The following is a 72,089-nucleotide window of genomic DNA, read 5'->3' as shown; positions in this document are numbered from 1 at the left end:
CATCGGATTTACGACTGTTTGCTACCGGCGTTCTCAAAACCTGTATGTTTTGCCTTTACACGTGGATCGTTTTTTTCTTTTTAATTAAAGGTAGGTTGTCGCTTTTACGTGCACTTGGGAGTCGTTACACTTCATTTACAGCTTTACACGCCCCGTTCCCCCGGCCTATCTGATTTGTAAGGTTTACAATCCGTACGGAAAATTTATACGCATGAATAATGTATTGTATGCTTGTTTTACGATCTTTGAATAATTGGACCCGAGTTATTGTGGTGCTAAATACTAGTCAGGTGACGTAATTCGTTCTGTAAGTAATTTATTGTTTTATGGCATCTTGTTGAGAGATTTTTTGGTATTTAACAATTATATTAGTTTTAAGTTGACGAATTAATTACTCTTTCAATGCGTTTAATCATAGAATAGGTGCTTCGGAAGGTGGTAGAAACAACTGGCAAGGCGCTACTAAGCGCAGATTTGGCCATTCCTGTTCATGTAAATGATTTATTTTGGTAAATTATCGCTTAAATACACATTACGAAAACGTTTTGAGAAGTAATTTTATAATAATTTACTAATTTGTGTATTGGCTTTCTTGATTCTACTGTTTCTTAGAGGTTTTCTTTAAGAATTTAAATAGTCTTAGTAAAAATCACATTACACATTTTATTTGTTAAGGCTTTTTTGGGTGCTCAGTAATAATGTAGGTATTATATTTCACTAGATTAGCTAACGAAGATTGTTATTGAAAACCATCGATATCACAACGTAAATTCTACGATCCACCTTGAGGCATGAGGTCGCAGTCTCAATTGTATTACATAATAGCCACCTCAACCTTCAAAATGAATGCATGATTTATTCGCAGTAGGAAATGATAAGACGTAACAAATACGACTTCACGATTGATTCTGCCGCCATGCTACCTTTACAGCTAAAACGAATTCTTAAGGAATTAATGTAATTATTTGTTTAGCTCGAAAACCTTAACAAATCGATGGTTGCGTGCTAAGATAATATAAAATGTAACACCTCCCGGGACATTAGTTTTCGTTTCCAACTGTTACTTCTTATTAGCGCGGATAGAGAACGAACACGCCAACCAAATAAAATGTTAATAAAGAAACATTATTTCCTGATTAATGAACTAATGATATTTGATTACGGGGCGATATTAGAAAAATCTAGATTTTGTTTTTTTGTTTCTACAAATTCTATTTATAAGAATTTTTATTATTAGGTACCTTAGGAGTTCCCTGTGGTTCTATAAATGTTTGTTAAGGTTTTAACTGGCGCTCGTAGGTAACAAAATGTGCGATATTGGTACGTCCCTAAGTTATTTATTCACCAGTACTTGTACAGTTCCCATAAAGATCGAAACGCATTACGACTTGAGCACACAGCACCCCATGTTGGTAACTTTGACACTGGGTGGCAGTCGAGTTGCGGCCACGTCACTTCGACAAAAGGTCGACAGGCATTTGTTTAGGGGACTCATAAATGACCTTCTTGTAATCCAAGATCCGGGAGTGGACCGGTATTGCCTCCGTCGAACAGCTGCTCCGGCTGGCTGCTGATAAAAATGAATATAGGAAGCTAACGGCCAACCTTCAGGATTGAAGAGGCACTGAAAGAAGAAGAAGAAGAATCCAAGACCCCACAACCCCTGAGGGTATCGACGAAGTAGCAACCTGCTTTGTCGAATCTAACACGATCGACCAAGCAACTATTCTTGTGCTCAGTGGCTAGCTCAGAGGTACTCAAATTTATTGAGTAATAGAGAATTTCAGTTTACTTGTAATGGATTCTAATGTCTCGGCCTCAGACTAAGACTATCTCGGGGCTTATGTTTGTTATGCATTCCTGAACCTGTCATTCGATTGACTATAATTTTTGTTTGATTTTTTACTGGTGGTAGGACCTCTTATGAGTCCGCGCGGGTAGGTACCACCGCCCTGCCTGTTTCCGCCGTGAAGCAGTAATACGTTTCGGTTTGAAGGGTGGGGCAGCCGTTGTAACTATACCGAGATCTTAGAACTTATATCTCAAGGTGGGTGGCGCATTTACGTTGTAGATGTCTATGGGCTCCAGTAACCACTTAACAGCAGGTGGGCTGTGAGCTCGTCCACCCATCCAGGCAATAAAAAAAAAAAACCTACTTCAACAAAGGTTTTTATTTACAGTGCCATCAGCGCAAAATATGGGGCATGCGAGTAACTGTTACAAACTATTGCTTTTCATACACCTTGCGATATTCCGGACCATTATCGTGTTTCATAAGTGTGGTATAAGTAGCCTGGAATATGCTCTTCTTAGATTTTATATGTATTTTCATTTCATTAGTTAAAAATAATCACTTAACTTGTTTTCTAATTGTGGTCCTGGATTGCTTGTGCTTTTATCAGTCAATGATTAATTACATATAATTTTGTGCATTAAGAAAAATGCAAAAAAATCAACGGTCAAAATTGAATAAATTTTCGTCTAGGTTTCGTTATTTACACCTGAATATTATAATTTAATATCATGTTACACTTACTAACTCCTCATAAACCCGTTCGGCTATTTTCAGACCTATTATTAAATAAGCCTGTCTGACAGTGTCGGATATTAATCTAGTCGTCATTAACTATGCAATATTAATGAAATTATTCTATCCAATGTCGGTGGATACCAACAAAGATCCCTTATATACAATACTTCCTAATGGAACGATAGATCGTATTATTCGTTTAATTCAAATGCTAAACTAATCAAAAATGTATGGCGTCGAATACTATGTCATTTGATTTTATAACATTATTGGAATAGAAAGGTGGGTTGATCAAATTTAAAATTACAATAATTGCTACGTCTTATATATAATTATTTTTGGTTCCGAAAGAGCTTATTGACCCAAAGGGTGTTTATCGTATTATTCTAGTTGGATTTCGAGAAAGGGGTGATATTGCCGAATGTTTCTTCTTTAACTATGTATTTATTACGGTACTTACCACGAAATTCAATTCGATGAATTACATTTAATCGTTCGTGGCAAAAAAGAACTGTTTGAAACATCTGAAGTAATAAAATTAATGAAATAAACCCGAGATTCAATCGTAAAAGTAGTTTTAATTATATTGTCCCATTCACAGCAATTGTGATCAAGGCATAAATAGCTAAACAATTGTAAAATATATCTGGCTATTCACCATAGCTGTAAGAGCTAATTATAATCTATGCGCTAGGCTATCGCTGCCACATGATTTTATGAAAAAAAGCCCAGTATCTATATTCTAAGGAAAGAAGTACGTCTAGGAAGTGGGCGTGGCCTGCTGACGTAATACAGCAGCGACTTCAGACTGGTCGGAGTTGAAGAGCGGAGTTGAGGACACCACTAACATATTGCCTCGTTCACGGCCTCTTTCTGATCTCGGCACCAGGGATAGACGGACGTTGTACATTCGCGTGTCAACTTAGTTACCCACATTTTGTCATTAGTATTTAAAATCAATAATTGTTGAAAGTTGTATTTTGTATTGTCTAATTATATTTTTTTGATATTTTGAGTCGTGATTTCTAATTTCAGAAGTGGGATACCTATTCCATTATCTGCCTTGGCTTTCCTGGTCGTTCTACTTTAGTTTTGTCGATTTTTGTGTTTGACAAAAGAATTGTGAAATTTTATTTTTGTAAATATGTCTGATCGAAGTAAGCGTAGGAAGCGCGAGCGTGATCGTACACCTATCCCTGGTATGGAGAAGCGACTTCAAAAGATTTTGGATCGCTTAGACACTTTAGAAAGTTACAGGTTTCGCAATGATACTGAAGGTAGTACGACAACGCCGAGTGCGCGGTTGGCGCATGACGGCGCCATCGCGGCGGCAGCTGTCGCGTCGGGTGAGCCGCCTGCACCAATTGCTGTTTCAAGAAACGTCGAGTCGTCCGATGCAAGTTTGAATTTATCCGTGCCGTGCTCGAGTGCAACGATCAACGGTTCGGGTACGGGGGTATTGAATGAGGTGGCTGAGAAAATTGCTAATGCGATTGGTGCAATTCCGGTAAGATCGAATCATATTTTTGTGTCGAGTTTCGATCCCTCTTTGCACGATTTTAATTTATGGTGTCATGAAGTAGACCATCTAAAACAAAGTAATAGATGGGACGATCTTGAGTGCTTAGCGAGGGTAGGCAATTGTTTAAAAGGTGACGCTAAGTTATGGTTGAATGAGTGGGTAAGTAATGACCGTAGTTGGTCAAATTTCAAGCGCGAGTTTAAGACTTTGTGTCCCAAGCGGTTAGACATCGCCAATATTTTGTTCGACATTATGAAATCGGACTCTGATAACTACCCTACATATGCCGAATATGCAAGGCGTTCGCTTCTGCGGTTACGTATTGTGAACGGATTGAGTGACGAGTTAATTGCGGCAATAGTGATACGTGGCATAACAGACACTCAAATTCGAGCCGCTGCCACTAACGCCAAGTTACTGCCTGATGATTTGGTTAATTTTCTATCTATTTATACAAAGCCCACTAGAATCACATCCGTTTGTTCAACTGATTTAATTTATAAGACTGCTACGAGAAAACGAGAACATGTCGTCACGAAAATTAAATGTTTTTCATGTGGAGCTTTTGGTCATAAACAGATGACGTGTCCCAAGAGTGTAAAGCTAGATAGAACTAACGCTAATAATTCACCTTTAGTAGCAACAAATTCGGATAAACTCTCACAGAGAGCCGAGACGTGTTCTTTTTGCAAGAAGGTTGGTCACAAGGTTGATGATTGTTTTTCAAAACAACGTGCCGAGTTTCGCGGCAACTCTAACTAATAATTATAAACAGGATGACATTGCTACCGCGGCTACTCAAGGTGTTTCCGTAGATATCCTCATAGATAGTGGGTGGACTATTTCATTGATTTCTGAGTCTGTGAATTTGAATTTGACGTGTCATTGTCGTCAAAAACAATTACCGAGGGCTTGTAAACGCTCCGCGAGGTCCTTGCAACTCTGGCGGGTTTTTCCATCAACCTGAAAGTGTAAATTTCTCACGACTGAGGTGGAGTATTTGAGTAGGACAATCAGTAATGGTCAGGTGAAGCCGAGCGAACACAAGGTTGAAGCTCTAGTCAATGCACGAGTACCGAGCAATGTAAAAGAGGTAAGACAGTTTTAGGTCTCTCGGGACATTTTAGGCGTCATATCTCCGGCTAATCAGTTCAAGCTGCATGTATTGCAAATCTAACTCGCAAAAAGTGTACATTTCATTTGGGGTGAAGATAAAGAAAGTTCGAAAGGTCATTGAGCGATTAACCAGTGAGCCGGTTGTTTCTTCAAGACTATGACTTTGAGCTTGAATATCGTAAGGGGACCGCGCTATCCCATGCAGACTACTTTAGCCGAAATGCAGTCAATGTTTATGAGATACCTAAACCTTTAAATTGGGCTCAGATAGCGCAGGCCGCTGATGATGAAACATAAAATTTGCTACAAAAGTTGTGACAGATTCGAATGAGTTCAAATATATAGTTCTAATAGATGTTACTAAGTATTGTCTCATGTATCCCATTCACAGACAAGATGCGACGGAGTTTAAGAGAACTTTTGAAATGGCAATGTCTCTTTGTAGTCCTTCAAAATTAGGGGTCGGATGTATGAAAGTAACACCTTTGTTAATTAGATTAAAGAATTAAGTTGTAAATATACATCTCATTACACCTGAAATGCACCAAAGTAGTGGTCAAGCTGAGCACTACTGCTGAACTGTAATGAATATGATTCGGGTCGAGTCTAACTTTAGACGAGAACATTGTTCTGACATTATAATATGAAAGATACAGCTCACTTTGAACATTACTGTGCAGAAATCAACCAAATATTCACCTTTGTATTTGTTAGTTGGCAGTGAGAGTGCAACGCCTGTCATACGATCCCTGGTGCGCGATGTGGCTCTGGTGGCATCGAGTCCTAATCGTGAATTTCTACGTGAACTCGCCCGACAACATGCTTCAAACTCGCTGGATCAGAACCGTGCTCGTCAGGACGCTTATGTTAACAAGCGCCGCAATACAGTGCGCTCCTTTCAAAATGGAGATCTGGTGTTCGTGCGTAAGACAAGCCAAGCTACGGGCAAGTTGGACTCAGGAATGCGAGGGCCAAGTCACTGGCTCCTATGGCAATACAACGCAGGCGGCCGCAGAGTATATAATTCTATGGCGCGGCGAGTGGACACCAGATGTGTGCACTGCATTCTCTGAAAGTGAGTATAGGTTTGTAGTGTTGTAATGTATTTGTGTAACCTGAGGGCTCTACACTCATACAGCGAGCATCCCGAGGGCTCTGCTCTACAGACACTGCAAGCTCCATGTTCTTATGGTATTTGTTCATAGTGTTGTAATGTATTTGTGCATCCTGAGGGCTCTGCACTCTTACAGCTAGCATCCTGAGGGCTCTGCTCTACAGACACTGTGTGATGTGTTGTAATGTATTTGTGTACCCTGAGGGCTCTGCACTCTTACAGCGAGCATCCTGAGGGCTCTGCTCTACAGACACTGTGTGATGTGTTGTAATGTATTTGTGTAACCTGAGGGCTCTGCACACTTACAGCGAGCATCCTGAGGGCTCTGCTCTACAGACACTGTGTGATGTGTTGTAATGTATTTGTGTAACCTGAGGGCTCTGCACTCTTACAGCGAGCATCCTGAGGGCTCTGCTCTACAGACACTGTGTGATGTGTTGTAATGTATTTGTGTAACCTGAGGGCTCTGCACACTTACAGCGAGCATCCTGAGGGCTCTGCTCTACAGACACTGTGTGATGTGTTGTAATGTATTTGTGTAACCTGAGGGCTCTGCACTCTTACAGCGAGCATCCTGAGGGCTCTGCTCTACAGACACTGTGATGCGTACTCGTGTACTCCTGAGGGCTCTGCACTGTACGAGGACATTGAACAATCCGGCTCTGTTCGATGTTGTGTATGTGAAGGCCATCCTGAATGGTAAGCCTCCACGGTAGTATGGTGCAAGGTGAGCGCTCTGCACCAGTACTAGAGGACTACCTGATCAGTACTCCTCTGTTGTGTATCCTGAGGGCAATGCACAACGGGCATCCTGAGGGCTCTGCCACGCTCACAAAAAGGTGACTGTGGTCATCTTGGTTATTCTCGAGAGCTCTGACCGAAGATGCCAGAAGTATACGTGTTACCTCTTACTTTCGATATCCTAGTTCTCGGTTGCTAAACGAATCGAAACATGTCTTACTGGTGACGAGCATCCAGTTAGTGAGGCAATTGATCATGCTGAAGCTGTTGAAGATCCATTCTCCGACTCCGATCGAATAACGGGCGAGGACGCACCGCCGTCAGGAGAGGCCGTCTAAGGAAAGAAGTACGTCTAGGAAGTGGGCGTGGCCTGCTGACGTAATACAGCAGCGACTTCAGACTGGTCGGAGTTGAAGAGGGGAGTTGAGGACACCACTAACATATTGCCTCGTTCACGGCCTCTTTCTGATCTCGGCACCAGGGATAGACGGACGTTGTACATTCGCGTGTCAACTTAGTTACCCACATTTTGTCATTAGTATTTAAAATCAATAATTGTTGAAAGTTGTATTTTGTATTGTCTAATTATATTTTTTTGATATTTTGAGTCGTGATTTCTAATTATATATTAATACGTGAAGCAAGAATTTTGTACCCCATTTTGCGAAAAGTGCGCGGACGGAGGAGTATGAAATTTCCCACACTTATAGAGAATATAGAGAAGGAGTGCAAAATGTTAATATTTTTAATTATGTATAAAAAATTCGTTAAATAAATACAAATAAAAATTACTCACACTACCATGTATTGGATACACACGCTCGCACGCATACTATTTGTGTAATGTCAATTTTTTCTTATTGGTTATAGTCTTTTTTTTTAAGGGATTTTATGACCTGGTAACTAAGACCTTTAAGTCATGTCTTATTTTAATATATTTCTTAATTTTATGAAAAATGATAACATGGAGTGAAATGAAATGAAAATGATTAATTTGGGACATTAATCAACTGGGATGAAATTAAATGAGATGATATGGGATGAAATATAATCTCAGTAAAATGGTGGTCATTTACTGAGATTTTTTCAGTGGATTTTTTGGAGGATCCCGAGAAGTTGCGTCCAGCGGCTTTGTTTCATTTTCCCACATTTGTGCACTTTCACAGATATTAAACAGCTAATAAACCACCGTTATTACACATTTAAACCTAAAGAAACACTAAATAGACAAAATAAAACAAATCACACAACTTCACTCCTCGCGTTCCCGCCAAAAAGTCCGGTTATAGTCTGTGGTCAAATTGAGCATAGATTAAATATTTTATTTACTAATATTTGTCTAAAGTGTAGTCTTGGCAAAATCTATGATATAGAAGTTTGACAATAGAACCATAATAATGTTCAAACTTATAATTCCAATTAATTATAGTTGAGTTTCGACTACTGAGGAACCACTAGTTATAATAAATTTGCATTGAAATAAATTTCTACTATTAGTACCTACTCAAAACGCGTCGTTGTACTCGAGGATAGTGAGCGATACTATGTAAAGGAGATTCAGTGCTCTCGGCATAAGTTATATTTTTGCCTTTCTTCAGAGGCATGCATCCGTTCTCTACGGGAAGTCATTATAAAAACTGACGATTCTACTCTTCAATTTACTGTTAAATTCTTGAATGAAATAAAAAAAAAAATAACAAAAGATTTCGGAATTGCTAAATTAGCTGTCCAATAAAGTACTACAATAAAGGTACTAATGGTCGCGCTCAAGCCACTCGTTTCCCAGCGCAACCATTAAATGTCCAAAACAAATGTATATTCAACGACAGAAACTTAATTAAAAAAATAAACATTATTTACCATAATTTTAGATACATAATACTGACAACTAAAACCACTTTGTTTACAGTGGTCGTGGCCTAAAGGATAAGACGTCCGGTGCATTCGTATCCGAGTATCTAGCGATGCACCGGTGTTCGAATCCTGCAGGCGGGTAGCAATTTTTCTAATGAAATACGTACTTAAACAAATGTTCACGATTGACTTCCACGGTGAAGGAATAACATCGTGTAATAAAAATCAAACCCGCAAAATGATAATTTGCGTAATTATTGGTGGTAGGACCTCTTGTGAGTCCGCATGAGTAGGAACCACCACCCTGCCTATTTCTGCCGTGAAGCAGTAACGCGTTTCCGTTTGAAGGGTGGGGCAGCCGTTGTAACTATACTGAGACCTTAGAACTTATATCTCAAGGCGGGTGGCGCATTTACGTTGTCGATGTCTATGGGATCCAGTAATCACTTAACACCAGGTGAGCTGTGAGCTCGTCCACACAATTAAGCAAAAAAAAAAAGCCCCAAGCATGGCTGCTGTCTTTGAGCAACGTTGTCAATCAAATATGTGAGCATGTCAGAGTTAGTCGGCTTTTGAATAAATTAAAACTACAAGCTTTCAAGTATCATTTTTAATGCTGATTTTAAATATAATTGACGGAATATAACAGTAGCATTAGCTCATAATACAAAACCACTACTAACGCTAAAGACAGCGCCACAAAGCTGATCAAATATTCAATTATTATACCAAGTCGAGTATCGGCTGTGCCTCGTATGAACTTCGACTAAATTCCAATTATCTGCTTTGAGATACAGTTAGTGAACTGCATCTATTAGTCGCCAGGGGCAGTAGCCCTGAGTTATTCAGTAATCTGAAATATTCATGATTCATATTCGAATACAAGAACTCGTTGAAATATTTTCGTGAATCGGTAATCAGAAATTTACTTCTGCCGTTATATTTTTTGGAGCCATTCATGTTAATTTAAAATTAAAAAACGTTCAAAAAACATTAGTGTTCTGTTACTTTATTAGTGTTTTTCTTCTTTATACTATATTGCATATGAAATTTTTAGATCCATTAATGTTAGAAATTTCTGGATAAGTGTAAGTGGGTAGTGGGTCCACATTAGTTTTGACTGAAATGGAATTTCATTTATTGTACATACATACAATACTTTAAATTTTTACTCAACTGTAAAAAATATTTCTGGGTTATTTTGTAGGTGTAGACAAATTCTTCTATCAGGTTTTGATAATGATAAATGTTATGAATTGAAATTAATAAATTAGTAACATACTGTATACAGCTAATATAGATAGTTATATATATGCCTATCTGTCTCTTTTCATTTTACAATTAGTAAATAAAACATAATTTATTAGTATTTTATGTTTTTTTTTTCTTAATTCGACGGTACGGAAGCTACCCATTTCCAAGTAATTTTTCAGGCCCACAGAGCTTACATGATTTTTATCGTCCTAGTATGAATGAAGTAGTAGTAAAACCTCAATTATATTGCACCAACATACGTCTTGCCACTGATTTAATTTTATTTCGCGATATTATTCCCTAATCTTAGAAGTAATTCACGAACATTTCCTAAGTACGTGTTTCGATACAAAACTGGCACTGGTTTGCGGCATTCGAACTTCGACATAGTCACATCGCTAAGTACAAGCACCCCGGTTGCTCACAACGACATAATGTGCGTCTTACCTATTAGTCACGGACGCTTCGAATCTCTAAAAGATTATCTTTTTACCATTCAAAATTACACAATTTTCTCTTTTTTGGTTTCATTATCTCCTTCCTTTATTCATTTTTATTACAGTATAACTCAATTTTCAGGAGCTTAACTCAATTTTCGGTTTTGTAAACATTTCCTTATATGAAAACGACGTGTTTTTCATAATCTGTTATTACTTTCCAGAATATGTGCTGTATGTACATGAAGGGCCCGCTAAAAAAGACGCATGTCGTTTTGTGTACAGTTCGCAAATAAATCAGTTGAACAGGAGGCAAAATTTCAAAAGTTTGTGATTTATCATAATCCGGATTTCCATTTGGCGAGCGGCTGGTCCATTATTCTATGTCAAAGACACAAGAAGGGCGCGTGTTTAAAAAAAACCTATAACTACATATACATTTTCTTATGCTTCAAATTATATAGGATATATGGAAAGTTTTTTATTTATTATACTACGTACTTTTATGGTACTAGTTTTCAAATAATAACACATTTTCATGCTGCATTAAATGTTTTTTATATTTTCTTCCACGCATGGGCATAATTAAAACTAACGGTTTAATCTTGGGTTTATTATTTTTATTTTAATATTTCTGATTTCTAGAATAATACACGCAAAACTAAGGTGTTATTTGTCGATGAATACTCACAATTTCATGAGAATATTACAATCGTTTTCCTTTCATTCCGATATTGGATTCCGTACTAATATATCACGTGCAAAATACAACATTAGCATTTACGTGTAAATCATTTCCATGCCAAAAATAAGCAAGAAGGAAAACATCGAAGAAAAAACCTCACACGAGACATCACGTTCCGAACATAGATGTCATAATAAAAGCAGCCACTTAAATTACAAAGCGTATAAAATATGCGTCACCTTCGGGAAATCTTCGCCCCCGCTGCACAGTATGTAGTCGCCTCGTAAAACCATCTAGTAACGAACCTCCGTTGAGAATTCTCACGGTGTTTTATTCTCGTCAAAAAAAGGGACATCTGTGTAGTTCCACTGAATCTACATAACGAGGAACTACTTTTATAAGTTGTTATATCTCAAATGACGTCAGAACAATGGTTTGACTTTCGGTATTTATAACAGCAATAACACATTTTTTTCTCAAGAAGTTCTGCTACTTAGTATCTATCTCACGGACCGAGGATGTCTATATAAATACCAACAATATAGACAGTCATATTCACCAAATAGAGCCACTGTCATACAAGTCTTCAATTCACAGCGAAGGAGAACTCGGAAAAGCAGAGCAGTATTTTCACTAGCATATTACTACTAGCTTACACAGATTTCACAAAATTTTGTTCATTTTTATAGGGTTCGGGGAAGGTAATCCAAGGCACGGATAGCATTGACAATTTTCAACTTAATGATCGTATATTGATTGCCAAGTAATTTTTTTTTTAAATTAAAGTAGGTTATTTAAGTATTAATTGTTTAATTAAGTATCAAATATTTACAAGTCGTCGCTTGAATCAGTCGATATAAAATAAAAAATAAATTATTTTTGTTCCAAAAACACATCGACATCAGTGTTTTCTTAAAATTATAATGAAAGAAATTAATAATGGGATTCAAAGATCGACGGGAACATAAGGTGATAGCAAATGTTGTCCAAGCTATAAATATTATCAATAAACAAACCTAGCTTCTACTGTGAGTGTTAGACACATTACTTGCAGTAAGAAATTATGACAAACAACATAAACGGTCAAACAATAAGGAGCTTTTGATAATAATTATTATTAGCTAAGCTAACGCTATCTAACGAGATGGGTAAATTTATTTTAATGGATTTCAAGAGAATTGTGACACTGTAAAGTAAATCAAAACAACCAAACTACTTTTTTTATCAATCATACGTAGATAACGAAAAATATGACTGAAAGTCCTTAACATACAGAACACAAACTTACCTATATATCATTACAAATGCTTTATAATCGTGCACTTTTACGACTGTGTTAGGTGGTGTAAAACTATGAAGGCTGGAATTGATTCAAATCATATTTTAAATTAAACGAGCCCATTGAGTTTCTTGCCGTATCTTCTCTGTGGGTTACGATTCCGATCCGGTGGTAGATTCTGCGAAGCACTGCTCTTGCTAGGGCTAGCGTTCGCAAATTCTCTCAGGTTGAGCCCGTGATCTCACATACCCGTCCGGGCGTAACTGGAATAGTTCCTCGAGCTACCAGCGAATATATAGGGAACATAAAATGATAACCAAAAAAACAACTTCTAAGTCAGTTCAAAAGCTATTTTAATAGTAGTTGCAATCATGCATTGTATATTCAAGGAAAACATTCAAGAAGCACAATCTTGCTTCCAAAGGCATTTACAATTGTGTCTTTTGTGTTCACAATAACTCTTTGAGATGAAGTTACAGACTCTATGTTAGATAACCGAGCATCACTGGGAACACGTATGATATCGCAGTTCCGTTCGCTTATAAATGCATTACATAATATGAAATTGCATCCGAGCAATTTCAGGTATGTTCTTGCAAGTTTAACGATACATTCAAGAATAGTTGAGGTAGAACGTTGTAAGTTTCAGAATTATTTCGACGGACGAATAACTTAAGCTTCGAGGAAATGTTTAAAATATGCGTAGAATAAGGAATGTGGCGCACGAAATAAAACTGATTCACTGTTGTAAATAGTTTTAGTGTTCTCATCCCAAATCATCTTTATTATTATAAACTAGCTGACCCGGCAGACTTTGTAGTGCCTCAATCGATAAATAAAAGACTTAAACTTTTGTATAAAATAAACTTAAAACAAACAAAAGGAATCCGTCCGACGGGGGACACATCAAAGGAAAAACAAAATTGTTATTTTTAATTAATTCCGAGTATTTTCATATGTATCTTTTTCACTGTATCACCTTTTAAACCTTCCCTGGACTTCCACAAATAATTCAAGACCAAAATTAGCCAAATCGGTCCAGCCGTTCTCGAGTTTTAGCGAGACTAACGAACAGCAATTCATTTTTATATAGATAAAAAATTATTGACACCTTCCTTATATGGACTATGGTCAACAATGACGTATTAAAGATAACTAGAGGTCCCGCAGTAGTCGAAATTCGACTATAATTAATTGGAATTGTAAGTTTGTACACTATTACGATTGTATTTTATACTTCTATAATCACAAATTTCGCCAAGACTACAGTATAAAAAATATTAACAAAGACAAAAAATATTTAATCTATTCTCAATTTGACAACAGACGTCAAGAACAAAAGTTTGACAATAAATAGTAAGCATGCGTGTGTGTCAAATACATGGTATGTAGTGTGTGTAATGTTTTCTTTATTGATTTACTGTATCTTTTATGCATTATTTTAAAATATTTTTGGCATTGTGCACTTCTTCTCTATATTCTCTATAAGTGTGAAAAATTTCATACTCCTCCGTCGGCGCAATTTTCGTAAAAAGGAATACAAAGTTTTTGCTTCACGTATTAATATATAGATAATAAAAACTAAGCTAAAATATCAATGACAAATTAATTAAACAAAATAAAAAAATATCACGCGGCATATTACAAAAAGACTAATTTGCGAACAATTCCTTCATAGTTGAACATCTTGAAAGCACCTGTCAGATCTGAATATCACTTTTGTTAAGTAAACAAAGATTATTAACGTAACGTTATTTTATTCAACAACAAAAAAAGAGAATTCTTAAATATGTTTTTTTAAATGGCAGAGCCGTTAAAACAAACTGAACAAACGTCATGAATAATATCGCCGGCTGTTTATTGCTGGAATTTATCGCACAACTTTCTGCCTCAAAAACTTCAACTGAAAGCATAAACAAGCGGATTATGCTCTAAATTATATAATTAATCTGCCGTTTTAATACTTGACAGCTACCTGAACGTGTTGATAATATACGACTTACTTTGTTATTTTTTTATTCAATAAACAAACCTTATTACACATTGTGAAAGCTAAGTTTCAAAATGTGCCAAAGCATCCGACCAAAATTCCACATAGAATCTGTAGTCATTTAAAATAAAAAATCTACGTTTTAAAATTCTCTTGTCGGATTTTCGATAAATAAAATAAATGAACTACCAAGCGATTCTCCTCCAGCAATTCCTTTATCCTTAAATTCTTCCTGTAGTGATGCTAGTTTAATCGTCCATCCATTGTGTTTTTATTCTAACCCATATTCCCATACACAGCTCTCTAATTTTCAATCGAGAAATTAATTCGCAATTCACTACATCGAAGTCTGGGAACAATCCATTTGTACGTTACGTCATAATTTGCTCTTTCGCTTTATAGGTCCTTTTTCATATTATAGTACCAAATAGTAAGTACGGTGCGACAAAGATTTTTCCAGGCGAAATTCTGACTTGAAAAGTGTATGAAGATTTCTTCTATGCATACATGTTGCTACATATAGCTCAACTACAATAAGCAATCTAGAAACATCATAAAAATACACGAAAAGACATGCCTGATATGAGGACACCGAACGTCTTACCTATTAGATCACGAAAGGTTACTACTATTCTAAGTGAAAAATAATTTCTTTTAATATTGTATTACATTTAAATGGTAAGCAAGAAACATAAATAGTCTCGGAATAATGTTTATAATATAAATGTTTCTGGAAATGAATTCTGGAAATGTTTTCTTAATTTTCAGTAACTAGAAACTCGGCGATTCCTTTAACAATATACAAAAACGACTGCCGTTCCGAAAAGGAACACAATTAATTTTAATTAAATACACGGGTAGCTACTCTAGTGCGTTGGTAATTTTCTTACTGATTCTGTAATAGGCACTTGGAAATTAATAAAATTATTGAAGGGTTAATTATCGTTACTGAAAATGAATGAAAATTGCCAAGTTGTTTTAAGGTAACTTGAACGAATACTGGTATATATTGTATAATAATAAAGGATATTTATTATATAAAATATTTAAAACAAGAAAGACCTCGTTATCTTTTAGAAAATTAGACAAAAATAATTTAATGTTCAAATTTTTATCTACGTGTGCAAATAAAGTCGAGGTCTATCTGGTGTTAGGTAGTTACCGATGCTAATAGATGTCACCTATTCATCATGACTATTTCACGACAAATATCGTCGAAATAGCGGTACCAACTAATTCAGGATAACAAAATGCCCTACAACCAATATTTAATTTTGACTTGACCACATAATGTATGTTTCTCCCAATGTTTTGTGTATTACAACATAATATCAAACATTACATAATAAGCCACTAAGGAAATTAGAGATGAACAGTTAAGCTACGTAACTATTACAACACCTTGTTTGTGCAAGCGACCACAATCCCCCTGCAAGAGAATGGTACTTCCGGCGATATTCTGTTCTATTTCCGTTTCCGCAAATGGCCGGAAATGAATTCAAAACACTCTATAGAGGCATCCGATCTTGGTTAACGTAGACTGCATTCACGTTCCTCGTATGGGCCGATGCCTAAATTGGAATTAATATGTACCTGCGCTAGTTTACTTTCCAAGTAGTAGTTGCTTTAGGCTTTATCAAATAAATCTGTGCTTAGTTTTAAAGAATATGTTGTATGGATTTACCAAAAGGATAGAAACGACTTTACCTAAAAATACGAACATTTCCAAAATTGAGGTTTATTAAGCGCAGGTTTAAATGTATATCACCATTCTGCCTATATTATTCCCAACGATGCATTCCTGATTGGACGGTATGCCGATACGACGGTACAATTGAAACTTCGATCATAAGGTGAATACTTACGTACTAACTTATCGGTGTTTATGGGGTTCCGGTTACCTATTAAAAAATGGGTACCAGCAAATGACAAAGACTCAGTTGAAGCGCGACCAGGGTAATCGTAAAACCCAAAATTTTAGAGTTTCAAAGGAGCCATTGTCAAACCCCAAAATTTTCCAATAACCCGACATAAACAAAACATTTTAACAGAACAAAAACGACAACAGCCCGCTTTGTAGTTGATCATCTCAGTCAACCGAATCGCGAACGATTTCGAAACTCCTCAAGCCTTTGGAGATCTTAACTTTCTGTGAAACAAAGACCCCGCTAATCTAGGCTTATCCGCCGAAACTTTGAGTTTCTATTAGAACGAATCGATTGTATCTTCATATTTTATTAGTTTTTAATTTGAATAAGTACATTAATAGCGTTTTAGGAACTGATTCAGTATCGGAGCACATTCGCAAAGGCTTGTAATGAAAAGAACCAAAGTAAAAGCGTTTTTGTAAGGTGTCTTTTACAGGCCCTTTCTAATCGTCATCATAGCCTTACAATTTATTTAATTATCTTTCTGAACACTTAATCATCATAAACTCTTCAACATGACAATGACAGATTCACATAACGTAGCGATAATACTAGGGCATTTGAATACCACAAGTAAGATGTACGCAATAGTCAGGTATTTCAAAAATCTTTCAAGAAATGTTTTATATATAACTCGTATAACATTATCAAGCAGCCTACAAACCGTATTCGTTGATACAGTTGGCGCTTCCAGCAATGTAAACTTTCAACGTTGGTTCATCCGAGCTCCTTTCGCTACCATCTTTATGGCATTTAAGTTTTATTAGACCGCTTGCCGAGTGCGTAATCCATGCAATCTGTTTTACTATTCTCAGGGTAGAGCATGTGTCTTTAATAAAACGTGACGTCATTATCTTTGGATTACTTCGGCGAGAGCGCTATGGCTTGTTTCGGGTGAAACTTTTTTAATTGGGGTCAACTTGCCTTGAAGAAAATTGTAGGGTATTCCTAGCTTAAGGAGTATATTTATGGAGGTAAAGTGCACAATCCCGTTATTAAGTGGGATTAAGTTTTATTTTTGCTGGAAGTGCTAAGGATTGTTAATTTTGGGGATGTGAAGTTTGTTTTTTCTTTAAGGAGCCTTCGTGTTTAGCTATTACGTAGCAAAATCGTATTTAATGCATATCAAGTTTTTCTTAATGTTTTTAATAACCTTTCAACTAGAGCTACTGATTGCACTGGTACTTGAAATGTTTTCGTAAAGTGTGTTCCGAGAAATTCTGCTAATTAATTCTCAGAAACAAGGATAAGTGCAAATTGATTTGTGCTGCTTTTACCATCTATTAAATCACTCCTCCACTTTATTTTCGTTTTTCATAATCTCACTGAAATATTTTTTTATTCCGATTCGTGATCAGATATCAAACATTGATAAAGCGTAATAAACTTACTAAGGAATTCATAAAAATTAATGTCAATATTTCCTTTAAGCCTTATCCCGTCGAAAAGAGTTTCCGACTTTGAGATCTTGTACAAATAAAGAGATATCGTTTCTTTATTTGCTTCTTTGATTTATTTAGAAATCGTGATTTCTTTAAATAAATAAATGCCTTGTGTAAATTAAATCTATACTAAGAATATAAATTTGAAAGTTTGTATGGGTCAAAGTTGGTTGACACAAAAATAGCACAACAAAATTTGGACGGATTTTCAGACAAATTATATTACTATAATATAAATGGCTCTGTTCGCTGATTCATAATTTTACGTAATAACATATCGGGATATCGACAGGTAGTTTATAGATCAGAGAGTGACATATATGACGTAACTTCTCGTAAATTTATTTTAATGTATAATGCTTTATGAATTTCAACCTTAACCTGGGTGAAACCGCGATGCTTATCCAGTGAGCTTATAGTAGCTTAGCTTATAGCGGCTTAGTATAGATACATTTTTAAAATAAATACAAACATTTCTATTATTATCATAAGAGTGAACGATCATGCATTGTGTCCTATTAATAGAAAGGTTTCAAGATTAACTGTCTTTGAAATTTTTTGAGCGTAGTGATAAGGCTTCCATACATTCCTCTGTTGTTCTTAATATAACTAAGAATACACCTGAATTGCTTATTTTCGTTACTCTAGTTGAGCAGACAGAGCTTTCAGTGCACTTTCATTTAAGGATTAGTCCCACTCCACAGAAATTAGAAGACAGATAGACAGAAATAGGCAGGATCACCATCCAGTCTATTTCACCAAATGTATCCGCGCAAACTCAAAGTTAACTTCGATAACAAATTCAGAGTCAGTAGTTTGACATCTTTTGATCACTTCTCTAGTTTAGCTCTAACTATGTCTGGGCCCGTTTTATCACTCAGAGAGTCTAGTGTCTTTATTAAAAGTATTTGTCATTCAAGGTTTGGCGTATTTATTTTGGACACATATATTTTTTATCCATTGTACAAGAATATATCCTATTTGAGGGTTAAAGAGTCCAACACGTTTAATTGACTTACCCTTTGGTTTTTGAAATTGATAAAATTTTGATATTAAAATCAATTAAATCGTTCTTTTTTTATAAAGTGGTCTTAACAGAAACAATTAACCTATTTCATTTTAACTGTGTAGATTGCATATTTTAAAAGGAGAATATTAAAATCAATTTGGATATCATCAATATTCCATTTTCCGTTCGTTACGATGGCATGCCGACAAAGAGATTTTATTGAATAAATTTCCTTTCATTAAAATATGTTTATCGATGAAAAAAATCATCGCAATAGTTTGATTGAATCGAATTTGAATATTGTTTTGTTAGAAGAACGTGAATGTTATTGAAAAAACAACACATATTCGATCTAGATTTTTCCATGTTACAAGTGATCTGAAGTTTTTATGATTGAAAGTTTACTGGTGGCCCGAAGGCCTTTCCAGTTTCACCAGGACAGGTGGGCGAGCAAAGGCTCACCCAAGAGGGGTGGGATTTGCTAACAACTGCCCGAGCGCCTCCGAAGGAGACCTAACAACTCAAGAGCAATTGTTTCGCGAATGAATCTACTACCGGATCGGAATCGCGACCCGCTGAGAAGATCCGGCGAGAAACTCAGCGGGCTGATGCATGGGTTAGGTTGCACGTCGACCTCTTTGTCGAGTTCGACGAGTACGGTTACCGGGGTCCCTAAGCCTGCCCCTAGTATTAGAGCTGAAGGCATCTAATGCAAAGGTTATTGGATCTGATGGATCCGTAAGGACGTGTCTAGGGCGTCGACGGTGACTGGCTCCTGCATGATCAGGATTCGGGGAGTAGTCAGCGGCGGCAACGATAAGGCGATTATCATGACGCATAGCCTTATCGAAGTATCGTTCCGACGCTGACTTCATGTATTTCCGAATTGATTCGAGGCCCAGGTCGTCGTGTAGGTCAACGTTCCTCACGAACCACGGAGCCCCGACAGCTAACCTGCAAAAGCGGGATTGTAGGGATTGGAGGGTGTCTATGTGTGTGCGGGCCGCGTGAGCGAACACCACACTCGCGTAAGTCATGACGGGCCTTATGCAAGTTTTGTAAAGTGTCACCTTGTTCCGAAGGGACATTTTACTCCGCTTACAGATCATGGGGTAGAGTCTACCGAGAATAAACGCGGCACGGTCACGGACTGATTTTATATGCGGGCGGAATGTCATCGATGCATCCAGGGTAACGCCCAGGTACTTGACCTTCCTGGCCCAGGGTATGGGTTGTCTAAAGAGAGTAATCGGGGGTGTGAGATTCCTCCTCCTAATCCGGGAGGAAATCCGTGTGGAGCTTCCCCTCTGAAATAGCACCGCAGTACTTTTCGCTGGGTTGATGTCTATGCGCCATTTTCGGAACCACTGTCCTAGGGCTAGGGCTGCGCTCTGAAGCTTCTTCGCGATTAGGGACTTATTTCTACTAGAATAGTAAACAGTCGTGTCGTCGGCGAATAAAGCTAAATGGGTCGGCGGCGACCGGGGAATATCGTTGACGAATAAGCTAAATAGGAGGGGTGAGAGGACAGAGCCTTGCGGGACTCCAGCTGTGAGAGGTCGTGGGGAGGAGCGGGTTCCCTCGACTCGATATCGAAAAGAGCGGTTCGACAAGAAGTCCCGTATGATGAGCACGAGACTATCCGGCACGCCCATGTTGAATAGTTTGAAAATCAAACCGTTGTGCCAGACTTTGTCGAACGCTTTTGCGACGTCGAAGAAGAGAGCTCCCGTGTATAACGGTTTTGGTCGATTAAGCCCCACAAGAATGTGCTCCGTGAGGCGGTGCACCTGTTGAACGCATGAGTGATTTGTACGGAATCCGAATTGTTCATCGATGAGAATGCCCTTGGATGAGACGAAATCTCTGAGGCGCTTGTAGAGCAGACGCTCATACAGCTTGCCTAGAGACATGAGGAGGCTAATCGGGCGGTAACTCGTCGGATGATTTTTTGGTTTACCGGGTTTATGTATGCCGATAACGTCCGCTTCTTTCCACACCGTGGGAAAGATACAGTTCGCCATAGCGGCATTGAAAATAGATGCCAACATCACGATGAGTTGGACGGGTAGAAGTTTAATAACGCGGTTAGATATACCGTCGGAACCGGGAGCCTTGCGAGGACGTAGGTCTTTGATCCAGTCTTTAACTTCTATCGGGGTGACGGGTGGTAACGCATCCGAGGGTGGCAAGGAGGCTCTGCGTTCTACCTCACTGTCTACTAATTCTACATGAACAGGGTCCACGGATTGAGTGCTGGGCGTGCACTGGGTTTGCAATGTATCGGCCAGCAGCTCTGCTTTTTCGTCATCATCAAAGGCCGCGAGTCGGCCTGAGGGGCCTACGAGGGGGGGCATAGTTACTACCGTATCCGATTTGAGAGTACGAGCTAAGCGGTAGTAAGACCTTTGGGAGGGCGCGAGTCCTTCTAAGAAATCAGACCATCTGGCATCTCGGACTTCGGCGATGCGAGACTTTACGTCGCGTTGTAGGGCACGCATTCGAATACGATTTTCCGCGGTAGGATACCTGTCGTAGGCGCGTATCGAGGCGTTCTTAGCTCTAAGGAGTTCCCTAATATCGTCGGACAATTTGAAGCGGTGAAGGAAGTCCTCCGCTACAACTTGTTTCGATGACCTATCTAATGTCGAGGTGATGTGTGATGTTAAGATGTCTATGGCTTCAGCGGTATCCTGAGGAGACGGGGTAGAGTCCGGGTTAAACGGGAGCGATGGTGGATCAGATTCAGCCAGGCTGATGCCCAGCGTGTGCCAATCCACCACAGTCCTCGTGACGGGAACGGAATCGGGAGCGCGACCGAGCCTCATAACGACGGGACGGTGGTCTGAATCTAACTCTGAAACTACTACGATCGAGTGTAAGCGCAGAGTTACGTTTTTTAATAACGCTATGTCGAGTATATCCGGGCGATGCGCGATATTTAGCGGGTAGTGAGTCGGGGTTAACGGAGCGACGATATCGAAGGCGAGATCATCGACTAACGCATCAAGCCGCCTGCCATTCGGGGTTGTGGTGTGTGAGTTCCACCTGATGTGTTTACAATTTAGGTCGCCCGCCAGAATGACAGAGCTCCCCATACCGAGCAGCGCCTCGATATCACTGCTTAGAACGATCTTATCCGGTGGAAGATAAACGGACGCGATAACGATCGGCGCGTGTCCCGTCAGTGAGATTCGGCACACTGATGCTTCGATATTAGCGAGCGCGGGAGGATCGAGCGGGACGCAATGCAGGGCTCTTCTATAGTAAATGACGGTACCACCACCACGGGCAGAGAACCTGTCGTTCCTGACCATGTTATAGTTCGCGATTTTAGGGTCACGGCGCGCGGGCTTAAGTAGGGTCTCCTGCACTAAAAAGATATCAATTTGGTGGTCACGCAAAAAGTCAGAAACCTGATCACGTTGATTTGCGAGACCGTAAGCGTTAAAAAATCCTATCGTTACGGATAGGGGCTTTATTCTACTTATATACGCCATTGATTACCGGCGGAGTGAGGGGAGGACGTACGTATTTAATGACGCGTATACGTCGGCGTATTCCTGCACAACGGCGATAAAGTGTTGTGCAGTGGAGGCAGCGCGAATGGCGTCGCCCAAAGCGTTAACGCGCTCAAAGTTGATCGACTGAAAGAAGTCGATCGCTAAAGCGAGATTGTCGGACGCGGTCGGAGGGCAAGTCGCGGGAGAGGGACGAGTCGCGGGGGCGGGACGAATCGCGGAGGAGGGAGTTGTAGCCGTGTTCGTGTACGGCAGCGGTTTTGCCCAGGCCGAGACACTGGGCACCGCCGCCGGAACGAACGCTGGCTTAGCCTGCGTCGCAGAGGGTGCCGAGGCTTTGATGTCTGGGCCGGAAGCTCGGAGGCGGTTTTGGCGGGCGACGCGGCGATTTATTTTAGGGGCTCGGGGGCAACCACGGTAATTCGCGGGGTGACCCTGTGTTCGACACAGGACGCAGCTAGGCGGTTCCGTCGCGGTTTTTTGGTCGCGAGCGCAGAGGGCCGTGGCGTGATCGCCCAAACACTTAACACATCGGGGGCGCGCGTGACAGTTACGGGAAGAGTGCCCGTACAATTGACAGTTATGGCACTGGCTAGGAGTGCCTTTTTTATGGGGGGCTTCGACAGCGATACCAGAGAGCCTACAGACGGTCTGTGTGTTAAAGATTTTCTTACCCTCGGGGGTAGGCTGGAGAGCGACTAGAACCATATTATATGGCTCCCTACCGCGACCGGTGTGCATACGGTGCACAGAATTCACTGGTAGGCCTTGTTCTAACAGGTCGGCTTTTACGAGCTCTACATCTAACTCTTTAGGGATTCCGCGTATTACAACGCGGAGTTCGCGCTCCTCCTGGAGCGTATACGTATGGAAACTTATACGCTCCTTACGGAGGTAAGAAGAGAGGGCCCTATGGTCGTCGGGTGTTTGAACCTTAATTTGAATGCCGTTCGCGAGGTTACGGGCATTCGTGAAATTTATATTTTTGGCCTTAAGGGCTAGGCAAACTCGATCCCAAGCTGCCTTCTCCTGAAGGATAACCGGGGGAGGGGTCTGGGTTTTATTTTGTGCCACCGGACGCGGCGACGGAGTGGCACGGGCTGGGGGCGCAACGGGAGTCTGAGGGCGGGGGCGCGACGCGTTCACGGCTTTGCTAATTTTAGCGGCCGCGGGAGCTCGAGACTCCGCGGCACGCTTCTTACCCTTCTGTACCAGGGTGAATCCATCCGTCGATGAGGCGGGTGCAGGCGACCTACGAGCAAGTGTAGGTGTTTTAGAGGGCGCGACGGAGGCCGCGGATGATCGCTCAGCTGAAACGATGGTCACGGCGGACGACGCAGCAGCTTTTCTCGCCAGTATAGGCGACACGGGAGCGGCAGGCACGACAGAGGCTGCGGTGCTCAATGCAGAAGCTCTGCACGCAGGTACAGGCGACGCAGGAGCAGCGAGCGCGGCGGAGTCCTCGCAGTGTGATTGGCCTTGAAGGCCAGAAACTCCGAGGCGAGCTGTGGGTGGCGAAGTCGGAGAAATTCCGCGAATACAGCGTCCATGATCGCTGAGTACCCAGGTGGGGCGGCCCCGGGTCTTGAAAACACTTGCCATGCGGCGAGGCCCCAACTTCTCGGACCTGAGCGGTTCTATTGAACACAGGTGGCAATGCGGCGCGATTACTACAGGACAAAGAAAAAGCACAACAAAACAGAAATTACGAAAAGAAACAAAACAAATAAATACTTGCAGGAAACCACTTTGTCGGCAAATGTTCCACGAACACAAAAATAACTAAAACAAAACAAATAAAAGCTTCCAGGAAACACACTTGGTCGGCAGATGTATCACGAACACAGGCCGCGCGAACAATGGCCGGGCTAACAAAAGCCGGGCGAACAAAGACCGGGCGATCGAGTGGACGATGAGCACGTCCGCACGTGACGGGTGCCTCTATCGGAATGTGATCTGAAGTCTATAGATACCGTGAATATCTATTGTTGGGGTTAGTTCTTCTCATAGACAAATAGTATAAGTTCATCATAACAAAAAAATTTTAAAATGAAAATCATATTATATTTTTAAATTACATGAACGAATAGTCGTCAATTTTTTTTCTTTGTTTATAAAGCTGTTTTGTCTTGATTTCAAAATAACGCCACGAAACTCTTCGCGATGTAAAAGGAATGTAATGTAAACTGCATTGACGTTGCGAGACACGTTTTGTTACTTCACTTCAACAGATTAAACATATCAATGCGACACTCTCGCACGTTTGTAAATGTACTCTCAAATGTAAGCAAGAGCTGAATGCTTTTTGAGATGAAACGATACAAAATTTTGTTTTACTATACTAATGGAAAAACAAAGTACTAACTTAGCTCTTATTTCAACTTTACAAATACGAACTCACAACCAGAGTAAATTCTATATAATAAGAATTTATGTTTTCATCTGTCATCATCTCAATTAATACAAAGAGAAACTATAATTTGAAGAATTTTCCAAGAAATCTAATCTACATATATAAAAATGAATTGCTGTTCGTTAGTCTCGCTAAAACTCGAGAACGGCTGGACCGATTTGGCTAATTTTGGTATTGAATTATTTGTGAAAGTCCAGAGAAGGTTTAAAAGGTAGACAAATATGAAAATGCTCAAAATTAAATAAAGTTTAGGTCTTTTATTTATCGATTGAGGCACTACGAAGTTTGCCGGGTCAGCTAGTTTCATATAAAATATGAACTACATATAGTACATACCAATAAAACTGAGATCATTTAAAGTTACAAATTAAGCAAGTTAGAAGAACAAACTTTTTATATCCCTCTCCCTTTTTATAATTCGTTTCACAAACAGGATTGTTGTGTTTTATTTGTCATAGACATAAAAGTTAAATTCCCCTTGTAAAGTCACTACGCTTCATGTTTTAGTTATCAAGCTTGTTAAACAAAAAAAAACTTTCTGGACGCTTTCCCATAATTCTCAGTAGCCTAAAGAGATCCACTGCTATATATGGACTTTTTTTATTGCTTTTTTATTTTATTGCTGGAAGGACCTCTTGTGAGTCCGCACGGGTAGATACTTCTCTTGTGAGTCCGCACGGGTAGATACAACCACCCTGCCTATTTCTGCCGTGAAGCAGTCATGCTTTTCGATTTGAAGGGTGGGGCAGCCGTTGTAACTATACTGAGAACTTAGAACTTATATCTCAAGGTGGGTTGCGCATTTACGCTGTATGGATGTTACGCTGGAGCTATGGGCTCCAGTAACCACTTAACAACCAGGTGGGCTGTGAGCTCGTCCACCCATGTAAGCAATAAAAAATAAAAATAAAAAAGACTTTTCTCACGATTCGTTCGGATTGAACAATCCAGTGATTCGCATCCAATGGACTCCAGCGGTCTTCAAATATCGTGAAACTACCTAGTGAAAAGTCTTACGACATTGCGCCTACCGATGCCGGTTGCCACTCGAAAACATTTTGGGCACCAGTATCCATGCAGTCCATACCACCCATGATCGAGCACATTGGGAGTACGTCGCATGTGGTCGCGATCCTCAGTAGTGAGGGAACGATATAGAAGAAAAAGAAGAATCCGTCTGTACTACAAACCCTCTACACGGTTATTTTGACCTTGCAATCTTTCGTACTATATACGGTTTACCATGGTTTTCCTGCGAATCTCCCCATTTCTGATGCGAACGCGCAAGGAAATACCAAAGGTTGTCGTCTTCATTAATTTTTAGGAGGGCCTTCAGGTAAGGTGATCATATCATTACCGTACATCATCCTTGGTAATTAATATACATTTGTCATAGACTTTCCTGTTGAGATACTATAATATTTGCACATCAGAATATGATACCCAACTGAATAGTTCGATGGTATTTGTTAATCTCTAAAAATTATACTCGTATAAGATTCAATGTAATGCAAACATTACCACGTTCGTAGTAAATTAATATAACGGACTCGTCGATCACAATAAGGTTATCAAGAATGCACAGAAAGTCTATCATAATATCGTAACGCGAATTTCATATAACGAATAGCCATGGCCCGACGAAATCCGGAGAACTTGGAAAAATTAATAATTTTAGGTCACGTGGAAAGAAAAAGAAGTCGAAGAAGATTTCCAACCAGGTGGACAGACATTGTCAAAGAGGCCACAAACACCAGCGTCCCGGGCGCCATTAAGCAAGCCGAATGCAGGCAACATTGGAGGAAGTTGGTGCAAAAACTGGACCAAGGTGGTCACGACCCTCAGTAATGAAGAAGCGACGAAGAAGAAGAATAGACATGAGGTCTAATTCTCAATTTAAACATATATCGGATATTCAGTCCTTCAAATAGGAACCGCTTTACCGCCGATGCGAGCAAGACGTTCACACTTAAATTCAGAAATGACATATTTGTTCAGTATAAATATAAAATCAGTTGGGAACGCGGTTACCAGACGTCGCCTCGTCGGTTGCTACAAGACGTGAGAATCATTTTAACTGCACCAGTCGACGTTGCGGGAGATGTATCGTCACTCTACCTTTTAACACTAAGCTCTACTATAATATTAAGTACATTTGACATATTTTATTGTCCATTTGATTCTGATCTTTATTATATAGAATAGAATAGCTATATATCCTAACCAGTTTTGGTATGTAAATTTCTAATATTTTTATAAAGTATGATAGAAGAAATTGGAAATCACAAGGGTTTCACTCTTCTACCTTATTCGACAGTGAAAAAATTTTTTGTTCTGATTTTTTGTTCTGAAAATTAGGATAGTCAAGGTACATTTAAAATTAATATTTCAATCATAATAAGTCTTAATGTAAGCAGTATCATTCACGATGTGTCTTTAAAATCCGATAACCACTTTATCAAAAACTGAGAAACATTGTTTACACAAATAATTTAATTCACAAATGGTTTTTGTCTAAAGACTTCTGTAACTGCGAGTTAAGTAGTTGGATTCAAATTTTAAAATAGAGATAGTATTAAATAAAAATGCACAAGCTCATTAGTTTTGAACGTACATGTAGACTAAAAGATAAGTGGAACATTTAAATGTAAATTTAATTCATAATGTAAACAGACCCGTCTCCACTTAACCCGCGACTGTTTATGAATATTGCACATTTATTTTAGAAAACATGTAAAATGAACGTTTTCAAAAAAGATAAAAAGTTTTACAATGTAAATTTTCCAAAATACGTTTTTAAGTCTTCACTAAAGGTTAAAATGACAGTTTTATTTTATTATTTTCTTAATAAAAGATTTCGAATATCTTACAGTTTTTATTTGTCTCTTTGAACTTCAATATCCATTATCATCCATAATCACTTTGATACTAATGCAATTTGTAAATGCGAATTTACATAATTTCGTATTTTTAGATTAGATTTAAATACTAGTACAACATACATTTTTAACCACAAATCGCCTTACTAAAATTTATTAATTCATCTTCAGGAGCTACAGGATTCGCAATTTAAACTGTTTTAACCCTGTAAAGCGCTGTAATGGGATTTGTTCGGCTTAATGTTTTTCAAGTAGATTAAACACGAGCCCCACTATCCGAGTACCACAATATTAGTATTCTTTTGTCGTTCATAAAAGGATTAGTTGTGTTATTAGTGCTTAGTACTTAGTATTCAGAATTAGAAGACAGTAGAAGCGATTGGCGAGCAACGTAGAGATTAATTTGCATTCACGACCAAAACGGTCCGTGAGGCTATTTCGGCAGCAACGCTCCCATTTCCCGTCTGCACACAATGTGTATAGACAGTGAGGTATCCGGACATAACTGTATCAAGCGTTTGCGTTCACTGCCCACGATGTTATAACAATTATTATTTTAAATGTCAGTTTGGAAACTAAAAAAAGAAAGACATATTAATACGGATATAATAGGAGGAATATAATAATATAATATGAGGAATACCATATACAGGAATGAACTTTACATACCAAAGACACCTTAGTTGGGTTCCGTCCAAATTACGGTTCCCTTTTGAGACACAGTGGATGGTAAATATCAATATTCTTCGAAGTTTACGGTAAGTTGAAATAAAGCGATAATGCTATTTTGGTTACCTTCGGGTGGCAAAGCTCCAAAAATAATTGATTTTGATACCATACAATCCTAGGACAATGGTGGACTTTTAAGATTGAAAGTGCATGGCACAAACCTAGGTAGACCAAGAATCAGCTACGGTAAGCCTGATGACGCTGGGATACCGGCTAATTTTAGGGTGAATTTGAAAATTGGTTCGATCCATGGATGAGCTGAACTGACATTGTCAATTATAATAAAGCGCTTCTTATATAACGGATTTAAGGCATGTTATCCGTCGCAGGTCACCAATTTAAAGACCATAAAACCGTTTTATTGAGACTATTTTGGGGTACAATTTAGGTACGGTCGTGAAGTTTCCTTCTAATAACTTAAGCGACCCACTAAAACTCACAAATATACTAAGAGAAAGATTGTGATCTGCGATCACTAAAACTGTAAAGAAGGTCACCGAAACGCCAGATGTTACAAATAAATTAATGGAATAAAAACTAGATTCAATTTTAATTGGTTTGACATATTCTTGAAATGCTTTTAACATGATACTTTTTTTTTAGTGTGCATAGATAGATATATTCAGGCCTACCAAGTAGTGGACTAGAGCTCGTAGAATTTGAATTGCCTTCTTTATGTTAAGCACGGGGTCAAAGATACAATGCTATTGCATAACGATTTGACCTTTACAACTCTAACGCATGCCGGTTTTTATTACGCCATATCACCAGTTAGTACAAGTAGTAGTGGTCTTTACAACGTTCACGACAAGAGATGGGCTTATGCTCTTCTAAAGCTACCAAACATACCACACTACATAACTTATAAATGTACTTACTATACGTTCATTCAGGCAATGTACGCAACCAGAAAATACATTCATTACATTGAAGATAACGATCGAAGCGAAACTAGTTTAACATAAATATTACCACCGACACCTATTAAACAACGGGCCGTAAACGAAAAAACAATTCAGGTAAAGAACAAAGAGATAAAACAATAACTTACTGACTCAATTTTCACTGAAATACAAATATGTATTAATAGGCTTCCGATGAAAGTTTTGTTCATTGATAGCCCCGATGCAAATGCACATGATAGACGCATGATCCCACCAATATTTTTTGCGGCACGCGTCACCGCTGTACCTACGCAGTGTAAATTGGAAACAAATCAAATATGCATCGCTCGTCCGACCGTGAGATGGAATACTCGCATTAGCGATATATTCGAATATCAGATCTATTCCGAATTCGCCAGCAGACAGAATCGACAAGTTATACCACTTTTTCTGTGGAATTTGATTTCCTTTTGGAATCGCTTGACAAGGCTATTTTATATTGCGCCAAAACATTTCTTGAAATTTTTACAAACGTTACTATCGAAAAACGATTTCAGAAAATCTAAATATACATAGTTATTTAATGTAAGCTTAGCTACTTGCTAAGTTATTTCTAAGATAATTTGTATCTCTGGTAAATGTGGTAAATATAATCATCAATTTAAATTTTGAAACTGGACCCAAAACTTCGCCAGACACTTCCATTTGGCTTGAATATAGCGGTTTAGAAATGTTTATTTTGTAGCCCCATCCACTCAATGATTTCCGCAATCTCTCGAGAAGCAGTGTAGGTTACTCGTAGGAGTGAGTATCTGTCGTAAAATGTTAGACCGTTTACAGCAAAAATTTGAGAGCAGACGTCCACTGAAATAACCTAGTATAGTACTTTAAAGTGCACTTACTATGATTATATTCTATTTGCTGTATCTTATTTGGAACTGGAAACTTCGGCTGTCAAAGTAAATCTAACCATTTAAAAGTAGTACAAGACCAAGTCGGCGAAGTGAAAGCAAATTTATTTATAGTAGTGGTCTTCGGAGACGCTATCGTGCAATCATTTATCAATTTTTTTTCAGAGCTTCATTACATGAGTACAGATAAAAGTACCTGCAACTCTTGATTTTAAAAACAAAACTGCTCAAAATCCCAGTAGCTGTGTTGTGATTAATTTAATTTCTCAATCATTATTCGAGCAATAAATATCAGCGTGAAAGTCTAAGCACAAAACTTAATTATGGCCGTTATTCTTGTTGTTGTGTAATTTACTATAACTGTAGGACTGTTCTGAGAGATAAATTGAATTTAACGTTGAACTTGTCAGTGCCAGACGTCAAACGCGTAAACTCACCGACCCAAGATTGAGAGCCTCGACATTGTTGTGATATTGCAGTATTTTGGAGTTCGAAGAATGGGCTTGATCGTGAAGTTAAATTTTCAAGAGTTTCCAGCAACTGAAAATAATTTATAGGAACACAAATGATTAAAATGAAACAACGTTTTAAGCTTTTTTATTTTTTTCCTAATTGCGGTATGTTAGCGCAAATTCACCATCTTACCTATTCCTACTGTTTGTGACAACAAGTATACAATACAATTGAAATTTTGACATCATATATCTCAAGGTGTGTGGCGGCATTTACGTTGTAATGTCTATGTTTTTCGGTAACTATTGAACTCATAAGGTGGGTCAAAGATCGTCTGCTCATTCACAACAATAACTATAAGATGTATTAAAGTTTAAAATACAAGTTACATACAACTTACAGCACCTTAATGTATTTTATTTATTTAATAGCTTAAAATTCCCACACTTTTATGATTTTCACTGAACAATTTCTGCTTATGTGTTGGCTTATATTCTCGCGTGGCGTGAGTAAAAACCTTCTCCACTATTTTTTTCCGCTTTTATTTGTCAGCAGCAACGCTCTGTAGTTTCTTATTTATGCTTGTCGATAGCATCGCTTATTCTATTTCAGTATGAAATTAGCAAGCCTTAATTTATCCTGAGTAGCAAACAATAATGCAGAAAGTAATGATGACAAGGATGTGGCATGTGGCCTATGGCATGAATGCAAATATAGCTCAGGGCTGTTATGCCAATGTTTCAAATCAATAGGTTTTTTTTTATTGCTTAGATGGGACGAGCTCACAGCCCACCTGGTGCCAAGTGGTTACTGGAGCCCATAGACATCCACAACGCAAATGCGTCACCCACCCCGAGATATATAAGTTCTAAGGTCTCAAGTACAGTTACAACGGCTGCCCCACCCTTCAAACCGAAACGAATTACTGCTTCACGGCAGAAATAGGCAGGGCGGTGGTACCTACCCGCATGGACTCACAAGAACTCCTGCCACCAGTAACATAGTTGAATTCAAAATAGCGCGTGCTTTATAACCAATCGGTTTACTTTTACAATGGCGAAAGCTGATTAATGAACGAATTTTAGTTAAGCGTAGCGTGCGTGCGGTGAAATCGTTGGAGAGCAAATGGTGTGGCAAGCGAACGGACAGGCTGGTTTCGGATTGACTGGTCGAATGCGCTAATTTGCAATGCGACTACGGCACTTTTCATCGTCCCTTGCCGTGCATTTGCACAGTAGCTGCTTTCGACAGCTGAAGCGGTAAAATTTTCGCTCGTTTGTTTGTTTTGGACATCCTTTGTGTTGCCCGTTTGTGATTGTCTCGCTACGTATCGTGGTGCCTTGAGGCTGGCTATAATTGGATAAAAGCCGTAAATCCATTCCGGCAAAGGTATTATTTATTTAATTTGTTTTGTTTCGAATAGTTAAATCGTATCGAATATTAATCGTTGCATCGACATCTCCTACTACAGCATAGTAGCTTTCATTTTAATAATACTGTTATAATTAGTTGGAATGGAAATCATTTCATATGCAGTTACCGTAATTTGTTTCAATGCGTTCTTTTGCTATAAAATAAACCATACTTTACCGTACTTGTCATTTAATGGCTGGCTTGATGCTACGTGAAAAGAATGTATCGCGAATGAGAAGTTGCCAAATTCTTATATCAATTTATGTTTCTCCAAAATTAGTCAGTTTATAAATAAGGCAGCATGAACGCCATGCTATTTTAAAAAATAATGACGTCAGCTTTGTTGAAATCATTCTCGTCATTATTATGATTGCCCTCCATAGTGACAGTAATTGAAAGTTAAATCTTCAAATAATTTCCTTTTATTGAATTTCAAGTGTATAACAAAAAGAACCGAGGATGAACCGATTCCGAAGTATCTAAAGGAAGCGTCGGAACGCTACTATGAAAAAGCGGCGCGACATGATAACCCTCTAATCGCGGCCGCCGCTTATTGGCCGTAACAAATAGTTAAGTGGAGGTATTTTTTATGAATTATCTTGAATACCGCCTGAAACAATTGTGTACATGCGTTGTACTTTAACCAGTTAATCAATAACTTTCATATTAAGGAAACAGTGGAGTTAACTAATTTTATGTAACTAAAAAGTAGTTTAGCGGCGATATATGTATAAATAATTAATGAAAAACCTGGTTTGTCTAGGTTAGGTTCACAGAACTCCGGACTTTTTGACCAAAACTTATAAAATCTATTTAGAACTTTCGTTACCATCTTTTCATTTATGTATTTTGTTTCATTTCTTCAGTATTATAAGACTCAGGTCATAGTTAATGTTTAAGCCATCTTGTCAAATTCATACAGTTTTTTCCCGCGTAAATCAAGGAAAATTAAGTTCGTCGACGTGTCGCTCAGTATTATCAATTTTGTTAATTGAAGCGTCAGGGTTTGGTCACGCGAGGAGCCGATTACGCGTAACAAGCTGTCTCTCGGCCCAGAATTGAGTGGCCCTAATCACGAATTCATAATGATTGACGGCGATGATCGCGCTATTTCGGGTGTGGTCTATTGAAATGGATGAAACGTTTCGTACATAAGTAAAATAAATGTGTCCAGTCCGCGACAATTTAAGCTCCGTTTTAAACATAAACATGACATATTTTGAGGTAGGTACCACCTCCCCGCCTATTTCTGCCGTGAAGCAGTAATGCGTTTCGGTTTGAAGGGTGGGGCAACCGTTGTAACTATACTGAGACCTTAGAACTTATATCTCAAGGTGGGTGGCGCAGTTACGTTGTAGATGTCTATGGGCTACAGTAACCACTTAATATCAGGTGGGCTGGGAGCTCGTCCACCCATCTAAGCAATAAAAAAAAAAGTTGAAGTTCTGATACCGTTGCGTTTGTTAACTTAATTAAAATTAAGCTCTTGCTCTGGTTATTTAAGTTTAAGGTGAAACAAAAGCATCTGTTTCTTTCTTTACGAACATAGATGAACAGACAAACACGGTAACTTAAATGGGCATTGCTTAAGAAAACGAAGAAATAAATTCTATTATATGTATAAGTATCACTTGTCTTACTTAGGTACTACATGTATTAGTACTACATGTAGTAGTAGTCTTTTTACTGGTGGTAGGACCTCTCCTGTGGGTCTGCGCGGGTAGGTACCACCGCCCTGCCTATTTCTGCCGTGAAGCAGTAATTCATTTCGGTTTGAAGGGTGGGGCAGCCGTTATAATTATACTGAGATCTTAGAACTTATATCTCAAGGTGGGTGGTGCATTTACGTTGTAGATGTCTATGGGCTCCAGTAACCACTTAACACAAGGTGGGCTGTGAGCTCATCCACCCATCTAAGCAATAAAAAAAATCATACTTCCTGAGTATTACATTAACACATATGTTATTTAACCACACAATGCCCTCAATTGGCATTCAGGACTAAAGGTTTTTACCTTTCTGGTTATTCAGAGCCTTCCGATATATACTTACTGAAACTTGTATGTTTTTGTTTGTTTCGTACACCCCTCACAATTATTATAGAAAAAATCATCTTTACTTAGAAATAACCAACCACTTTAAGCTGAAAAATATGATTTAAATGCGTTACTTCTTTACTTTTAATGAAGTACAGTACCCATTGGACAAAAGTATCTCATGAATAAAATGCTTATTTAAGCCGCAACTTCATCGAAATTGACGCCTAACAATTCACAAATTTACCTCAACTAATAACAGAAATAGATTAGAACACTCAACAAACAATCTCCTGCACTTGACTTTGTATTCCGTTAACATTCAGTCACTCGGGTAAATGAATTAATCCTTCAATTTCCCGGCTCATTTAGATGATCCTTGAGTTGCGCCTTGAGCTTACCTAACAGGTATCTACGGATGAGGATTTGCCTTAATATACACTCGCGCAGTGTGCCGATAAATAATGAGAAAGTTATTTGCTTTACCAGAAATCCGAGGATTGTTAGGTACGAACGAGATTAATATTATACCGGATATAACGACGATGCAAAAGGCCTTACGATCGCTTACGACTACTGACTTAGAGTCTTTCGAAGAAACGTTTTCTTGTTCGTAAATTACATAACTAGTGCAGGGCTAATTTAGGAACAAACTACAATAATGGTATAAGTGTTGTGTTAGTAAAGATATAAAACACATAATTCGTAGAAAAACAAACTATTTAGTAGACAATTATGTTCAATCGTTTAATCCGTGCCAAAGATTATTTGGATTAAACCCAAATAACTCCGAACAGTGGTGCCGAATCGGATTAGTGATTTCAGAATCGCGGCGCACGAAAAACCCTCATGAATAAAACACCTGCCTCCACTCTTCATTCAATTTACGGAAATCACACTTAGTACTAAATCTGTTTTGGGGTATCAAACCTTTTTGATCCATTCCGACCAGATCGAGATTCTGTTACATAAGCAGATTAACAGCGTGTTTGTGCTGGACCGGCTCCAGCAAGTAACACATATCGTAACAGAAAACGACCTCTTTAATCACTGACTTACGTCTCTGTCGGGTTTGAGGTGTACGAGTGGGACGGGCGATAATCCATCGTCGGCTCCGGGCTTGGTAGCCCATCGGCGGGCATGCGGCATCAAATCAACGGACCGCAAATTTGTCGGAACTACGAATGAAATCGGATTACTATAAGAACAGCGAAGAGGAAGTGCTAACGACCGAGAAGAACATTAAAAGCCGCTACATAGAATCTTAAGGTGTAAACAAAGATTTCCATCAAATTTTTATCGGGAAAATTCTTTTTTCAATAAAAAAACAGTTCACAATCATGTTTGTTTAATCAGAAAAAAATCAAATCATACAGTTGCGCGCTAGGGCTCCAAAACTAAAGCTTTTATTGGTAGTAGGACGTCTTGTCAGCCCGCATGGGTAGGTACTACCTTTCCTTTTTCTGTTGTGAAGCGGTCATGCGTTTCGGTTTGAAGGGTTGGGCAGCAATTGTACTGTATAAGCTGAAACCTTAGAATTCATTTCTCAATGTGGGTAACGGCATTTACGTTGCACTTGCCTATGGGCTCCGATAACCACTTAACACCAGGAGGGGCGTGAGCTCGTCAACACATCTAAGCAATAAAATAAACTTTCACCGAAATTTAAGTTAAAACTCTGTTTAATTGTTACAACACTTAAGGTAGACTTTAGGAATTGCAATTCAGTTCTTTCGCTTCGCTTCTTGTTATCCCTTGGTAGCTTCCCATCGAGGTCTAAGCGCGTAGAATAGAATGTTTTTGATTAGGCTATGTATATACTTTTAAATACTCGATATGTAGAAGATAACATCAATTTTTACTAACAATTCATATTCGAGTGGGATTTTTTGGCTGAAAAAGACTAAATAGCGGCTTCTACCCACAAATGCTCAGAACACGCCTAACCGTCAGAAATCACATGATGTTAGAAATGTTACGCACTGGTGTTCGAGATAAATAAAATTTCACCAAAGCACAACAGCTAAAAAACTGTATTCAACACTTAGTATTCAACGCTTCGCTTCAGGTGATCCGTTCGCTGTTTCGCTTCGAGTGGTTCCGATTATTGACTGAGTGCGTGCCATCCCTGCAATGTTTTTATAGTCGATACCTCATCTCTAGAATTATCGAGAATATTCCACACATCTCTAGTATTGTTTCCGCTATCTGACTGTTGTACTTCTCGAGCGTTCTAGATGCTACTAGATCCTTCGATATTCGTTCGAATATTCGGCGATAGATGGCGTTACTCTTGCTGGTGTAACAGAAAGTTGTGCTTTCTATTTTTATCCCACGGAATCCTTCCTTTCTTAAAGTCTAAAAAAACTAAGCCAAAAAATTATAGAAAATTGGCACCCGCTAAAAGATTTGAAGGTAGGGGTACCCGAGTCACTAAATTGACTTAGTGTTTCACTTATTGAACCACTTCGAAGACTAAATACCAATTATACTTGTCAGTTAACGTGTTATTCACACTTCATAATTATATCAAAATATTTTCAAGTAACAGTTTGTTAGTCAGTCACACAAATTTCAATTTAATATACATAGTTTATAAACTGGATTAACTACATTATCGTAGTAAATGATCAGGACAAAGCCAGCTATATCTATAATTAAAAATGACATTGTGTTTTCTGGGTCGGGATTATACCAATATATTGTTGTAGATCATACTATGAATAGACTATGCAAATTGACTAGTAGTTTGTGGATAAAAGCAAGAAGTTACCCTTTGTACGGGGAATTAAAAAAAAAAAAATGTATACCGGTGAAAGAATGAGGCGTTCTTGGTTGTTTGCTTCAATTTGTTAACTATTAACTAAAACCACTTTTAGGGCTCATGTTTTTCATTGTAATTATATATATATATTTTTTTTATTGCTTGGATGGATGGACGAGCTCACAGCCCACCTGGTGTTAAGTGGTTGCTGGAGCCCATAGACATCTACAACTTAAATGCGCCACCCACCTTGAGATATAAGTTCTAAGGTCTCAGTATAGTTACAACGGTTGCCCCACCCTTCAAACCGAAACGGATTACTGCTTCACGGTAGAAATAGGCAGGGTGGTGGTACCTACCCGCGCGGACTCACAATAGGTCCTGCCACCAGTAAATTATTTCTAAATTACTTTCGACGTTTCGAATACTTTACACGTTTTCGGGGTCACGAACGACTTGTTGACTATTGGTTAAGATCTAGATCATAATATCAATTTCAGCAATGTATAAATTTAAATAGATGACCATTCTACATTCAAACATCAATAACAATACTCACGCCGGATCTTCTCAGTGGGTCGCGTTTCCGATCCGGTGGTAGATTCTGCGAAGCACTGCTCTTGCTAGGGTCAGTGTCAGCAACTCTCCGGTTTGAGCCCCGTGAGTTCACCTACAAACGTTAGGGCGAAATCGCCTCTCAAGGCTATCAGCATAGGTAGGAAAAAAAAAAAACATTTAACGAGAACTGTAATGAATCCAGTTTCTTCTGTAACTTGATCATCGTACATTCTATCCACTATCATCGTATTATGTTCAATGGATTCTCATAAATAGACGATTGCTATCGTCTCGTTTCGTACAAAGGAATGTGATAAATTACAAAAGGTATTATTAGCTATGTTTATGAACAATTCGTAGAAGAGAAGCAAACGATTTTCCTTTACTGTACTGTGTTCTTATATTCTTTACTATGGTGACTAATTTAATAGATGATTTTGTATACATAGGTATAGTTAAATCAACGTAATTATGCTTTATTGCTGTTGATAGGTATTCTTTTAGTCCTAAAATGACTTTTATGGGCTTTGTGAAAGTAAATATGCCAGAGAAGGGTGTGAATGCAGAGATGACATTTGATAATCCTCATTATAAAAAGAGAACATGCGGCAGCGACCCCACAAAGTGGGATAAGGGCACGAAGAAGAAGAACAGGCATTCTTATTTAGTAAAAAAGATTCTCAAATATGTCCGTAATCGATGCGTGACGGCCATTAGGTCGGAAAGTATAAGATGAAGCAAAGATATGGAATATTAATGTTACGCGCTGGAGTTCGGGATAAATAAAAAATTCGCCAAAGTACAACTTAAAACTGTATTCAACACTGAGAACACTTAAACACATCACCAACACTTTAAAACACTCAATTCGCTTGTTCCGCTTCGCTTCAGGTGATCCTTCGCTGTTTCTCTTCGAGTAGTTCCGATTACTGACTGACTGCGTGCCATCCCTACAACGCTTTTGTAGCCGATACCTCATCCCTAGAATTATCGAGAATGTTCTACACATCTCTAGTCGTGGTTTCCGCTATCTGTCAATAGATGGCGTTGTAGTTCTCGATCATTCTCGATCCTGCGATATTATTTCGACTATTCGACGATAAATGGCGTTACTCTTACCGGCGTAACATTAAGTATAATAAGTAAGCAAGTATAGAAATAAGCAAAGATATTCAGTTATGACTTTAAAGTCACATACTTAGAAAAACATTTTCAGTATTATGCTGTACTGAAATGAAGCTCGGCTTCAAATTGTTCGTGGTAAGATAATGATAAGGAAATAAATCATAAGAAAATCAGAAGACTGAAGGTCACCCGAAGAGCAATGGAGAGGATTATGCTCAGAGTTCACCTACGAGATCAAATCAGAAATGAGGAGATTTGCTAATCTCCTCATTTCCTGCTGGAAAACCATGGTAACTGACATAGTTGGGGCCGGAAAGTTCTTGAGTGGCGATCGTGTACCGGACGACGTAGCGTGGGTAGGCCTCACATAAGATGGCCGCGATGAAGTTCGCAAGGATCCGCTGGATGCAAGCAACGCAGGACCGGTCCTTGTGGTGAGGCTTAGAGGAGGCCTATGTCTAGCTGTGGACGTCTAAGAGCTCAGAGAATAAACGGAAACATTAACAATATTAATTTCTTAAGACGCCGCTACAACCCCTTTTGTGGCTTTAATATTTGTATAAATATCATATATGTCAGAGAAGCCACATTATTAACACCATCCTTAGACATCGTAGGGGCGAAAAGAGTGATCGAGCTAAGAGAAATATTGAGTACACCAATCGCGTTTGTTGTCTTAGAACAATTTAGAAATCTTCTCTTGACGTTACCAAACGAAAACGAATGACAGTTCTTAGGACGGAGGCACCGCTCTTCAAGAAAGCTGGTTGGTAAGTGTGATAGCGTCTACGCGCCTCCATCGGCTAGGCTCTGTCGTAGCACGAAGTTAGCCGACTTCCAACGATACCGCAATCGTGCTGCAATCTCTCCGGAATCGTGCTACGTTTCGTTTAGCTACCAAACTAATGACTGTCTCCGGCATAATTATATATTGCTTCATTCATCTCTTACATCTATTCTAATATAATAAAGCTGAAGAGTTTGTTTGTTTTAACGCGCTAATCTCAGGAAGTACTGGTCCGATTTGAAAAATTCTTTCAGTGTTAGATAGCCCATTTATTGAGGACGGCTATAGGCTATATAACATCACACTCAGATAAGAGCACCAATAATGAATGTTTCAAAATCGTTTGAGTGCTTCCGCTGCGTGCGCTGCTGAAACGGTTAAAGCTTCGCTAAATTAATGTATGAGAGAATTGTTCCCCTTTAAAAGTTCTAAAAAAAGTCCGCGACAGCATATGTCTATATATTAAGGTTGGCTCACTATAACATTTTTTATGCTAACCAAAATAAAGCATTATTTGTGAACTATTCCACGCGGACGAAGTCACGGGCAAAAGCTAGTAGTACTATAAATAAACAATATTTTAGAAAAAACTGTGAAACCAAACCGTCTAGACGGCTTGAGTGAAGATCAAATTATATTATTAGCAAACAACAACTAACTGTATTCAATGTGTCTTAATTGTCATAACTAAAGTAATTACCACATCAGCTACATTAACTAAACGTCAATCACCTCTATAAGCCATCGAACTGAAACTACGCCAAGCAAGAACAATTTAACGCAAGAGAAAATTCAATTATAAACCTGATACTTTTTTATTCAGGCCACATCCCTGATTAACGCAGCCAATATCTAGGTACACGAGACTTTCGAAAGAGAAAAATAATTAAGTGGCCAACAGGGAAAAACGAGACAGAAACGTCTCATTAATAATGTAGTTACTCCCGGGCTATTACTTCCTGATTAATTATGTCACCCGCAAACTCTGATATTTCTTTGTGCTTTCTCGAAGATTGAATATAACAATGTTTATGGGATATCGAGGAGATTTAACGGAATCCATTACTTTGTACGATTGAGACAATGTAAGTCGACAATATAATAGTATTGTTCGAGGTTATCATTTATACGACACCATTCATATATCGATACATACATACATAGAGTTTTATTAATTTTCTTATTCTTACAGTGCCTTGAAAAGAAAAGCTGTACAATGGGTCTTTCTGTCAACACAGCCAGCCTAAATAGCTGACGGGCACTGTTTTGTTAGGGACGTGTCTCGAACATTTTTTTATGTAAGACTGTGAAAAAGCGACCTTATCGATATATTATTCTAGACCTTCATTCTATTGATGCTATGTGCAAATACAATCAGTTTTTTCATTTGTTCTATTATTATGTTATTGTTTTTAAACACAAATAGATTGTTTGGTCAAACATGATTTTCATTTAAGAACTTATAATATAATATATAATATAAGCTGTAGGACTTACGATAGTGCAGCGGATTGGCTCTACCCTTGGCATTGCTGACGTCTATGGGCGACTGTAATCACTCACCATCAGGTGGGCCGTAGGCAGACGAGCATACGGCCCACCTGATGGTGAGTGGTTACCGTCGCCCATGGACTTCAGCAATGCCAGGGGCAGAGCCAAGCCGCTGCCTACCACTTAATACTCTCTACAAGCCTTGTTTAAAGGAGGACATGTCATAGCGCTCGGGAAACACCGTGGAGGGGAGCTCATTCCATAGCCGGATGGTACGTGGCAAAAAAGACCTCTTGAAACGCACTGTGGATGACCGCAGTGGCTCCAGGTAGTATGGATGAACTCTACTCCGGTGGCGGGCGGTGCGATGGTAAAAACGAGATGCCGGTATCATCTCGAACAATTCCTCAGAATACCTATAGTTTGTTCACGTTTCATTTCCTTTCTAACCGGAATACAAAATTTTCATTTTAATCATAATTGAAATAATTATTCAATAAACAGAGGTGGGCGCGTAATAAATACGAGTGAACGTTTCGAAATAATTAAATTAAACATAATAGAAGATTAGTTACGAATATTTAATTTAGATAATATTATTGTTGTGCTTTCCAGTGCCAATGTTTCGGGCTTGTTTTTATCAGACGTTTTGAGCCAACCGTATATCTTTTTAAGACTGATAAATTAGCTCTCTCTGACTGAAGAACATGACAATGACATTAAGAAGACTTCATTTGCTATTTAGGTACGTAAAATGCTGTCAGTCGACTACCGCCAACATGATTCTATAATTTTCTTAACTAGATGAGCATATCACTCACTTCGCGATAAGTAATTACTGTCGCTCACGAATATCAGCATACCGTTGCTGATCGCTAACGACTCTCTTCAAAAATCGTGCGAAGAAGGACATAAAGGTGTATACTGGGCAAATGCTTTATATGTTCACACATATATGTAAAATAGGGATCGCAGCACATAAAATAAAACTTCCACTGTTCTAAAATCTTCTGGTATAATAATAATAATAATTAATTAACACTTATTACGCCTTGTTCATTTTTACACCGTCTTCGCCATCTTCCTTTTCTCTGTCATTCTCTCTCTTTCTCTCCGTTTTCTCTCACTCACATCTTAACACTCCGTTCCACGCTCTTTTCATACGTTCCGTTCTTACCAATCCTACAGGCCCACGGAGTTTCTCGCCGGATCTTCTCAGTGGGTCGCGTTTCCGATCCGATAGTAGATTCTGCGAAGCACTGCTCTTGCTAGGGCCAGTGTTAGCATCACTCCGGTTTGAGCCCCGTGAGCTCACCTACTAGTTAAGGTTACGCTGAAATAGCTTCTCAAGGCTATCAGCTTAGGTAGGAAAAAAATTCCTAGAATATATATTATTATGTACCGCCATACATTCCAGTTTGAAGGGCGGAGTAGCCGTTACACATATAATGTTCTTACTAAATATTTCAACCTCATGTCTCAAAGCAATGAGCTTTATAGCGGGTGGTCGTGGTGCTTGAAGTGCTGGGTCGTCCGTAAGTTTCGTCAATTTTGGTTGTTTACAGATTTTTTGTTAAGACACGCACACATTCACTCACATCTATATTAAGCAGATGAGATATTATATCAGTAAACAAGCACAGTAGCAGTATTGAAAGACGGAACACACAAAACTATATCACAAAAGCATAAAACTGCTTCCAGACTACGCTATACTATAGTGCCATATAATATAGCAGCGTATACTTAGCCAATAATATATAGTATAATACAGTACAATGTGAATGTGTCCATAACAATGTATGTAATGTAAGCGGCTTGAGCATGTGTTACGTGTTGTGGGTAGGCTATGCGCAGGCGACGACGTATCGACCTGAAAACAAAAAAATACATGACATAACCTTAAAGACACACCGTGGCTGTGTACCAAACAAATTAATAACGAGTGACACTATAATTAAGGAGTAGGTCTACAACTCTAACAATTCCGATAAAGATTGGTGTGTTCATAATAAGCAATCTGTAAAATGTATAGGACACTTAATCTAAATAAATTATTATATCTTCAGCGCCGAACGGAACTAAATCTCATCTTATTTCACCACCAAAACCTCCGTTTTAGCTATTTTACCACTAAGCATTAATGCTATGAAAACAATTATTCCAATTTAAAAAAAATCGTTTAAGTTGTCTCCTATGAAATATCAATTTCTATTTATAATTGTGAAAATCTAACGCAAATAATTTATATAGACGATGACCGAGCTTTGCTTGGTTTTTTTTTTGATTACGTCATCTTGGTTAGTGGCCCTCAATTAAGAAAAACAGTATTATTATTCGCCAGTAGATATCGGGAACACGAATAAAACAACATTTTCTGAAAATAAATCGTAGCTAGATCGATTTATGGCCCCCGAAATCCCCTGTATACTGAATTTTATGAAAATCGTTTGAGCCGTTTCCGAGATTCAGATTATATACATATATATATATATTAATATACAAGAATTGCTCGTTTAAAGGTATAAGATATATACCTATACAGCATATCCGTGAGACATTACAACATTGTGACAATCAATCATTCAGTATTATACAGGATAATCCTGTCCAAACCGCTACGAGTGCCGGCGTAATTTCCTATCACCACGAATATTAGAGCAGTAGTTATCAACGAGGCATAAATGAACTAATTTTAATTGCGTAATCTTTATACATTATAATTGAATCAGCATTTTGTTTTCTTGGATTGAGGAATTCACATTACTTATAACTTAAAACCAAATAACCCTTCCTTGTGGTGAAAAAAATCAAATCAATCTAGGGTCCTACGATCTAGCGGGGACTATTAAATTTAAATGCATTATCAACCCTTACGTCCTATAATTTTATTGGAAAGAGAGTATGGCACAAATGCAAAAAAATGTGATCACAAAAAACTCAATAGCTCACCAGCACTCGGATTTCCTTCTTTTTTTTGTTGCTTAGATGGGTGGACGAGCTCAAAGCCCACCTGATGTTAAGTGGTTACTGGAGCCCATAGACATCTAGAACCTAAATGCGCCACCCACCTTGAGATATAAGTTCTAAGGTCTCAAGTATAGTTACAATGGTTGCCTCACCCTTCAAACCGAAACGCATTACTGCTTCACGTTAGAAACAGGCCGGGTGGTGGTACCTACCCGCGCGGACTCACAAGAGGTCCTACCACCAGTAAATATATACAGTAATTATACTCAAAAATGCCAAGAACAAGAACCCGATCAAAAATGGATCCCGTACCTCGAGGTCTCGTATTGCTGGCCAATCGATCAACGAGGCGGACATTTGATTGTTTGCTAATTTGATTGTTATTACAGTTTGTATTATGTGCATTCAAGCTTCGCTTATCCAATCTTTTCCAGTTATCCGGTTTTGGACTTTAATACCTTGTAGATTTTTTTTTATTGCTAGAATGGGTGGCGAGCTCAAAGCCCACCTGGTGTTAAGTGGTTACTGGAGCCCATAGACATCTACAACGTAAATGCGCCACCCACCTTGAGATATAAGTTCTAAGGTCTCAAGTATAGTTACAATGGCTGCCCCACCCTTCAAACCGAAACGCATTACTGCTTCACGTTAGAAATGGGCAGGGTGGTGGTACCTACCCGCGCGGACTCACAAGAGGTCCGACCACCATTAATTACGCAAATTACAATTTTTCGGGTTTGATTTTTATACACGATGCTATTCCTTCACCGTGGAAGTCAATCGTGAACATTTGTTGAATACGTATCTCATTACAAAAATTGGTACCCGCCTGAGATTCGAACACTGGTGCATCGTTCAATATGAATGCACCGGACGTCTTATCCTTTAGTCCACGACGACTTGTCTGTCTGTGTGTCTAGTTTAGTATAATAGTACCATTACTGTCAACAGTTGGAACGTGCGTCGTTTTAATAAATAGCTATATTTATAAATTGATTTAGCGGTGGACATAATCAATTGGTTTCATGTAAAAACCAGCTTATACTGATATAAAGTGAAACACTAAAACGCTCCACTGTAACTATCGCTAAATGTGCGAAATACACCCACACATATACACATTATTAAAACTAGGCTAATCCTAATATTTATTTTATATTAACCGCTAGCTGTGCCCGCAATTTCATCTAAGTGGACTTAAATAAGTGTTTGAAAATGAATTTTATAATAAACCATGTAACATAACCACAGCGAATTACTAGCGTAATTGAATAAAGCTATGAACGCGGTTACAATTTTTTTATTATTTAATTTCATGACCGGTTCTTAGTAAAATTACAAAATATGTGTAATTATTCCCCTACTTATTGCGTATACCTGTATCTTAACATTTATACGAATTACAAAAACCTGTGTGTTCCGTTTTCAAAATCTATCGCTAGTCTCATTTTATATTAAAAAAGAAAATAAAAAAATATAATGTTCAAAAGTGAACAGAAAGATAAGTTTTTATTGGCAGTCGTCACCCACCCACCGTTGTGATTGAGTTAGTTCTTGAAAGTCGCGCAATTTTGCGGGGTAAACTTTTATAAATTTTTACAGGAAACAACGGAATGACTTTTTGAAACTGGCAGTTGGGAGTTGAATTTCGTTCTTTTTTCTCGAATAATCTCTTTATAGCTATAATGTTACTAGTTCAAAAAACTTTTTATCTATGTTTCCGGAGAAAATATCGAATTAAATAAGTATGCTATATTTTAGCTCTCGCTATCCTTAGTTATGGTTTTTTAATATGATTGTTCTGATTGTACTTCGATCATACATTTTAATATGTAAAATACTAAACAGAATCTTTATTTTAGAAGGGCACACTTTACGGAAAGGTAGAATATTTGCCATACCATTTAATTTTAGTATACCAGGTTCACCACAAATCGGGCGAAGTAGGTTTTTTTTCCTACCTTTGCTGATAGCCTTGAGAGGCTATTTCAGCTCCGATTGCTCGTGAGGCGCATAGCATCTGCCCACAGCAATGATACTGAATGACGATCGTTCTGACAAGAGTAATACAACAAAGGAAATTATATATTTTTAATTCAAATTCCTAATGCACTGAAAGCTAATTTTAAGTTAGCCTAACCTGTTGAGATAATCAAATTCGTTTGCATTTAAAATAAGATGATAAAAAAACTGATTTCACCTCGTGTATATAAAAAAAGTAATAAAGAATAAATCCATTTATCGATAATTGTAAATAGTTTTACGTTTAAGCACCGCAAAATGGACGAGATTCAGGATTGACGTGAACCCCGCGGTCGTAGCTAAATTTCCCAGCGGGTGCCGCCTAAATCCTTTCTACTCTGTAACCAAAGATCTATTGGCTTCCATAAATCATTACCATATAATTCAAATATATTATTTTACTATGCGGTATAGTTTTTCAAATAAATATAAAATATTAAACGAGTATTTTGAAGGTAAATTTCATTTTCAAGTGACTTTCATTAAATGTGCCGTTAATATTTTAATTTGTATGTAATCAAAGATGTAATATTCCTTAGCATCCTAGCAATGCAATGGAAATTGCTAATGCGTGAATCATCGGGGTTGTGTCTTCTCCTGTAATAAAACCATCATTGAAATAGACCGTTCTTGAAATTACTCAGCTTTGCTTCTCCTTTAATTAAGAAACTCCTATCTAGTGGCTGTATTTTTAGTATTTAAGAGCTAATCGGTAATCTTTCTATGTGTATATCTCTCTATGTCATTGTCATAATCACCAATACCTAATTGTGTTCGTGAGTAATAAGAGTACTCTTACTCTTCAAGGTAACACTTTAGCTGACACCATAGATTATACACTTAATATATTAGAGAATACACTTAATATATTAGAGATAGATGCGCGACTCTCATTTTTATTTTTGCTTTAGTTAAAGCCCGGTCCAGCAGGCGTCGCTACGGTCGATTATTAGTCTCCCTACCCCCCACCAGGTGGCTTTTTTAGTAATTTTAATATTTTTAATAACTCTCTTTATGAAAAAATCTTATCGTTTAGAATCGCTGGAATTCCCGGTAGTACTTATGCGATATTAAGGAATGTTTGATTGTGTTCAGCATTCTAATCGATAAGATCTTTTCATACAGAGAGAAAACAGTTTTTTAAAATAAAAAGCTGTAATTCTCTGTAAGCTATTTAATTTCCCTATATTACAAACAATTTTCGGTTAAAAGATTGTATGAACGTACAATTGTATAAAACTTCGAATAACAATAACTCCTCTAGATTAATCCTACTAGCGTACTTATTAACATTAAATCGAAAGTTATCTAAAAGTTAATTAAGTCTAGATAATCAAATCATTCAATGTCAATTAAGTCATTTGTGCGAAATATAAACATGTCAGCTTTCCATTATAAACATAGTAGACAATTTGAATTAAATTTAATAAATTTGTTTCTTAATGATAGCAGTTCTTGCTTAAAGTTAATCGTGACAGATCATGACCTTGTATGAAAATATTACATCTATAAATACTACCTATGCTTCGTCATACAATAATTGTCATTTAAACTAGCATTGTAGAGATAATACACACACTAAAGTGAATACTAAATTATTCTTAGCATTCTTATAAACATTTAGAAATTTAAGAAACGATTAACCCACAATCATGTTCATAACATGTGACATTTTGTTCTGCACAAACGTTTTGTTACATGATTTGAAAAACAAAAAAAAAACAAAAAAAATTAAAAAAATGTAATGATGATTTAAAGTACTCTTAAATATTGATAGTTTGTACTTAATGACACTTATAGTAATCTTAGACATGATTACAATAGTTATACTTTTATTCTTTATCTAAATTATTTCTATTCTGACGTTTCTGATGCTTTAGCTTTGGTAATACTAGATGAAACAAACAGCAGATTGAAAGAAAATCATCTTAAAGTTAATTACATTCATTACAAACCATTAGTTTGCATTTTGTTACAAAAGAAACTGATGTTCGTTACATGCAAATGAATTATAAACATACACATGCAAACATAAAATGTAAATTTATCTTTTAATCCAAATTAAATGTACATTAATATTACATCTAAATAATAGAAAGGGTCTCGAAAATTTTTATTGCACTCAATAGCAGACGAGCACACAACCCGGCTCATGATAAGTGGTCACCAGTGCTTATAAACTTCAGCAGTGTCATAGGGGTTGCTGTCTATCACTTAAGTTTTAATAAATTATTAATATACTCAGTCACAAGCATATTGATTTCACATAATGAAAATGTAAGAAACATAATCATGTTTAGGCATTTTCATTTATATCTGCTAATACAGAAAACACAACTTAGCAAATATATTCCACAGTTAATCTAAATAATTGCAAATAATGCTTTTGAAGATCGTTGACTTTTGATCATTAATTAAAATCATCTTCTCGTAGAATTTACAAAAGCTCATTTACAAAAATTTATATCAGTATTTTCATATATTACTAACTTACTAATTACAACTATTCAAACGTAATAGTATAACTATAAGAACTAAACAACCTATTTTAAAACAAAATTGGCATCAATTTAGTTCTTATGAACTATTTCAATTATTAATTTATAAATTATAAACATATTTAAAAAAAATTAAGATCCCTTGTGAGTTCACATTCCTTGCTGAATCAGTTTCTCTTCTGAAACGGAGAAACAAAGTATCTTAAGTATGTAACAAATATTGAAAAAATACGACCATGAAAAATTTAGTGTTAATGTAATCATACTTACAAATTAATATATTACATAACACGTTCTGGTTCAAATATAGTGCATCAATCTTTTCATGTTTCAGACATTTTAGTGCTCCTTATAATTTTTCCATAAAATTTTGTCATTATCAAACCTTTGTCTACAAAAATAAAAACATTATTTTATATTGGGTAGAAGGATGAACGTGGTCACAGGCCACTTGGTGTAACTTGGTTATCAAACACCAGGAAACAAAATGTGAATGCCATCATCTAACTTTGGATGTGAGATCAATTGTGCTATATTTTATTTAAACAGGAAAGCATGACTGATTGATCATTCCAAAAAACTAGTTCGGGCCCACTTGACAATAAGCATATAATACGCTGAGTTGCAAAACATAAATACTTCCACCCACTCGAGACAATTTTATTATCTGAGGTGTGTGTGTGATAGTACGAGACTTAACACCGACTGTTTTGATCAAACTTAACATATATGATAGCTAGGCAGCAGAAATAGGAAGGACCATTAGTTGGTGCTAATTCATTTAATTATATTATGAATAATAATTCTGTTAGCAAATAATATACCGGGAAAATAGTGTAAACTCACCGTTATCAAGGCATCCGAAATAGCATTTCATTTTCGATCTTCGAGGCATGCTGATTTTTAATAATAAACTTTCTGTAAGAAACGAAAATAGTTAGGCTTACGAAACGCTAACGAAGAAAAAAGTATTGGAACCAAGTTATGTCTAAAGAGAATTCAAAACAGAGTTTCTCAATGTCTAATCGTCTAATATTCTCATAAAGTTAAAAGATGCTCTAAATTAATACTACAACGTAAAATAACTCACACCAAGACCAAAAAAAACGATTTAAAAAATTAAATCGTTACGACATTTTGAAAACTTTTTTTTTTTTTGAGATTGTTTTACGGCCCTGGAATTTTGAAAACTTCAAAGCAGTGTTTCCACTTACGTTTTTTTTAACACATTTTACCCTAGTTTCTTTTGAATTTATCCCTAAAATTTCCTAGACAACTTTCATAAATCCTTTATATAGAAAGCATAAATAAAATACAGAAAATAAACCACAGCATATTATTTAATGTAGGTATATATAATATAAACGCCCCCAGAAGATCATAGATCTATAGGTTTAGAATTTTCAAGGAAGTCGACGCATTGCTTTTATATTCTTTTGCTGCACGCAACCTAACACTGTTCGGTTCTAAAATTGAGCAATTGTTTGCTGGCAAAGTTGGGAACTTTCTATGAAGCAAGCCGTTCAGGGTTTCATTAGAAAGCCTGTTTCTTTTGTCAGTTTTTACATTTGAGAACACTGAATAATCTTTTCACCTCAGTCTTTGAAGAAGGAACTGCTAGCAAAAGTGAAATGACAATTACAAGGTTTTCGTAAATGAAATTACCATGATAATCTTTCATGGTACATGAAGTACCTGTATATTACAATACAAGTAAGTTCTGGTGACATCAACGAAAATAGGTAAATAAAAGTTTGGCGGATTATACTTATTGGGATTCTGGGGAATCCCTAAGAAAAAAGCAGTGGCTTAATCTATGATTTACTTTACTAGAGGGTTACTGTTGAATCAAACCTTCTTTATAGTTTTTATACACAACTCTGTTTTATTCTTTTACTTGTCAACTCGACTTAATGTCATTCTCTCTCCATAAAATAAAATGTTCATTGTTTTACTTTAATTATCGTTTATTTTAAAATTCACAACAGTTACTAGTATAGGCTTTGCTTTTTACCCCGAAATATCCTAAATCCTGGTATTTTTTAAATTGTCTTTATCATCCAAAATATCAGCTATTTTTCCCTAAAAAAGGGAGAATTCCCTAAAAGTGGAAGCACTGCTTCAAAGTACGCTAACCTTTTTTATTGAGTCAGAACTCGTATCTGCCATCTAGTGAGTTTATTAGTTCATTAAGGCCAAAACGTTTCAAAAATGACCTCGCCGGTTCCTAAAGATGACGCTAGTTGAATGTTCTTTTCCTTTGTATGGGAGTTGCACCCCCCTGGCTGACACGGCATTCTTTCAACGACCTATAAATACGCTATTAATACTCGCACAGCTGTCATTGTCACAAAGAGAACAAAGAAGTTTCAAATAAATCAGTACTTTCGATAACACAAATTTAATACGTACTGCAATTTAAAAAAAAAGTGTGTGTGTCCGCTCCGACGCACGACTGGAGTTTACTGGATATAAAAAATTAAACAAAACAATACGAGAAATAGTTCTATATTACGACAACACGATACACTACAGATTATTAACAAATTAACGAGACACAAAACAAACGACTAACAAATATATGAAAATACAATAATGAGAGAAACGCGCGATCAGTACGAGGCTTTGTGGCGGACTGCCGGCGCAGCAGCCCGGCGTCACCTGCGATAACGCGGCCGCGCGTTGGCTCCTGATTGGCGCGCGCACGCATCACGCAATCAGGAGCCAATCAGGCGCATAACGCATTTCGTGTGACATGCTAGTACGATTTTGATTGGCGCGCGCACGCATCACGCAATCAGGAGCCAATCAGGCGCATAACGCATTTCGTGTGACATGCTAGTACGATTTTGGTCCCCATAATTTTCATACCCCGGGCCTATATATGTAAATCGATTCTAAAGGAGTAAACACCAAAAAAACACTCATTTATTGTGTGCATATTGTTTATTTGCACACAATAAATGAATATAAAGAACAGTTTTATTTTTAGCACAAACTGAGTTTTTTTCATTGATATATTTAGATTTAAAAGTATCCATACATTTACGTAAAAATATCTAAAATAAATAAGCTTAACCAAAAAATAATGGAACAACCGGCATTGAGCACGTCTAGCTTTATTTTGTATTTTTTTTTCTTTACGCTGTCAGGAACTCAGTTGATAACAATACCCAATAAACAAGCTAACCTTCTGACTTATCTTAAGTGATCACTACCTACTGTGGATATCACTGGCAATACCATTGGCACAGGCTAGCTGTCTACTCCTGAGAACTCTTTTCAAATCTCGCTTACCTCTCAAAAATCCGATAAAAGTTCTAGAACCATCTGGTCATGTCCAAAATGACCGCGTGGCATTCAGATACAGGAAACCAAATTCTCTAGAAATGATGATGTGGTGTGATGCAACAATATGCCTAAGATGGGATCGTCTCTAATAATCTACACAACTGCAAGTTGAATTCAACAAACTGCGAGTACAAATATCTTCGTGGCGCGCACTAGTGTCAAGTGTCTGCATTCTGCCTCTCCGTAATTGTGTTTTGGTGTTTCGTGGAGTCTAAACTGTCACAGTTCAATCTAAGTTGGATGTTACGTCACCGCAAAGCCATTGACGTTAGGTTAATGCGAAACATGTTTAACATTTGGGCTTCAGTCGCTTTTCAGCTGAATTTCATTAGTGGGAGCAACCGCTGGATCTAATTTTGTTCTGCATTTGTTTGCAGCTGTCTATTTGTTTTGGAAAAGATTAAGATTGTGTTAATGATCCTAGTCGAAATGATGATTGTTACAAAATACTACGTATATCATTATGTTGTATATATGATATATAAAGAGAAAAAGGAAAAGTACACCCAAGAACGAATAAGGGAAATTTTTGCTACAAGTAGAACAAACCTTTTATTACTGGTGGTAGGACCTCTTGAGAGTCGGCGCGGGTAGCTACCACCACCCTACCTATTTTTGCCGTGAAGCAGTAATGCGTTTCGGTTTGAAGGGCAGGGCAGCCGTTGTAACTATACTTGAGACCTTAGAACTTATATCTCAATGTGAGTGGCGCAGTTACGTTGTAGATGTCTATGGGATCCAGTAACCATTTAACACCAAGTGGGCTGTGAGCTCGTCCACCCAACTAAGCAATAAAAAAAACCTGGTCTATATTTCATTTCAGCATTAATTTAATCTTCGTATATTTCTTCATTTCAAAACAAAATAATGCAATATCCAAATAAAAATCTGATTCCGTTTTAACCAAAACAAAAGTCATTATGAAAATAAGTTGTTATTTATACAAAACACAATACGTGACCAAAGACATCAAAATTAAAAATCCGTCTAAAAAAATACTACTTAATTTACGATCTAACTAATGCATTAGGCAGCCGAGGTAATGACGCCATTACCTTATTCAAGCTTTATACACACGCAATGAACTAACCTAATTAATTGACCCATGAAGGTGTTTTTTGCTTTATTTTACTGTTTATTACAGCAAAAAATGGTCAGTTCACCCTCTAATTTCAAGTCAGCATTGTCGTTGTTAGGTCCAATAATTACTCAACAACAGTAGGTAATTTAACTTAGAAACTGAAAAAATTAAAACTCTAGCTATATACTCAAAACAATAAATACCCTTAGCAGTCATAATGAAATTAGTAATTATGAAAATAGAGAAAAACTAATAAAATTTGATATTTTTATCTTTTTTACATTTGAAAATCTAAATTTTCAGTTTAAATTTATAATAAGAAAGTTCAAATCCTAAAAACAGAAAACGGATTAAGTAAATGAATCGCCAAAAGCAGAAAGAGAAAAGTAGCTTCCTATGGCTCATTATTATAGAAATATATACTCCTGAAGATATAATCCAAGAAGGGTTGACGTCAAACAGACGGCTGATCGTAAAACTCATGCCTACACTACATTTGCAGAATGATAAGAGGGCATGCTTTCTCCACCACGCATAAAAGCATTAAGAAGAAGAAGCCCTTCGCACTTATATCTTGATCGCATTGGTCTATCTAACTTCCTCTACGTCCTCCTAAATTGAAATAAGTAGTAAGGCATTGTTAAAGATCACCGGCTAATGCCACTATATTGACAATTTCTAAACAACCATATTATATTCCTAAAACTATGCAGGATACAAATTTTAGTTTCAATTTCAATGCAAACATAAAGCCCTTAATTTTAAAATTATAACCAAATAATGCTTTTAATCAACGTTGCTTTCACATATTACAATTATCTTTTATCTCACTACATATTTGATAATGACGAATAATTAAAGCCTATAAAATGAAAATAATAATGATCCATGAGATGCACCGAACGTACGTCTGATTCAGAACGTTGAAATTGTGACAAACACGGCAATTACTGTTTAATCCAAACCTGTTGTAGCTGACACACTTACATATATATTTCCATTATTCACGATCCCTTTGTTGGACATAACTCTTAATTGCAATTCCACGATGCAAAACAATGAGCATATTGGTATCACAGAAATATTGAATATTTCCTAGGAACTGTTTGGTAAGCAGCAATTACATGGAATTGTAATTTGAAAGGACAATGGAAAGAATCTGATAAGCTTTTTTAAAATAGTATAGGTAGGAGCTATGGTTAACTAACGTTAAATAAAACATGATTCACACGGCTAATAATCTGTCAATAATAAAAATCGCTTTCTCGCCTGTCAATTCACTTAGGCATTAAACAAAGAATGTTCCAATCTTAAAAAACAGTTTATTTCGAATTCCAAATTTAACAATCAATCACAAAGATGATAAAACCGTACAACATAAAATACTTCAGAGCTGGATTTTCATACACTTCATTCATGTTGATTCAATTTGAAATATTTAGTGAAGATTCCAAATTATCGAAATTCTTTATTACGATATTAAACAACAATATCAGAAACAATTTTACATATTATTATGTGATTGGTAAAACATAGTTGTGTGTACAAACAAAAAATAGTATTACTAGATAATCAAGAAGATTCATTTATATTTTTAGATGTTTAGTAAATTTTACTTCAAAAAAATCAGTTTTGTTTCACTCAAATGGACACCAAATTTCAATTGTATTTCGTGATGTTGAAACGTGAAGGCTTAATATTTCAAGGCAAGATTAATCCTGTGGATAATGTATTCGAGGTGTAAAGCCAAGACTGGCTGCCGTCACGATTGTCGTGAGCAGCCCCGGCACAACGGGGTGCACTTCCTATAGGGATGTACTGTTGGTTGTTATCGATAAAAATATAAATATTTCATTTAATTCAAAAGCATTTATTTCTGTTATCAGACAGACTCACAGAAGATGTAGAAGATAATTAGTCTTTAAACATTTTACTGCTGAAATGGAAAGTTTAAATGAAAGCCAAGCGCTTAACTATTTCAGCGGAATAATATTATATTTCAAATTAATCCTAATTAGATTTAAGTTTTTTGAAAATATGTATTTTTTTGGTTCAACTCGAGCTGATGTTTTATGATGTGGCATATGTTACACACAATCTCAATTTCATTGAATGCTGTCTGATTTGAACATTGATTCGTTTTCTGTTTTGCAGACGATACAGACGCGTTAGACATATTAGTACCATACACCCAACATAAAATTAATGAATTCAAATACTATCAACATCACATTATTTTCAAGTCAGAATCAGCAACTCTTATAGACTAAGCCAATTTAAAACAGAAGTTAATAATTCAGATCCAATATATAACGCTTTGAAACTTATAAAAACATGTAGGATTATTTATTTATTACAAATAATACGCAAAACTGCTAACATTACGTATATTACTTTTCGTGAAATATATTTAGAGAAGTTACTACTTAAATTCTGCGAAACAGACGTGACGAGATCCCTGTTACTTTACGACTAACCCGAATAAATAGAAATAACTTTTATTCTACACTTCAGGTGGCTATAAATATGTCACTCCCACTGGAGTCTAGCTACAAAACTGCACTGGCTTTTGCAATTTAGCTGTAAAATTTAAACCATTCCTTACTTCGAGCAGGCATTTTTTTTTCCTTTGTCAGATTAAGTAATCTTGTTTGAGCACTTCATTTTGTTTAGTTGGATTAATTCGGGTTGTTGCGGGTTTTAGATAGAGAATTTTAACAGTAGGTAGGTTACTGATTACGAAATACTATACAGGAATGTGACCGCAGCTTTTTTGAGCTTTAGATCTATTTCTCGGTCTCCCTCTGTTCTCTTGGCAGTAGTACTTTCCTTTGCTATTTTTGTACCTAAATCCATGGAGTCTACCTAATAGGGGTGACTATGATAGCATAAGTACTCGTGGTATGTATATTGCAGCACTTGCCAGCACTGATCATTTTTACATTTGTACAATGACTATACTATCTTTCTTAATATCTGAGTTTTGCAACAGAATTATATAGCGCTGTTCTATTCGATTTATTTATTTACCGTTCTTCATATTTATGCTTCGAAGTGTTTAAGGTCCAAAGGACACCTTCTCTATTAATAACATTACAAATTGACCCAGGTCGGTGGGCTGTGAGCTTCTGTGCTTACTTTAGCTCGAAAAGTTTCTGCTCAGCATGCTTTTATTAGGCTAGTGTGTATGTTTGTTTTTATGTAATTGTTTCAAATAATTTGAAAACATAGAGCTTGAAAATAACAACTGTTCACTTTTGTCGATATTCGACTTTCAAAACAACCTTATCACGGAAATTAGGGTCTAGTGATATCGCAGCAACATGTTAGGAGTAAATTTGACTGCACAGTGAGGCACTGTACTAGCAGCACGGGGTCTTATGAGTCAACCAAAACATTTTGAACGGAGAATATGAGCGACCGAGAATATAACGTGCCCGGAATACTGGTACGAAATGACAAGCTCCTTAGATCACACCATCTTAGATTTCACTTCGATGAACTGTTAAACATTGTTTTTAAATAGCGTGTGGTTGCAAACTTCTCTCATTCTCCTAAAAAATACATGCCGGCGTCTTCAGATAATAATAAAAATTGCGTTTTTTTTTAATAGTTGGAAGAAATCCGCTCATGCGGCCACAAATTAGGATTCCCTCAATTATGGGTACAAGAGACGGACACAGATACGTTTAAATATAAGTGGGAAGATCGGTACTTTTTGGTTAATTCACACTGGCACACTAATTTTATTTTAAAATAAGAAAATATAAATGACAGTCATCAAATGGACATAGCGATGTTGCAAATAGTATTTTTTGAAAAAATAAAAGATTTTGTTGTTAAACTAAATATCCACTAGATATCGCCATACCATCCCACATATATATATGTAGATATATATATATAATAAACACCCAAACAAAGAGCAAGCCAGGAATGTTTCCCCGAAATCGAACCCACGACCCTTGGCGTAACAGTCAGGAACTACTGCACCACCGGTTAAAATGAGGTTGAAAGTTCCTTTGTACCTAGTCAGGTCATAAGTATTGTCACACAGTAAAAACTTTTCTTTTAGAATGCTGGCCACAAAAAAGTTTATTGAATTCGAACTTCGAATTGTTCATGAAAATAAAAATGTATACTTTTAGAATTTTACTCATTTTTAAATATGGAGTGGACGCTTAAAGAAGACCGTGTTGCAGTTATTGCGTTGCATCGTTGCGGTTACGCGCCAATTCCAGTTTTTAACATACTGAAGAATTTGAATATAACCAAAAGATTCGTTTATCGTACCATCAAACGATACAATGAAGACTCTAGTGTAGATGACAGGTCAAGAAGTGGTCGCCCTCGGTCTGTTAGGACTCCAGCAGTGGTAAAAGCTGTGAAGGCACGAATTCAAAGAAATACCAAACGTAAGCAGAAACTGTTGGCCCTTCATATGGGGTTAAGCAGAACCACGGTGAAAAGGGTGTTAAATGAAGACTTAGGGCTTCGGGCATATCGAAGAAAAACAGGACATCGTTTGAATGCTCGTCTAATGGACTGATGAGACTGAAGAGATGCCGCGCTCTGTTGAAGCGGTACGCGGGAAAAAAATATCGGGAAATTATTTTTTCGGATGAAGCCTCATCCCAATTTGGAGTCACTCAAGACATCCTTGATTAAGGCAGCCGCCGATATTGACATGGACCTCGTTCGTGCTGCGATAGACGACTGGCCGCGCAGATTGAAGGCCTGTATTCAAAATCATGGAGGTCATTTTGAATAAACTTTAGTGTCATAAGAATCTATGTTTTATTAAGTTCATTTTGGTATATGAATGGTTACATAATGAATAAACTTGTTTCAATTATTTTACATTAAACATGTGACAGAATTTATGACCTGACTAGGTATATATGGCGAAAGCTTGACTGCCTCGCGACCGAAATATGCAAGATGATAGTACCTATCGGTGCGGGCTTACACGACCATCATCGCCAGTACTAGAATATTGTTTTAATTACAATAAATTACAAGTTTATTCTTAATACATCTTCAAGAACGGTAACGTATCGGTAATGGTATCGGTAATGTGCTGTATATATTTTTGTATTCATGTTCTGCTCTAAGTTTTAATGTTAATTTATTTCCTTAGAGAGATTTTGGTTCACCATGTCGTTATCTGGAAGAGATCGGTCCTGGCCACTTATCGCTACCGGCCATTGTACAGCTTTTATTTAATGTTTTGCGTTTGTTTTAACTTTATATTAGTCTAGAATAAAGCATAATCTACCCTGCTCTATTTTGACCATTCTCAAACAAATAAATTAAACTAGCAAAACAAACCTATGCTATGCTATGCTATGCTATGCTATGCTATGCTTTGCTATGCTATGCTATAAACACAATTTAAACACGTATAAATATATACATTATTCATCTTTTTATATACATTTTTGTTACATATACATTGCTCGTAAAAAATATGGCCGCTTGGACCAAAAAGTTTGAGGGACCGCACATTGGAAGACTCGGCGTGGGTAGGCCTCCCACACGACGGACCGACGACTTTCTGATGGTCTCGAGGATCCACTGGATACGGGAACAACAGGAACGATCGTTGTGGCGGCCTTGGAGGAAACGTATGTCCAGCAGTGGACATTTGCGAGTGGGTAATGATATTTTTTCGGCTGAAAGTTGTGAAATAACATTTATCAAAACCAATAAATTTAACAGTGCTATTTCCAAATTTGGGAGACTTAAATGATGTGTTTTACGCTTGAAGTATTTATTAAATTATTTTCAAAGTAATAATCGTTTAAGCGGAAACTGTAATGACTGGTAAATTTATATTAAATTAATGTTGTGCAGAATATGAAATATGTTATAATAATTTTGTAATGTTTTCTAAAATTTTCTAATTCATAACGAAAAAGTAAATGAAAGTCGAAGAATTTTCATTACTTGTCAGCAATCTACAACAAGTACTGTTGATATTAAAGTAATACTCATATTAAAAAAAACATATTAGATAATTGAAAATTCCCCGAGATTTGCCACAACATTCGGTATTGTCCCAAAAACGTGCGATACGATATTCTCAGAATGTTTTTTCTTAGACATCCAAGTGGTAACTTTTCCAATAAATCAGTTGGTATTGAAGCTGAATCTCCAGGGCATTGGAACTCTTACTCTCTGTTATCTGAAAACTTGAGATGTAACTTTTTGACTTATTTTAAAGTACTTCATACTCAATAAAATTGCATCAGATTGTGGATAGTATTTTTAGGTAAAACATTTTAACAAAAATTTGGCAATATGGTTTTTTTGCATTGGTCTCTGATTTTCTTTAAATTATCCTATGAATACGAAATTCTATAATACTTTAGTTCTCAAGTTATTCCGCAGTACCTCATTTTTAGACTACTGATTAATATAGTACACTTGAAACTTTATTAATTAAATATTTGAGGCATTTTTATGATTTACACTTATAAGTTTATCTGAACGGTATAATTAAATCATCAATTTTACTAAAAACAAAGTAAAAAATAACATGAACTGTGATTTAAATAATTAATTAAAAATATGAATACCATTACTGTAAATGCATACAGATGATATTTTTTGTGCAGCTTTAAAATATTACTCGGTATTCGATTAAAGGTAATGTCGTTGTTTCATAATTCGATCAACATGTACGTCATTGCTTTATTTTCTACAAAATTCAATGTAGCAAATTAACATTCAGTTCATATACGGGTCAGTGACAGTCATTACGAGTTTTTGAATGAAAGTTTTAATACAATTTTATGTGATGTATTTATTTGAAACAGTGCTTCTTTTTTTCCATCACCCGGATGCTCTTGCATAAAACGTGTGCAGAGCAGCTTGTACGTCGTCTTCTTAGGCCCCCTTCGCCAGTCCGCAGGCCGACAGGGCTTGGGTGAAATCCGCCTCCCTGGCCCCCGCTCGACGGTGGCGGGCCTGTGCGTCTCTCACGCGCCCCGTCGCCTCCTTCTGTGAGTTGGTGCACTCGTAGAAGTCGAGCATCGCCTTCCACAACTCGTCGTCACCGAGCATCGATGCCACAACACTCGGCAACGACAAGTCGCTTCCTATTTTTGCGACGAGGACACGGCGCCACCCCTCCCATGCGGGGCAGGCGACGAGCGTGTGCTCCGCCGTGTCCAGGTCGTGTCCACAATGGTGGCACCTCGTCGGCGGCTCAGCTCCTATCTGGTGCAGATACTTCCCGAAGCATCCGTGCCCAGTCAGCACCTGCACCAGACGGAAGGTGAGGCGTCCTCGGCCACGATTCACCCAGTCATCAAAGACTGGATAAACCAAAGGTCTCTTAAGGCTACTTTGAATTGAAAATTATTTTTTTGGTATCCACTTAAGACTAGAGAAGACGTAAGCTCATCTACAACAATAAAAATAATAGTTTAAAAAAACTAACAAAATACGCTTTTATAGAAAAACCAACTAAAATAAAGAAAATAAATTTTAATAAATTTGAATTAAAAATAGTGTAAGAAAAAATGATTTTACTGTAAAAAAGCGTAAGTTGCTTTTCAGGATACTATGAAAATAACTCTTCTACTCATATCTGTTCATTTGATTTTCTATAAAAGCGTATTTTGTTAGCTTTTTTTGAACTATTATTTATTTTTCATTCTTTAGTTGAATTTCAATTTTCTCAATATATTTTTTTCAATATTTATTTTTAATATTGAATCGTCATCGGTCCTTATTAAGTATACCAAATTTCGAGTTAATCCGACGTTTTGAAGGGGATCAAATCATATTTAAAGATTCCGTTACAAACATACTAACATACATACGTCTGAAGCTAATAAAAGCGTATGAAAAAAAGGAAAAAGATATCCAGTATTAATAACAAAAGTCAAATGATTTTTCTTCTGAATAATTAAAAATGTATCGTATCCATAATTCCTGCCTATTATCGAACATGGACGTGCCCAAACGAATCTAAATTCCAATTTCATACGGAATACGGGGGCACAGATTCTCGGGGGCTTTTATTGAATAAATTAACTTTTATTAAAATCCTGTTTGTGACCGAGCGAAGGCCTTCCGACCGGGTCCGACTTACTGACTTATCCGAATATCAAATTATTCTTCGGTAAATAAAAAAGATGGCTGGCCGAGCTAACGAACTTTTTTCACGATTCTGTGACGTCATTAGGAATTTGTAAACTGTTTGGATATAATTAGACTGCTGGTCACATGATTTTTAATGCTGCCCATTTTAGGGACCAGTGGTGCCTTTCATGTTAAAGCGTCGCCGCAATACCGTTCAAACTCTAACTCGGGCTCTTGAAAATAATAAGTGCAAAATTGAACGTGTAAAACATTTTTGGGAGTCAGATTTTGCATGGCCATATTTTGGAGTAAGGGGAAGGATTTAAAAATATTTAGTAATCGACATTAAATACAAACACCCGCAAAATTTTAAAAAACAATTCGTATCTGCAAGATGTCATCTACGCCGTATCAGATCATATCAGACATTGTTAGTAAGAATCGCTATAGTACGGCTCACGTGACTGTCTAAAAAGGCTAAAAATAATGTCCACACCGGTAGGTACCACCACCCTACCTATTTCTGCCGCGAAGCAGTAATGCGTTCCGATTTGATGGGTAGGACAGCTGTTTATATAATATTTAGCTGTTTATATAATTATTACTCAGAATTCACGCCTCAAGATACGTGGCGTCATTCAAACTGCTATATATCCATGGATCCGGTAGGCGCTTAATAAAATAAAAGCAACAAGACAAAACAAAAATAGTCGGCTTAAATAAAAAAGGCCCTTAAAATTCCGTATACGTTATATGTATTTCACACAAAAATGTTGGACAAATATAACAGAGTAAATGAAATTATAAAATTATATAAAGTGTAGTTATAATTATACAACATTAACTGTTTTTCATTTAGAAAATACAGCTATATTATTATACACTTTCCACGCAAAAATTATTCATATAACCCACTTTGGGATGTTTGTTCAAGTTGTGCTTTAATTATAATTTGCTTATACCATTGTTTTATTTTAGAAGCAAAAAAAACAACACAGTTATAGGAGTTATGAAAATGTTCTGATATCGAACTATTGATCAGTAACGGTTTGAATAAACGATAATACGTGGATACGTGGATGTTTTCTGTCTTGCATGCGTTACTGCTATTTTTGAATATTTACTTTTTGGAAAACCGCAAATAATTGATAAGGTTCTAAGGAACTTTTTGCACATAGCCACAACAGACAGAAATCGAAATTACTCGTGGTAGGACCTCTTGTGAATCCACACGGGTAGGTACCAACACCCTGCCTATTTCTTCCATGAAGCAGTCATGCGTTTCGGTTTGAAGGGTGGGGCAGCCGTTGTAACCTAACCTTAGAACTTATATCTCAAGGTGGGCGGCGCATTTAGGTTGTAGATGTCTATGGGCTCCAGTAACCACTTAATACCAGGTGGACTGTGAACTCGTCCACACATCTAAGCAATAAGCCGGATAGGAAGGAAGTTCCTTATTATAAAAATACTAGCGACCCGCCCTCGCTTCGCTTCGGAAACATTAAATTTTATTATTGATATAGATATTTGAGTTCCGCGATGCTACCCGCGGTTATTGTCGTACCGCGAGTGACGCCGCAGAGCGCAGCTAGTCTAAAAAAAGTAGAGAACGTCAATCAACTGTGTAGCAACTCGTCATCGCGATTCAGGAATGGTGAATTCACGTGCAGCGACATCTGTTGATAACAAACTAAATAGAAAAATCTTACGTTACGGACGATTTTCCCGGCTAGGGTACCCCTCCGCATCGTCCCATAAGGAACCTCGTTCCAAAAAAAACAGGTATTGATTAAAACATTGGAACAGCATCGCTGTTGTCACTTAACTGATTGCTCATCTCGAACTCGAAAGAGAAAACATGTTGTAATCACGACTTCAAAACGATCAAGTTGATGGCGTCTGAACAAATCCGTCAGCAGGAACAGATAAAATTTAATTGAACAAGTGCGCTAGTTCCCGCCGCAGCTACACCTCCTATAACCAGTTACGTCCGGTTCCACAGGCGAGTTCCATTCAGTAATGAATTTTCTACGAAATTCAAATATTTTCAATGAATAAGGAAAAATGGAATACCTTTTATTAGAATTCGTTTTACGAACATTATGCATCTAGATGAACTAGAGGTCCCGCAGTAGTCGAAATTCGACTATAATAATTGGAATCGCAAGTTTGTACACTATTATGATTGTATTTTTATACTTCCATAATCACAAATTTCGCCAAGGCTACACTATAAAAAAATAGTAATAAAGACAAACAATATTTAATCTATTCTCAATTTGACCACAGAGGTCAAGAACAAAAGTTTGACAATAAATAAAATGCATGCGTGTTTTTTTTATTGATTTAATGTATCTTTTATGCATTATTTAAAAAATATATTAGCATTGTGCACTTCTTCTCTATATTTTCTATAAATGTGGAAAATTTCATACTCCTCCGTCCGCGCAATTTTCGTAAAAAGGGATACAAAGTTTTTGCTTCACGTATTAATATATAGATGTGTTTGATTTTTTATCGTTTTTTCCCGCATAGATAATATTATTGAGTTATCCGAAAAAATAGTTACGTTTCTTCATAATTTTAGCAATCGATTGAAGGAGGTTGATACTGCGAAATGCAGTTTGTAACTTATACACATATGTACTTTTAAGATTTTAAGTGTCAGATACAGACTACAAATATTTGCATTAGTTTATAGTATGCTTCAAATCAAATAAAAAAACCATATGCTTTCTATAAAAGTACATACTTACATTAGATATTTCAGCGAAATTCAACGCCAGATAATCAATGGCAATCTGACTGAACGCCTATTAAATGAATTTCATCGGGCACGACGAACGGCGACTAATGCAGAAGTGAACCAATTTAAATATGACGAAATCAAGAGGAATAATCTGACATTAAGTCTTACTAGAACTCAAAGCGCTCAGAGTATTCCTCATTAAAGCAGTGGTATCAGTGATATCAATCGACATGAACAGTCTCCCTGATGCTATCTACGGCTAACCTAGTGCAGTGGACATGTCGTAGAACTTAAAAAAAATGTAAATGTAACAAAAAAAATTTACGTATTACAAACTTTACAATTGATAATAAATTAGAGAAAAAGAGAGACAATTGAAGTAACATTTTGATCGTTTGGGAAATTTACTTAAATTGACGATGAAAAGGAAATAATTATATAGATACATATGTCATGTTCTTTTTGAATGAATTTACATTGAAATTACATTTTAGTAGTATTCGCAGCAAATTATAATAGAATATTTTATGTTTTTTTTTTTTTTAAAAACCCAGGCAAAGTTGAAATGCAAAGAAAAAGGTTTCCAAAATTTCAAAAACCTGACAATTTTTTTTTTAATTACGCTACGAAGCTTGTGTACTTTATTTTTTTTATTCATGTAATTTACTGATCTTCATAATATACAAGTACACTTGTTCCACTGAATATGAATCTACTGTGTTTCAGATTAAGGACTGCAACGTTCCTGTCTGCTTCTGGGCTTCATGAGCTACTTCAGCAACTAGTAAATGAATTTTAATGAGCCACTTAAAGCACACCCAAGGCAAAACTTATGAAATATCAAACATTAGCCTGTAGTTTTAGAGAGTAAGTTTAATAATTTTAAACGAAAGAATAATTAACCTAAATAATGTGTTTATATTACGACGCTTGAAAGGCAAACGTGACTAAGTGACAATAACTGCTTTGTACATAAATGATAGGCATAATATTTGATGCGCAAAAAAAATATATTTCTAGGTCTGTTAAAACCATTTCAATCCTACAGCTAGGTTCGTTAAAATAGATTTTTTTTCAGGTATTTTAACTTTAAATTAGTCTACTGTAAAGTTCACGCATTGTCGCTTAGTCACGTTTGCCTTTGAAGCGTCGATATACATTTTAAATTTCGTAGTGCTAATCATCTTTATGGATATTTTTTTTGTAATATTTTATGGTCTTTCATTACCTTCCTGACTGCCAGTAGCCTCAAAGGGCTATTCTGACTTCAACTTGATGGATGGACGAGCCCATGAGCTTGAAAGAATTGCTAACATCAGCCATAGCAGGCGCAGTAATTAACTTTGTGCATAAAGTTGAATGAATAAATAAATATTACTTGGAGGGTGTTTTTTGAGTGCGGACTACGTGAGTGAACACTACACTTGTATAAATCAAGACCGTATGCAAATTTTCTAGAGTGTCACCTTATTATAAAGGGACAATTTACTTCATTTACAGATCATCGGACACAGTCTAATGAGTATGAACGCGGCTAGTTTGCGGATCGATTTAATGTAGGGACGAAATATCATCCCTCTATGGAAGGTAACCCCTAAGGTATTTGATGTGTTTGATAGCGTTTCCGTGCTTACGGGAGGGACACCCGTGGGTTTGCGGAGGGACTTCGGTTCCCTCTGTATTTTGTACCGTATGTTCCATGGGGAGTGCTCTGAGGAATTGTTCGAGATGATACCAGCATCTCGTTTTTACCATCGCACCGCCCGCCACCGGAGTAGAGTTCATCCATACTACCTGGAGCCACTGCGATCATCCACAGTGCGTTTCCAGAGATCTTTTTTGCCACGTACCATCCGGCTATGGAATGAGCTCCCCTCCACGGTGTTTCCCGAGCGCTATGACATGTCCTTCTTCAAACGAGGCTTGTGGAGAGTATTAAGCGGTAGGCAGCGGCTTGGCTCTGCCCCTGGCATTGCTGAAGTCCATGGGCGACTGTAACCACTCACCATCAGGTGGGCCGTATGCCCGTCTGCCTACAAAGGCAATAAAAAAAAAAAAAAAAAAAAAAAAAGAAACACTCAAAGTAATGTCCCCAGAGCGACTATTAGGTCAAAGTCTTAATTATATTATATGCATATTGACTCTCTTTGTTGAGAGACCTCAACTGATTGGCTTTATCGTTAAGCTGCATTTCCCATTGGATATGGGAGGGCAATGACGGCAATACGATAATAAACTAATAACTTCAGGACAACGAAAAATTAGGTACATTATGTAAGCTAGAAACATTTACTACGTTAGTTCGCAATGTATGATAAAAAAAAAACTCACTAGAGTTCATTGGATTCTCACTAAATCAAGGAATAAGCTAATGTCTCGGTGCACGCAAATAAAAAAAGCAATATTTTAAACAAAATTTTTCGTGTGGTGTTCGATTTGATAATTCCGATATTGTTTCCGGGAACACGTTAATAACATATACAATAAGAGTCATATATGTGTATGTACATTCTGAGACAACCCAACTCGAGCCCAAGTAACTAAAGGCGTTTTTGCAAAGAAGCTACGACACGAAGTTTCAGTTGACGTGGACTCCGAACGAATGTCGCTAGAGAGTCGTTTGAATAAAGTTAGCCCACTGATTTATGTGAAAACTTTTATGAAGTAACCCTAGCCCGTGGAATGTGTGTTGTATTGTGCTATCTTCAGCTTGTTATACTGCAGTTAGCATGGCTTCATTCCCGAAGGACTGTCCGTCGTCATGTCAACTGTTATTGTAACTAATGCCTACAAGTTTCCCTAGAAATCGACTTAAGGATTTCCTTGAACAGTAAAACGATTAGAAAGAAATCGATATATTTGTTTATAAAATACGAAATTCACTTGTCTTTAATTCATTAGTTTTTTTATTGTGTTTGTTTTTTATAATTAATTCTACAAGCATTCGGCTTACATCAAATTTTCGTAACTATTAAAGGCCCGCACATTATATAGCGCGAGTGAGTTACGAAAGAAAGAAGGTACGCAATAATATACCCTATTGAAAATATTTAAAAAAAATTATTATGTCAATAAAGTTTTGTTTTTTTTGTTGCCATTACGTCTACCTAAGATGAGAATATGGTCCACCTGATGTTGAGGGTGTCATCGTCCCGTATTGACTTTGGCAATACCAGAGGCATAGAAAAACTGTTGTCTATATAACATATACGAAATTTTGAGAACAACCGTACCTCCTGAAAAACCTTTGGCCTGATATTTCTAGAAAATAAACTATCAAGTATGAACGCGCCCTAACGTTTCCATTAGTGAACATCAGGATCTCGGCGAAATGAAAAAGGTAAGTTAGGTACTTACGAGCTGAAATTTTCTAAAGTGGACACAGTCGATTAGTCACGGCGTCACGTGAGGACGAAAGTGTAAAAACCCCTCTAGTTTGGCAATTAGGACGCCGCCGCCCCCGGTGTCCGTGACTTTTAGACTTTAAATGAAAATCATTTAGGGCGGCTTTCGGAAAATTTAATTTAAACTCGTTTTAAATAAACTGATTTTAATATACTGAAACTAAACGACTTATGTAAACGAATAAATTTCATATTCAATTGACGTTATTAAAAATAATGGTTGAAAATATTTGAAAAGAAAATATGAAAGTATTTGATAAAACCTAGAGAGTAATGTGCAAACAGGATTGTTCTTCGATTTTAGAAGATACGTTTTAGAGAACAAATTATACGATATATCTTTTTTTTATGGCCTAGATGTGTGGACGAGCTCACAGCCCACCTGGTGTTAAGTGGTTACTGGAACCCATAGACATCTACAACGTAAATGCGCCACACACCTTGAGATATAAGTTCTAAGGTCTCAGTATAGTTACAACGGCTGCCCCACCCCTCAAACCGAAACGCATTACTACTTCACGGCAGAAATAGGGAGGGTGGTGGTACCTACCCGTGCGGTCTCACAAGAGGTCCTACCACCAGTAATTACGCAAATTATAATTTTGCGGGTTTGATTTTTATTACACGATGTTATTCCTTCACCGTGGAAGTCAATCGTGAACAATTGTTAAGTACGTACCGAGAGGGCTGGTGGTCGTGGCGCCGACGACCGCCAGTCCGGCGTCCCGAGGAGGAGGGTGATGGGAGAGATGTGCTCCGCACTAAACGCTTCACTTTCCCCCCTTTGCCTTTTCATGAGTTTTGTCTCATGCGAGGTTTGGACGTTGGTTATTGAGAGACAGGAGGTTTTAGTCGGTTCGACTCCGACATGCCCCGCCCTCCATCCCCAGTGAAGGGCGGAAGTCCGGCGATTTCCTCCAGACAAAAAAAAAAAAAAAAGTACGTATTTCATTAGAAAAATTGGTAGCCGCCTGCGGGATTCGAACACCGTTGCATCGCTATATAAGAATGCACCGGACGTCTTATCCTTTAGGCCACGATGACTTCTAATATTATATGAAATATATTCTTAATATATAATAATACTTTAAATAAATAGTGTAGTAAATTTAGTTAAATAATAGTTTTAACGACGAATCAAGTTACATAATTCACCAAACTGTATACTATTGAAAGACCATTGGACCCCGCCGCGCTCGCTGCTCCTGCGTCGCCTGTACCTGCGTGCAGAGCTTCTGCATTGAGCACCGCAGCCTCTGTCGTGCCTGCCGCTCCCGTGTCGCCTATACTGGCGAGAAAAGCTGCTGCGTCGTCCGCCGTGACCATCGTTTCAGCTGAGCGATCATCCGCGGCCTCCGTCGCGCCCTCTAAAACACCTACACTTGCTCGTAGGTCGCCTGCACCCGCCTCCTCGTGCTCCGACTCTGACTCGGACATGGAGGTCGACCTCGCCCCCGCCTCATCGACGGATGGATTCACCCTGGTACAGAAGGGTAAGAAGCGTGCCGCGGAGGCTCGAGCTCCCGCGGCCGCTAAAATTAGCAAAGCCGTGAACGCGTCGCGCCCCCGCCCTCAGACTCCCGTTGCGCCCCCAGCCCGTGCCACTCCGTCGCCGCGTCCGGTGGCACAAAATAAAACCCAGACCCCTCCCCCGGTTATCCTTCAGGAGAAGGCAGCTTGGGATCGAGTTTGCCTGGCCCTTAAGGCCAAAAATATAAATTTCACGAATGCCCGTAACCTCGCGAACGGCATTCAAATTAAGGTTCAAACACCCGACGACCATAGGGCCCTCTCTTCTTACCTCCGTAAGGAGCGTATAAGTTTCCATACGTATACGCTCCAGGAGGAGCGCGAACTCCGCGTTGTAATACGCGGAATCCCTAAAGAGTTAGATGTAGAGCTCGTAAAAGCCGACCTGTTAGAACAAGGCCTACCAGTGAATTCTGTGCACCGTATGCACACCGGTCGCGGTAGGGAGCCATATAATATGGTTCTAGTCGCTCTCCAGCCTACCCCCGAGGGTAAGAAAATCTTTAACACACAGACCGTCTGTAGGCTCTCTGGTATCGCTGTCGAAGCCCCCCATAAAAAAGGCACTCCTAGCCAGTGCCATAACTGTCAATTGTACGGGCACTCTTCCCGTAACTGTCACGCGCGCCCCCGATGTGTTAAGTGTTTGGGCGATCACGCCACGGCCCTCTGCGCTCGCGACCAAAAAACCGCGACGGAACCGCCTAGCTGCGTCCTGTGTCGAACACAGGGTCACCCCGCGAATTACCGTGGTTGCCCCCGAGCCCCTAAAATAAATCGCCGCGTCGCCCGCCAAAACCGCCTCCGAGCTTCCGGCCCAGACATCAAAGCCTCGGCACCCTCTGCGTCGCAGGCTAAGCCAGCGTTCGTTCCGGCGGCGGTGCCCAGTGTCTCGGCCTGGGCAAAACCGCTGCCGTTCACGAACACGGCTACAACTCCCTCCTCCGCGATTCGTCCCGCCCCCGCGACTCGTCCCTCTCCCGCGACTTGCCCTCCGACCGCGTCCGACAATCTCGCTTTAGCGATCGACTTCTTTCAGTCGATCAACTTTGAGCGCGTTAACGCTTTGGGCGACGCCATTCGCGCTGCCTCCACTGCACAACACTTTATCGCCGTTGTGCAGGAATACGCCGACGTATACGCGTCATTAAATACGTACGTCCTCCCCTCACTCCGCCGGTAATCAATGGCGTATATAAGTAGAATAAAGCCCCTATCCGTAACGATAGGATTTTTTAACGCTTACGGTCTCGCAAATCAACGTGATCAGGTTTCTGACTTTTTGCGTGACCACCAAATTGATATCTTTTTAGTGCAGGAGACCCTACTTAAGCCCGCGCGCCGTGACCCTAAAATCGCGAACTATAACATGGTCAGGAACGACAGGCTCTCTGCCCGTGGTGGTGGTACCGTCATTTACTATAGAAGAGCCCTGCATTGCGTCCCGCTCGATCCTCCCGCGCTCGCTAATATCGAAGCATCAGTGTGCCGAATCTCACTGACGGGACACGCGCCGATCGTTATCGCGTCCGTTTATCTTCCACCGGATAAGATCGTTCTAAGCAGTGATATCGAGGCGCTGCTCGGTATGGGGAGCTCTGTCATTCTGGCGGGCGACCTAAATTGTAAACACATCAGGTGGAACTCACACACCACAACCCCGAATGGCAGGCGGCTTGACGCGTTAGTCGATGATCTCGCCTTCGATATCGTCGCTCCGCTAACCCCGACTCACTACCCGCTAAATATCGCGCATCGCCCGGATATACTCGACATAGCGTTATTAAAAAACGTAACTCTGCGCTTACACTCGATCGAAGTAGTTTCAGAGTTAGATTCAGACCACCGTCCCGTCGTTATGAAGCTCGGTCGCGCTCCCGATGCCGTTCCCGTCACGAGGACTGTGGTGGATTGGCACACGCTGGGCATCAGCCTGGCTGAATCTGATCCACCATCGCTCCCGTTTAACCCGGACTCTATCCCGTCTCCTCAGGATACCGCTGAAGCCATAGACATCTTAACGTCACACATCACCTCGACATTAGATAGGTCATCGAAACAAGTTGTAGCGGAGGACTTCCTTCACCGCTTCAAATTGTCCGACGATATTAGGGAACTTCTTAGAGCTAAGAACGCCTCGATACGCGCCTACGACAGGTATCCTACCGCGGAAAATCGTATTCGAATGCGTGCCCTACAACGCGACGTAAAGTCTCGCATCGCCGAAGTCCGAGATGCCAGATGGTCTGATTTCTTAGAAGGACTCGCGCCCTCCCAAAGGTCTTACTACCGCTTAGCTCGTACTCTCAAATCGGATACGGTAGTAACTATGCCCCCCCTCGTAGGCCCCTCAGGCCGACTCGCGGCGTTCGATGATGACGAAAAAGCAGAGCTGCTGGCCGATACATTGCAAACCCAGTGCACGCCCAGCACTCAATCCGTGGACCCTGTTCATGTAGAATTAGTAGACAGTGAGGTAGAACGCAGAGCCTCCTTGCCACCCTCTGATGCGTTACCACCCGTCACCCCGATGGAAGTTAAAGACTTGATCAAAGACCTACGTCCTCGCAAGGCTCCCGGTTCCGACGGTATATCCAACCGCGTTATTAAACTTCTACCCGTCCAACTCATCGTGATGTTGGCATCTATTTTCAATGCCGCTATGGCGAACTGTATCTTTCCCGCGGTGTGGAAAGAAGCGGACGTTATCGGCATACATAAACCCGGTAAACCAAAAAATGATCCGACGAGCTACCGCCCGATTAGCCTCCTCATGTCTCTAGGCAAACTGTATGAGCGTCTGCTCTACAAACGCCTCAGAGACTTCGTCTCATCCAAGGGCATTCTTATCGATGAACAATTCGGATTCCGTACAAATCACTCATGCGTTCAACAGGTGCACCGCCTCACGGAGCACATTCTTGTGGGGCTTAATCGACCAAAACCGTTATACACGGGAGCTCTCTTCTTCGACGTCGCAAAAGCGTTCGACAAAGTCTGGCACAATGGTTTGATTTTCAAACTATTCAACATGGGCGTGCCGGATAGTCTCGTGCTCATCATACGGGACTTCTTGTCAAACCGCTCTTTTCGATATCGAGTCGAGGGAACCCGCTCCTCCCCACGACCTCTCACAGCTGGAGTCCCGCAAGGCTCTGTCCTCTCACCCCTCCTATTTAGCTTATTCGTCAACGATATTCCCCGGTCGCCGCCGACCCATTTAGCTTTATTCGCCGACGACACGACTGTTTACTATTCTAGTAGAAATAAGTCCCTAATCGCGAAGAAGCTTCAGAGCGCAGCCCTAGCCCTAGGACAGTGGTTCCGAAAATGGCGCATAGACATCAACCCAGCGAAAAGTACTGCGGTGCTATTTCAGAGGGGAAGCTCCACACGGATTTCCTCCCGGATTAGGAGGAGGAATCTCACACCCCCGATTACTCTCTTTAGACAACCCATACCCTGGGCCAGGAAGGTCAAGTACCTGGGCGTTACCCTGGATGCATCGATGACATTCCGCCCGCA

General features: G+C 38.2%; 1 long non-coding RNA gene across 1 annotated transcript; it reads right to left on the bottom strand.

The window, feature by feature from the left end:
* Positions 1-47,016: 47,016 nt before the first annotated feature.
* Positions 47,017-50,670, bottom strand: LOC134201028 (uncharacterized). Its single transcript, XR_009976186.1, has 4 exons — positions 49,446-50,670; positions 49,202-49,273; positions 48,626-48,746; positions 47,017-48,534 (listed from the first exon to the last, which is right to left on the bottom strand). It is a non-coding gene; the product is annotated as an uncharacterized LOC134201028 (long non-coding RNA).
* Between the last annotated feature and the right edge of the window lie 21,419 nt (positions 50,671-72,089).

This window comes from Bombyx mori, chromosome 22 (genome assembly GCF_030269925.1).
Source record: "Bombyx mori chromosome 22, ASM3026992v2".
NCBI classification, from domain to species: Eukaryota; Metazoa; Arthropoda; class Insecta; order Lepidoptera; family Bombycidae; genus Bombyx; species Bombyx mori.
This window is presented reverse-complemented; position numbering and strand designations above follow the sequence as displayed.